We start from the raw sequence: 72,089 nt of genomic DNA, 5'->3' as shown, positions 1-72,089 counted from the left end.
ATTACCCTCACTTAAAAAGCTGCATCTTATTTCCAAATTTGTTTAAGTTCAGCTTCAAGCTGATTGGGTCCTGTTATAGATTTGCCTCCCATAATGAAGTTTCCACAATACTAAAACTGTTCTCCCTGTGTAGGGATTTTCACTTCTACCATGCTGATGTTGTTGTGAAAGGGGGAAAAAAAGAATATAGAAAACGCATACATTTTGAGATGGGAGATTTTCTCAGTAGGGAATCTGTAACACCAACTACTTTATTCCTGAAATACCAGCTTGCGTGCATGTGCTAACGACATAATGTTTGATCACTCTGGTCATGAAAGTCAGCTCAAAACACACTCAGAACTATGACAGCACATTGCCAGAGATAACAAGTTGCTTACTTTGTGTGGCCCAGACTGAAAATCTACCCCAGATGCTGCTACTGCTGTGAGAGCAAACAGCCATGATGGGGCAGCAGCTGTTTACCAGGAACTGGGACAGGGCCCCCCTGGTACCAGCAGTCACCAGTGCTCATCAACATCTCCAACGGCTCTAAGTAGCAAGACTGATTTTTCACCTGTCTGTCCTATCTTGACCATTTCTTTTGCCACAGGCCCTATCTTATCTATTGGAAAAACATATCAATTTTGCTTCTGCTGCTGAGCAGCCTTGAGCCTTGATACCTGACATTTTACTGTGGAAATCCAACTGCCAGCACTAAAGGATGAAAGAAAATAAAAATCTTTTCCTAATTTACTAGCTGATACAGTAAATACATTAATTATATTACTACTATGTTAGAAATACTGCCAAGGTGGATTATACTTCTCACTAGCTTGCTAGGTGATTCCATAAATACCTCAGAATATTTACTCTGAAAAGCTCTTCTCAAGCTACCTGTTTTTCTGAATGGTCGTTTCACATCAAAATCTGTCAGCAAGATAGAAAAAGCACAGACAATGGCAACTTGTCTGTTTGTTTAGATCGTATTTAAGTAATTTTTCTGTGTTTATTCCTCTTCTGTTTTCAGGTTAACACAGCTGTTTTGCTCAGGAAAATCATTACTCACCAATCATAACAAAGAGCTAGTAGCAAGGGACAAAATAGCAAGTTTACAAGTTGTTTGATTCCAAATTGAATGAAAAGAAGCACCTTGGGCACTATCCAATGCTGCAAGTTGACATGTCATTCTGCAGCCTCTAGCCTGACCTTTTCTTAACATCAGCTGAAAAACAAAGAGACTATGCTGTTAGAGCAGCTGCTGTACCTCTAGGCAGGTAACAGTATCATCTTCATGAATGACATCTATGTCACATTTGCGGCATGTCAGGAAGTCCTTAAAACTCTGCGGATCGAAACAACGCAAGATTTTCATATTGACCTTGAAGTGATGATCAAATATGGTCACTTGCAAACTGCAGACATGTGGAGGCCAGCTGTGAAACAAGGAATCTGTTAGAAATTTTTATTATATCCTAAGTGATATATTCATCCTGTTTTCAACAAGGAAAGCAGAAAAAGCACTGTCATCTTTGATAATGATTCTGTTTCTATAAATGTACTCATCTGTGTTATTTTAAACGTGATTGCTTCTTCATGGAGTTTCTCACAGCTTTCTCCAGTTATGACCTGTTTAACACAAATTGGTAAATATTTCTACCCCATTCATTAATTTAAAACAACACTAACAATTATATTTAACAGTCAACAGACAGATATATTCTGCATTGCTGAGACATCCTATTGTTATCTCTAAGCAGCACTGGAAGTTGACTGTTTAATAGTATTCTTTGTTTTATATTTTTTGTTCAGTTCCTAACCTGAGGTAGTTCTTTACCTTTCCTGTCTTGATTTATTTTATTAATAATTAGATATATTTCATAGAAATGGAAACCAGAAATGTGGCAATGAATAGGTCAGCACTAGTATTTGTGTAATATGTGCATTTCTGGAAAACAAGAATTATATGCCCAAGAAAAAACCAGACTTTAAGAAGCTATACCACTCCCTCATCTGGAGCAGCAATATAACCAAACAGAAGGGTTAGTGATGTACAGCTGTTTCACCACCTAATGAAACTTGTAACTAAGCACCCTAAATTGTGCTTGGCAGATTGGTCTTTTAGGAATAAGAGCCACAAACCCCAATACTCAGAACAGTAAGCTCCTTAAGAAGATAGTAGAAACAGTAAGGAAAAAAAGGTTGCATTGTAAATGTGTTGCTTTCCTGAAGACATAGGCCTTTTCTGGTTATAGGAACGCCTTCTTTTCCAGCTGGGTTTCATAATCCTCAGTCTTCTTCTGGAGCTGGAGCCCTAAAGGCTCACAGAATCAGAGAACAGTTCAGGTTGGAAGGGACCTCAGGAGGTCACCCAGTCTAACCTGCTGCTCATGATGAGGACCTGCTCATTACAGTCTGCGTGAAATCTTTGCATCTTCACCTCCCATCACCTGGGCAAATTTTGGGGAATTCTGGGTTCTTTTGGTCCTTTTTGTGTCCCAGTGCAAGTCAGTATCTTTAGCTCGTTTTCCATTCATTAAGCAATGTGTAGAGGCTTAAAAATTCTCAGAAGTGAAAGGCAAAATTCAGCACAGTTCCAACATGCTCTAGGATGGCAAAGAAGAAGGGCTCACAGCAGTTGTTTGAGGGGCTCTAGAGAGGAATGGAGGATGAACTGTGACTCTTATGTATTGTTAAGAGTATGGGAATAGAGAAGATTGATACTAGTTTTCAGGAGGCCTAGTATCTCTCGCAAACTTTTTCTACTCCATCTGGACATGATTTACAGTTTTCTTCTCTTCCTACATTCATATTCAGACTGTGCAACTGATACAGTCTGTATCTTAAAAATGCCTTCAGATCTTGTCCATGGATAGACAAACAAGTGCTTAGTGTGTAGAAGCTTAATGGAAATCTGGTTGTTTAACATGGTCAAAGATGTGACAACCATCTTGGAGCATATCCAGATGCCCCAAGCAGCTATGCAAATTTACTAGTGAAGGTATAGACATATATGACCTAGCTCCAGAATTAGGTAGGACTGGATGACTACTCCTGGTGTTACAACTTTAAGCACAGGGCCAAGTCCTGCTAACTGGTTATCATAACTGACCTCAATTTTAGCAAGTTAGGAGGGTTTTTTGTTACACTTCAAAGCAATTTCACGTATTCCATCTTCTCTTTCCATCTTTTTTCCCAATATGTTGCCACAGTGTTCTTATACTCTTCTGAGAAATATCAGCTAGAAAGTTGAGTCTAAGCAGTGAATACCACAACGCTGGTTTCCATAGGAATAGTAAACACATGGAAATAAAAGGAATATAAAATAGAAGACCTGTTCACAGGCCAAGTGGATAATTTACATCATTCAGGACCTGAATACTAGCGTTATGGTAAAGTGTGTGTAAAATATGCTTTTTTCTCCTTTTTGAAGAGGATTTATGCTGTGAAGCTTCCATTATAAAAGCCCCACTCTGAATGAGGTCTGGAACTACATTATCTTTAATAAGAGTAATTTCTTATGTTAACTCTAGAGCACTGGCATTCTATAGGGACTTAAAGTACAGGTATCAGTTGAGACTTTTCAAAGTAAAGCCAGACATTTTCCTGTGTTGACAAAAGAAATTTGGAGGTAAATCAGTTATATAAAGCTAAGGGCCAGTATATTAAAATCTCAGATTTTTAAAAATAGTAACTTCTAGAGCGGTTAATAAGAGTTAATTAATTAGATCTCAAAACCTGAATTTTAATATAAAGATTCCAAGAGGTAATTACTTGCATGAACTTACCTGTTTATAAACCAACCAAGGAAGAATATGCAGGATGGGAAATTAATACCTATATGGTAACACTCAGCTAGGAAATAACTACGTAATACACTGACCCTTCTAAAAAAAAGTCAGCCCTACCTACAGGACGATGTGACTTTAGAACTTACTAATCAAAGATTTTTTTCTTTCCCTCAGAAGGAGAGATCTTAAAATAAGAAAATTCTACAGTACTGCCTTCATGATCGGAAAAAGAATGAAAAACACCCCCTCACACAGTAGTCTTTTTGTAAAGATTGGATGAAAGCCGGGCCCTGGCAGTTTGGGATGGGAAAAAAAAATTAATTGTGTACTGAGACATGAGACAGTAATAACTCACACAGGCTTCATTGCTTCATGCCAGATAAAATAAAAATGAAGCCAAGTAAAGGAGAGCTGCTGATGAAACTAGTGCCATCCTTTTTTTCCCCACCAATTAGAAAGACCAGAAAGAGCAGAAGAAAAACCCTAGATACAAGATTATTCGTTCCACTCTCCCTATGGGTGATCCAGCTAATCTGAAGAAGAAATACAGTTACTGCTCCTAGGAGATGTTATTTTGGTTGGATAGGCACACAGACCTGGGCAAGGTAATCAAAGTGAGGATCTTTGTTTAGAAAAGAAAAATCAAAACTGTGCTTTGTGTGTAACCTGCAGAGAGCTACCGTCCTGTGAGAGCCAGCTGACACGGCATATTGAAGAGGAGAGAGATGATTGTGGGAAAAATAGATATCATTTATTAGCAAACTTTTGGCACTCAAGAAGCTCTTTTCAAGACACAGACACATGCAAATGTACACACATACATAGTGTCCTCTGGTTGATATTTCAGATTTGCTGTTTCTTTAACCTAAAATAGATCTTCCAGATCTGTTATTAGTACAAGACAAATAGTAAGAAAAACAAGCTTGTAAAATCCAGCTTAATGTGCATGTGTTTTTGAAAATTGTATTATTAATAAATGTGTGATCCCACTGTCTTTAGCATTGTTGTAGCTGATGAGACCCTGAAACTGAAGTCTGCCAGGAATTTGTTGTAGTAAAATAAAACTGAATAGGCTAAACATATTGTCCTTGCTGGCAAAAATGCAGCAAAAACCTATAAAATTGACCACTGCTTAATTTTAATCGCCGCTGAATGAACATCTCATAGTTTAAACTTCCACTCAAGTTCTTGCCGTTCTGTTCAAATAATAACACATTTGGAAGTCAATATCTATAAATCTCCGTAACCTTTTCTAAGATGAAGGTACAGCTTTAATTTTACTGAATGCAGGTATATTTTGTACCCAAATTTCATTCCTACTCTTCGCAAAATATATGTATGTAGACATATTTTAAGTGTGCATGGATACACACACAGAGAAATCCATTTAGTGTTATTCAGGAACAGATTTAAATATGTTATAGCTGTATTTAAATATAACTTGTACGACCCTCAGAGAGACAGAGTTCTTTCATCTAAAGTCAATATCCGTGAAAACGCATAAAAGATTCCTAAAATGACAAGTACCAGTATTGTGTACGTCTGTACTGAATTAAAAAAGCAAACCATTAGAAACTTGTTTTGAAAAATAATCCTATAAGAAATACAATATATTTCTAAAGGGATGACAGTACCGAAGTATTTATTTTTAAAATGTTCCTAATACTTCCCTGAGTACTTATCTTACTAGTGTAATCAAACCATTATTTACAAGGAAACATCATATCTTTAGGTTCTTTCCTGAAATACTTCTTAAAGTATATTTTGAAGGTAAATGTAGTAGAGTTTGAGCTGTGGTCTCAATTAAAAATTACAAACTAGCATTCGCATGCCTCACTCAGAACCATTACACAGATCCAACATTTTTAGTATCTCTTCTGTGATGACTTTTTAGTGACTTATGTTCCTTCCAACTTGTGCTGAAAAGCATGCAGTGAGCTGCTGAAAAATAACATGAGCTTCTAGGAAGCACTTCACCACTTCCTAAGTGGCTGCAGGGAGGTAGATAATCTAAAGCTAATCAGGTGAGTAGGAAAAAAATTTCAAAGTACAAACTTATGTCATAGAGAAGAAAATCAATATTGAAGTGTTGTTTCTAAACATCTTAAGGGAAAAATGAGTGTCCAATGCAATTCTGACCAAAAAATCCTGATAATCAATAGTTACATAAAATCTCAGTACTTGTGACTACTTAGGTACATATAAGGAGATCCAGAAATAATACATTTCTAATCAGGCTAGCTCTCTGTTTTTCATTTGTATAAGTACCTGAATCCATACGTTTGTGTATCTGTAACTTAGAGACATTAGCTATCTATTAACGAGTTCAGAGCTCTCCCTCAGCAGTTCCATGAACGGGCTGAGGCTGCTCAGTGACAGTTTTATGGAGAGCTGGCATTTGACTTTCCACAAATGACTCTTGCTTGTGTCACGGTTTCAACTGGAGATTCTTTGATCACATCCGATCAGAATATACCCCTGTTGGGTACAACGTATAAATCAGTAGTTCACAGAATGGCCTTCCTTTCCTGCAGCAAGTATAAATATAACTGCTGGCAACGGGTGTAAACACAAGTGAATATGCCTTCAGGTGTGCTCTACAGAAACCCTCAGAATATTTATTTGAATGTTGCTATTTCCCCATCAACTAACTTCTTCATTTTTATGTTTTAGGAAAGCCCGTAAAATCTTACCACAGCCACCTGAAGCCTTTGAATAAATGTTTAAATGTCCTTTTAGCAGTATTCACTCAGCTCTCATTTCAATATACCTGAAAACCTGTCAGGATATACAAAAATGAGGTTCCATGTTGTTTATTACTTTCACTTTTAAATACATCAGTTAAACTAACTCTTACATCAGAGCCTCACCTTTTAGATACCCCGCCAGGATTTGATATTTCCAGTTTTTATAAGGTGAAAAGATTTTCTTAAAGCTTTCTGCAGCTGCAGCATTTCTAAGCAAGTGTAAGAGCAAAGGCGCAAACACAGAAACTTTATGAGCCCCACAGTCCCTGGCTGTGTAATTAAATGGAAATACTTCTGAGCTTCAGGAACACCTGTTGCACCTTCCTCAGATATTGCTGTTTCCACTAGTTTTCAAAATAGAAAGAGATGGTCAAGGGTCTCTGTGCCAAGTTTAACAAGGTTTCTGAATGCCAGGGCTAGATTTCGTGCTCGTCTCGAAGCAGTGAGACCCCGCAGCAGGAAAGCCCCCAGCCCGTGCCACGATGGAGGAGGACCAGGCTTCCCCGTGGCATGGGAGGAAGGAGCATGGCGCGGACAGGTCCTGCATACCCCCAGATCTGTGACAGGGGGAAGAAGTCCCACTCTGTGAGTTGTACCAAGTGAGGCTGAGTGAGAGGGCAGTGAAGGAAGAAGAGATAAAAGAGCAGTCCTACTGAAGGGTGAGGGCCTGGAAGGCGTGTACCTGTGTTAGCTGTTTTTTTTGACACTTCCTTTTGTAAGTAATACTGCCAAAAGAAACATTTGTGAGGGAAAAAGATGAAAGAGTTCTTAAAGGCAGTACCAATTGATGCCCAAGTTAACGCCATCACTCCTCCAAGTAGCCTGGTGGGATCTTCAACAACCAACCCGACACAGTTTCACATTTGTTGCCAGCCTTTCAAGCAGCATAGCATCCTTAATACTGTGTTGGGACCTCAATAATACCAAGAAAAGAAGATTTGGACCCAGGAATCACCAAGCTAAATTAAGAGAAGGGAAAATCTTGCTTGCTTATTTTTCCAGGAAACTTCCTCCTATTTCTTCCTCAGAAAGAACAAATTTAGTTGTTTTATGGTGTACAATGCATTAAGTCCAGTGACATATAAATACATGCTCAGGGCAGACACAATACTGAGAATTTTCAGCAAGAGTCCAAATTTCAAATGGCTTTATTGGAGCATTCATAGCAATGTAGATATAAAGGACCTTGTCTTTATCTACCAGGCACTCCTTACCCACACATTGCTTTAGACCATTATAGCTGTGACAGTACAACTAATAGAATATTTTAATTCAGAGAATACAATTTATTCTCCCCATGCCAAGACATCTTTGTTCAGACTTTCCCAGGAAATTTAGCTTGATATAGGCATCTGGTATTTCAGGCCAAACAATGATTTGGCAAACAGAAGAAAAGAGTATCTTTAACAGAAAGTTTTACCTAATTTTAAATCAAGACAGTGTTACCTACCTTAGCTTTACAAGCATTTGAAACAGGAACACAGTATCACAATCCCTCGCAAAAAAAAAAAAAAGAGAAAAAATTTGGGAAGGTGGAAAAATTTATGCAGGAACACTATTTTTAAAGGAGATGTCCAAATAAGCAAGCGTTACTTCAAACATACCAAGACCTGTATCATGTCCTAGATCATGAGATATTACTTCTGTTATGAACAAAATTTGATGTCTAGCGAACGGACTGAAATTCCATTTCGCATGAAAATAGAGCACAAATATAAGAAGGAACTATTATTACCCAAGCCTCCAGAGCAGTATTAAGAACAGTTCGGAAAGATCAGCTAATTAATCTACACAGGTATCACCTTCTGAAGAGCATATCTACCAAGAAAGTCGCTAGGGCATGGAATAAGTCAGCTGATCAAGATTTACAGGAAACTCTTGTATAGGGAACGCTCATGAGATTAGTAATGATCCCAGGTGATTAATAAGCTAAGGAGATATTGCAGCTGCTTGATATTTTCCGCTAACACATTTCAGCCACACAGCCACAGGTGTATCTATGTTGGAAGATGACATGTGTAGCTCCATGTGTATCACAGCAAATCCATATGTGGTGCAGACCACTGCTTCATTACTGTATTTAGCTGTGTTGAAATGGGTATCTACCATGGAGATTCAGAGACATACAAGATACACTCCTCACATCATGCTCTCTTGTCTTTTATATAAGCACTCAGCTGGTAAGATAAATTCAATGTGTTTACCATTAGTTGCATGTGTAGAAACTCAGAACCAAGTATTTTGTCAGAATACATCTAGCAAAATTGAAATGTGCCATTAAAGGATGATCATTTTGCCAATTTTCTGGTAATTTTTCAGGATTCTGGAATTCTGTGAGAAAGGAGAAGTCCAAGGTTTCTATGAGATGGAACTTTTTGTGCAACTTTTTCCATTAATTTTTAAATTTTTTGTTCAGTTCCATTTTATAAAACAAAATGAAAAATCAACATGGAAGTGGAATGTTTCTGTTTCCCACAATTCTGTGTTCCTCATAACCTGAAGCAACAATTTGAATCTTCTTTCTTGACAACGTACTGCTTTGAGTCAGAATTAAACAAAATTTTGAAGTCTTGAAATCCTTCCAAAAACGGAAATATTTTTGTACACATACATTCAAATTATGTATCTATATTATATATATGCACCTAAAATATATGTATTTTGATTTAACAAATTGAAATTTAGGTTCTGCATCTTTGAAGATTATGAAAAGAAAGGTGCTTTCTTTTTATCGCCTAGCCAGGAACTGACAGGTTTACCTTTAAGCTTGTGTGTTAGCTATTCAGCTGTGAATCAATCCACCCTTGGTTCCTTGGAGAGCAACAGAAGGTCCTCTGTGCCCGTTCAGACCTACACGGTACCCACTTAAGTGTCTCCTGGAACTGCACATAACTCATCGAGTGGGAAAGCTCCCCTTGCCACCCCTGTAGAGATGAAGAGGCTGGAAGGAAGGAATAGAAAAAGCAAGAACAGCCGTATGATCAACAGGATTTGTGTGACGGGCGTGGAGAGGATGTCAGCAATACTTCAGCCACTAGCACAGAATAACAACCTTATGCCTCGCAATTTGGTGTGCCTTTCACACTCCTCAGTCAGTCCACCCGCGCAGAATCTGAATACTTGGGCCAACATTTCCAACAGGTGAATGCTCAAATTCTGTGCACCTGCCTGAGGCTTCACTCAGCATGCATTGGAGCCAGTGCTCTGCAAACGCTCTCCTGAACCAACCTTCACATGGTCAGTGGGCGCTGCAGACCTTGGTTTGGCCCGTGCAGAAGTCCTTATCCTTAAGGAGAAAATGTGAACCCTCTTGCTTTGTCACAGTTGTGATATAAATTGAAATTGCTACAAGCCAGGCACATTCTGAGCTGGAATTTCAGCACCTCACTTATCTCAAGCAAAATGTAATACTGGCAGCTAAAAAACAAACATCTGCCAATTCAAATAGACTGTAGAAATAATGTTCTGAAACACAAATGCCTTCTGACAGTTCAGGGAGTCTGGGCAGAGCTGGTAGCAGCAACTACAGCTGAGCTGCCCAATGCCTAGCATTATAAGACGCTGTTTTAAGTTGTTTATAAAACTTTGCCAAGCTGTTTGGGCTGAATTTTCCCAGACAAGGTATCTGTCTCAGGCTGACTTATTTTGGAAAGTTTCATTAAAATGGTTCAATCACTTCCAAATCATTTAGACAAAAGTGCAATGTTACGTTCCTGCTAAAACATAAATAAACCGTACAATAGCTTTGCTGAGAAGTTCTAAGATACTTGTGCTTTGGAAAGGGAACTTCAGAACTGCCTCAGCATCCAGGACATGTCTTTTGCTGTTCCTGTAAAAATCCAGACACATTTTGCCAGGACATAAACTTCTTAAAAAGTTTAGTTTGTTTCGTGCTCTGTAGATGCTTGGTTAAGACTGGTAGCTGAACTCCCATGAGATCTTATTTTCACAGAGCACAATCCCACCCTCATCCCCTCCTCCAGCACAGCTGTGGCAAATGGCATGGAGAGGCAGTTTCACCTGTAACTAGAGCTCTGGTTAATTCAGGGTGTGGAGCTCAAAGCCAACAGTTTACCGTCACTCTCGAGGTGGGCAGCCACAAAGTTTCTGTCCTGCTAAGGGTGCAAGTTGGAGGCTCTGCACCAACCACACTGGTCTCAAATGAAAAAACATACAGGGCAGCTTCACAAGCCTTTGAATCAGGTCCACTGTCAGCAGGTCTCTATTAGGGAAAGACTACACAGACAGGCAGATGAAGCCAGGTGCTTTACTTATATGCTGTTTTAGTCAAATAGATATCAGCACTAAGGAATAGGAGTGGATTAGGACAGTGCTATGCCTCAGGTACTAAACCCAGCATCTCTGTAGGTCATATCGGCATGGGCCCAGAAAGTTGCTAATGCTGAAGCACCTGTTTGGTTCCCAGGCCAGAGGTTGCTTGCATGTGGCTGCCTTGAAGCTTGTACAGAGGAATTCAAGAGTGCCTTCGTGCATCCGTATGTACCTATCTTTCACATCGTCTCTCCACACCCTGTACTGTGGGTGAGTGTGGAAGTGACTTGGACATAGCTCTGTAAGGATATTTGGTAACCTGGAAGTTGAAAGAGTCTTTAGCCAATGTCTTTGAAACAGAAGTAGTTCAGATTAATTGTACTGCACTCTGAAGGAGACATTTTAAGTCATTCACCAGAGGCTGTTGTTTTCATGGCAGCGTTGAAGAAAATAATCTTTCCTCATTTGAAGGTTGATCTTGATTGAATGTTTTGCTCTTTCCTAAATTATTTGTGTTTGTTTGACTTGTGATATTATTCTTTTATCGAAGCATCAATGCAATTCTAGTTTTTCAGTACATGAAAATGCTTCAATTCAGCCACCATTGATTAGGTCTGGATCAGATCTGCCTGGATTAAGTTCTGTGATTTACTATACTGGTACCAAATTAGCCATTTCTCAGGGTTTCCTGCCAGTTTTAAAATGAATGACTATGAAATTGTTCTCCAGTTTTATTTCAAAAAAAGATGAGTGACACCATTGAAATACTGTCCTGCAGTGTGTGAGAAAGGTTTTACTTCTGTGGCATCTTCTCTCTGCAGATCATAAAGAACCTCTCTAAGATCATAAAGTTCTCTTTCTAAATAGCCTGTAAGGCAGAAAAACATGATCTCTGTTCCCTTCTTACAGGAATAATATTCCTGGACTTCTTTGAAGATCCACAAAGGCAATAGGAGTTCTTACCTCTTGGTTGCCACTGCTGTCACCCCACTACCATTCACCTGAAAAATGTAAATCTAGTGATTTACAAGACAGGAAAAATGTGGATTTATTGTGTGCATCATAGCTCTGCTGTAATGATAGTTCTCCAGTAAAAGTGTGAGATTATTTTGATGTATCATGGCACAACATGACAGGCAGTAATTTATGTCAAATGGCATTAGATGTAAGAGGTCAAAGGTAAAATTTTGTCTCTGCAGTGTGTTTTGCTATTTAATTAATACCTGCTAGACAAGACAGGTAGGACCTGCAAACGTGTGATAGTGTCCTGGTCTTGTACAACGCCAGAACTAAAACGTGTTTTGGGGACTGGTTGTAGTCACATGACTGGGACCAGTGTTTGAAGGAGCTGTTTAGAGGCATCACTTGCTTCAGCATCCATTGACAAATAGATCACATGCTGTAGTGTGCTGAAGAGCCTCATTTACCTCAGTTCATATAATTACAGATTTTTGGTACTGATTGCTGGCGTTCACAGGGAGAAGAATCAAAGAGGGAAAAAGAGGAGAAAAAGATCAGCTAACTGGCTCACGACTGAATGGCGAGCTAGGCCTAAGGGGACAGAGACATCTCTGTGTGTTAGTTTTTCTCTAGTGAGCTGAAGAGCCAGAGATGTATATAAGGAAAGGAAACTCTTTGTAGATCATTCCAAAGAAAACCAACATGGGAGAGAACATCATCAGCCTCTTCCTTTCTCTGCCAAATCCCACATGGATGTAAACAGGCTGGGAAAAGGTGGATGCATTCTGCTGCTTAAAGAAGAGAAAAACTTTAGGAGACCTGGCTATAATACAGTGTCTGTACTGCAAATGGCTGAGGAGAACAGGGTACATGCAGAATTCACATGAGCTGCTGGGATCAACAGCTTCTGCGAAGCCTTTGCCAAGGTCTTGAAAAGAAAACCCGATTGTGGTGCAGAGGCAACACTTACTCTGAACTGCTTTGTCTTGTGCAGCTGGAGCCCAAGCCAAGTCTTTGAAAACAGAACTACAACCTTTGTAAAAATTCAACACCAGCATTATAGGGAAAAGATCAAAGTACTTGCTTTGCAGGGCTTGTGCAGATCAGGACCCTATCATCTGAAAGGCAGCTTATCCCTGGAGGAAAAGACATCAAGTGGCTGGCTTTTTAGTCTAACACCACTCCTGCCCAGTACACTGTCTTTTGAGAGACTGCATACAATCACTGTTCTCTCAAAGGGGATTGCAAGGTTGAGCACCTGCTTAGTCTACCCAGAGTCTACCCAGACATGACTACCAACGCGGCCAACCTCTGCTGCTTCTGCTCCAAGCTAGGTACCAAATACTCAGGACGTTCTTTCAAAAGATGAACTGGCATTTTCCTGGATATAGGAGAATGGTGGGAAAGTCACTGCAACTTTAAAAACATTGTTTTTCCCTAACCATATTAATTCAGACACACAGAGTGTCATATTGGGAGCCCACAGTAAAGACACAGTAAGGACAAGCTTTTGCCTTAGGTGCAGTATGTGTAGGATCACAGGATTGTTCATTCTGCACTCATCATTCCTATCAACATTTTGAGATATTCTTCAGCTGCAGTTTTCAATAGACATTAAAGGTACTTCTATAGTGTCTAATTCTGAAAAATTTGGAGGTATGTGCTCATCTGAAGCAGTTATTTTAGCCTTCCCCCACTCATCAAAGGGCTTAAGCATGTTTGGAGTTCAATAGCTTCATGTTAAGCATAGGCTTCAGCGCATTTGTGGAATTGAAGCCTTATAACTTAAGCATAGTACAAAGTTTAAAATCTGTCTAATATGCAAGTAGTGTAGATATATCAAACAAAACTGCAACGAGTGCACAGGATAAGCATCAACTTGAAACCGAGATTTTATAGATAATGATTAAAAAGAAAAAAATGAAGTTGTTTCTTAAGAGTTAGGCACAGTAAAGTCAAGAGCACGCTATAAAATATCAAGTTCCTGGTAGCTGACCCTTTTATTTTCCATTACTACATTGGCAGCAAAAAAAAAAGAAAGAAGAAATACACTGGCATATTTCTTCTGAGCAACAAGAAATGTGTTCCATCCCACAGAGCCCAAATTCACCGATGAGGGACTGACAAACTGAAGAAACCAACACTAACCAGAAAGAGCACGCAGACTTGTGCTAAACAGTTTCATAAGTGACTGAATGGGTGAATTATTTATCCAAATTTTAATAAACTAGGTCCTTAGAAAAGCATTTTATTTTACAGAAAGAAAATAAAAGTAACTATCAAAAGTTGTGCATATAGAAAACAAGCTCACATTCAAAAATTGAGTGTTATATGTAGACTTAAATAAGGAACTTCAGTAAAATGTATTTTTATACCTCATATGTACCTCTTCTAATCCTGAATGCTAATTAATACTAATTAGTAATAGAGAGAAGAAAGAGAGAGGGAAGAACAGAATTTCTGGAGAGAACATAGAAAGCAAACAGAAAGAAAACAAATTTTAGCTAAGTAATATGCCACCAGGGGAAAAGTTACCGATGAGTGTTCAATATTTTAGAATTTCCTGCCTTTAATATACTTGATTTATCAATTCAAGTGTAATTAAACTACTTCATGTTGTTTTCCCTTCCTTTCAGAAATGAAAAAAGAAAAAAAAAACACAATTAGGTTTGTGGAGTTTGTAAATCGCTTGAGAATCCAAGTAGAGTTACTCAAAAACCTCACATGACAAATGTTCCTGACTGAAAACTGTTCATTAAATTATGAGAAAATTAAGCAATGTACTCTCTTCTCATTTTGTCCACATTCAGTATATTCCCACATTTTCTTACCAGTTGCGCTAAACTTTACCAAATCAGCCATTTTTTCTGACAACAAATTTTCAAGACATAATTGTTAAATTTTGTATTTATTTTTTGTTTTCTGCTAATTTTTGTAGAAATAGATAATTTAAAATCCAGTTAATTATTATTTGATTCTGAGAAAACACAACTTCCATTACTCATTGCTAGCTTTCAACAATCATATTTAAAGATAAATACCCTTTTTTTTCCTGAATATCAGCCAATGATTTGGTATATTTTTCCTGATCTATACACAGTATGTTTGCCATCATTAAATAGTATTTTACTTTTGTCCTAATTTCGCAGTTTCAGTGCAGTGGAGTCTAAATTTGAAAGTGAAGTCGCAACAGCAAGAAAAAACGTCATTCAGACATGTGAAATGTCAAAATTATAGCTTCTTCTTGCAAAGGAGTTGACTTATTACAGGTTCTCACTGCTTCTCATGCAGCAGCAGTCAAAAGAATGCATGACAGAAAATAGATGAATAGGAATGATTTTTTTACTGATCCTTTTCATTTTAGCTATTAGGTAAGGATTTTCCAAAATGAATGAAGCCATTGTTGACCTGCCCTTATATTTCTTAGTTGTTTTTATTTTATTTGATTTTTTGGGGGCTTTTAGTAAAGGTTGGGGAGAGAAGCAGTGTTCAGGGTGAAAACACATAGCTTTCAAAAACAGGAGAACAATCTGCTCATATATAAACACAGTGGGTCCTTTCCTTAAGAATAAAGGTACAATAAAACAAACAAAACAAAGAAATAGTTATTCGCCTATGAGAATGCCACCCACTAAGTCAACCAAACAGCTCTCCCCAGCATAGATCTGACCCCCTGACAATCTGGCCCTGTGTCAAAAGGATAACCTCAGTAAAAAAATCTAAACTCTATCCTCCACGGTGCATGAACATATACAAACCAGCTATTTACGGATGTTCGAGGAAGTCAGCGACAGTGTCCTGAAAAGGTACGGTTTAAGTCTCGCCAGGTGGAATTTCTAAAGAGCTACTTGGACAAATTCTTGAGAGCAGTCAGAGCTTGCCTGCACCACCCAAGTGGCATCTGTGGTCACAAATCAGCCACATATTGCTGGTCAGGAGCCCTCTGCCACAAAACAACCCCACTTTCCTGGCGTATCCATCTCCCTGCCAGGTAAAGTTCCCCTTCCGACAAGCAGCCCAACTGGGGCAGTGCTGCCATAGAGCCATTTTGCTCAGTCACAAGTAGCTGTTTGTAGCATTGACTAGCCTTAGGTCTGGGACTGACCTTCATAAAACCCTGGCTGTCTGATCTCCTCCCCTCACTCTGGCAACTGTAAAGCAGAGCACTGCTTGATGCAGAAGACACCGTCACCCAGTGTGCCTTCATCATCTCGCTGTCAGAGGTAGCTGTAAAGGATAACTCCTGGTCACATCAGTCTTACCCAGAAGCAGAATTCCCAGAGGGGTAAAAGGAGGGGGGAAAAAACCCACTCTTGTATCAAAGAAGCTTTCAAGGCATGGGACTTGATGGCAAAGGGACCTATTTCATAATATTTAAAAACTGTTGGCACAAACTTTTGAAACTTCTTTTTCCAGTGCTCCAAGGTCTCCATTAATTTGATTCAAGCTTACTAGAACTTTTTTGTGGGGTTGGTACAAGTACATTAAAAATCAACCCATACAATTTTGGGGGGAGCATACAAAGTACAACTAGAAAAGTTAGATTAGCACGAGGCTGCAATTTAGCTTTAAAGACTGGGCAGTACTCACTCATATGCCATTTTACAAACAGGCAACTACATGAGCCTGGACAGTTCTGGTATAACTCTGCTGAGCAAAATACATATCCTGTACTAGTATCTTTGCAAATAACAGAGATCAACTCTCAATTTTACAGGGACTTACACATCTCCATCCAATTTATAAACCTACCTGAATGCTTGAATTTTCAATACACGTTGTATATTAAAAAGCAGAGAGCGCTGAGAGCAGGTATGGTTTCTTGTACTCTTTTCCCCTCCAGATCCTGGAGGGTCTTGCACATTGGGCTTTATTGTGACATGCAATGGTAAAAATTAGGTAGAAGCAAGGCAGCCAAGCCCTGGCAATATTGACTATTGATCCAGCTGTACAGAGTCAGATTACTTGGAAAACAACCCTTCAATTTTTCACTCCAGTGACGCTGCAGGGCAGTCGCTTTTAGGATCATTACCCTTGTCTCTAAAATAGAGGAATGTGAGAATGTGTTTGAGTAAATTCTGAACCCATTTGAACTTTGTGGGTTTGAAACTTAGTCCTAGAGTCAAATCATTGCTTTCCATGAACACGTCACCTCCACAGCTAACCAGGGCATTCACACCAAGACTGTGGTTTAGCTGATCCATAAATTACCCATAAATCACCATAATGCCGTAATGAGTGTACTGAGAAATACCCACGTTGCCACCATAATGCTGTAATGAGTGTACTGAGAAATACCCACGTTGCCAACACCTTTTCACATGAGAGTTGCTTTAAGGTAGAAAAATCCAGAAGGCACATGCTTCCTTTTTATACTAATTGGCAAAGAAATTAATGTCATTGATGTACTAGCAAGGGATGCCAGAACCTTGTCTCTTTAGCAAGACAAGCTTGTCTCTCTTGTCTCTTGTCTCTTGTCTCTGCAGTGAAGAATATAGGCACTTATGCAGTGTTGGATAGCAGGAGCTTTAAGTTTAGGGGCAGAAGCTGAACAGAAAACAGCCATAGGCCAACTAGTGTACAACTTCCCCGCACTCATGAGTTTCCCTTTAATTTTTGTGCCCCACAGTATTCTAGACAAGGCAGAAAGGTCTCATGTAAGGGGAACGTTAAAGGTAAGAGTGGCTTTAACCCATAAAAACTGCAAGACCCGAGTAGCAAGAGTGTAGGCAGGCCAGATATTCAGTAATGACAAGAATTGCAAGCAAGGGGAGTTGTGGGGACATTTTGATTGATGAAAGTTAGATGAGGAAGATTTTCTCCAAACATTTTTTCTTCCTTTTTTTCATATCTAATTGCAGTTGACAGCCTCTGCAAAGAAGCAGTCCTTTCCCCTTGCTCTTTAAAGATAATAATGAGATGTGGCATTTTTTTTGAGGATTAGTGCCGTCTCTGAGAACTCAGCCTCCCATAACTCAGCAAATCAGATCACCCAAGTCTAGTTTTCATTGGAAATTTAATTTTAGGATTTTTTTTTTTGAGAGGACATCAACACAGAAGGGACACTCCTGAAACAGATACCTTGAAATAGAGAAATAAATATTATGAAATACATTGAAATAAAAATGAAATGGATAGAGTTGAGGGGGCATAGCAGTGCATTGTAAAAGGCACCAACAGACAAAAAGATAGATACCTCTTTTATACACAAGTCTAGGAAGGGTACTTGATGGAACTGAAACTTGGACAAGATCTCAGTCTCAGTAGGCACCTGGGCTTATGACAAAAAGCAAGGTATGATTCTGAGACTGAGCTGGCTTAACTTCTGAAGAATGTAACAAAAAAGACCAAAGAAAGAAAACCAAAAAGAAAGGAAAAAAGGAGAAAATAAAGAAAGAATGGCAAAAGAAAGAAAGCTTCAGGAATGGAGAAAGTCTGTCTCAGACGGCAAAACAGTTCTTAAAATCAAACATGGAAAATATTTAAACCGTCTTCCCAGTCTCAGGTATACTGAGCACATGGAATGTCCTCAGAGGAAAGAAAGAGTGGCTGTCAAGATATGAATTCTGGCTCAAGAAGTTGTTGTTTTAGACCAGTGACTGCTGGAAGGTGGGAAGGTATGTCACACAACGATCCCTCTGTGTTCACCCTGTTTGTTATATTCCTTCCATAAGCATTTGCTATTAACCACTCTCAGAGACAGATTACTAGACAATGCAGACCTTCAGTCTACCCCTGTGCTGCACCTCTTAGCTTTTAAGACCAAAAAGTGATGCATGAAATAAACCCAAGCAGCAAGGATTTAAACACAAGTGGCCATAGTGTCTAGATATTTGGATCTATTAAGAAGTGTGTGATCAAAAGCCAAATCCCTGCTGAGGAACCAAAATTGATGAGATCAGTCCAGACATAGGGCTCTAATTCAGCTTGGCTTTCACACTACAAGTTGTAAAGTAATTTATCACTGAAGAAACCCACATATTTGTATCGCATTAGCAGAAATTTCCCATGAATAAAACAAAGGATTTTATTTTGTAACTTTCCTTCAAACATAAGAAGTCTCAGAGTAGTCTCCCGTCCCCCATAAAATGAAGAACAAAGATTAATTTTCAATTTATGCAGTAATTTTTACAGTCAAGCGTAACAAATAAGGTAACAGATTTTCCAGATGTCCAGAGCTTCGGAGGCACTATTACCAGGACTAGGCTGCCCTCTCTTGTACAGAGGGAGATCTGCACCTGAAAGTAGTGTTTCAGACTTAAAAATACAGGAGAGGCTGCTGTGCTCTGTACAGGAGGAGAGGAGGCATAAAATGTCCATTCTCGCACCAGAACTAATCAAATGAGGCTATAGTGTTATTATCTAAAGCTGATCCTGTTAGTAATTAATATATTTGTGACGTTTTTCGAAAATATTTAATTTCAGGCATTTCACCTCTGCAGGTTCACCAGGCAACACACAGTTCCCTCCTTGCAGACTGCACAGCTTATCTGCAAAGCCTACCTACCTTAAATACAGAGGCTAAAATATACCCCACAGAGTTCTGTGAGTTTTCACTTTAGAGGGACACTGGAAGATCTAAACTTTAACTACTTCAGCTGTCCTTCCTTCAGCCTTGCTCCACTCCCTCCATACAATCCCATAGTCAGCCATGACTCCTGTTAGAAACCTGCTGAATCCTAACCCCTTATGTGTTGTGCAAAGTAACAGAATACTCCATAAATTGAGGGATTTGCCCCTTTCTTCTGCAACACTTCATTTTTACTTGCTGCACAACAGCAAATCAGGGAAAAAAAACCCAGTAAAGCTCTCTGGGTCATTAACCTTTTAAATTCTTCCTGAGAAATGAAGCAAAACTAACTTTTTTCTTTCTTAGGTTAGATTAGATGTTCATTTCCATGGTGATTTCCTAGACTTAGTCTCTCTATTCTTTAAATGTTGTCATAAAGGTAAAATTCTTCCCACACAGTTGGAGATACTGAACAAAAAGGGTATGCTAAGAGTTTTCTGTTACTAGTGATAATTTATCTAGCTCTTGACTAGCTTTACATTGGAAAAGGTGAATTCTTAGGGATCATATCTAACAGCCTTTCCTCTGTGTAAGTGTATGATGTATTATGACTGCTGTGTCTTATACCTCCTCCTCGGTTAACTCATTTTCATTAGTCTCCTGGCTATTGACCCAAGGTGTTCCTATCATCCTTAATTTCATCCTAAAAGCTGGTAGATTGACTGAATGGGATTTCAAGTATTGTTAAAAGTTAAAATGGCAGCTCCTTTGGTAAGCTGCTTCTTGCAGCCAGAACAAGCTAATAAATCTCCTATTCCAAAGATAGGCTTTGTGCTACTGAACGAAGACCAGAAATAGGAGAAGTATAAAAGAATCAACTAGCACAAATCCTCTGAATGCCTCAGACAAGAATGGGACATCCTGTTTGGTTTTGGCTTGGGTTTTTTTTTGCTGTGATGCCCAGCACATCTGACTGAGGCACAGGCGCAGAAGGTATTCATACATGAGACACAGGTAGGTAGAGTAGCAGAGCTACAGCATAGGCAGTGAACCGAACCTTGATTTCACACTCCTAATGGCCTGGCCAGCGAGGCTGTGGAAACTTGGTGGTAACAGGTCATTAGCGGACTACCTCCCACCTTGAACCAGGGGAGCCAGAAAGAAACTGTGCAATCACAGTTCCCTCCTTGGTCTTCTAAGGCAGAGAATGTAGTCTAAACTAGACCTACTTTGGGAAAATATGAATAAAACGGCAAAAACTGCAGTGACTTGGGCCTTCTCACTGGGAAAACAGTTCCCCACACACACAGCCCTTCGTTTTCCCCAACAACAGTGTCAATTAATGTTCTGTATGGCTAAGCATTTGCTTTAACCACACTGCTTGTAATTAGCAGTGTCTATTAATACTAGGCATCTGAGACCCGCAGGGTTTGAGTAAAAAGTGCCAGGGCTCAAGTGTTTATGAGCAGTTCATATACAGCAGGAAATTTCTTGTTTTTCTTGAACAGTTGCCCTGTCTCTACTTGCCAAAAACTGCATGGTGAATAGTCATTACCCAATTTAATAGAGATGTGGGCTAAAATTTCTGCTACCTGGTTTTACACATAGGCTGTGGTTAGAGGGGAAAACAGAGAAAAGTCTCATTGCTTACATGTTGGTATGTAATTTAAGTGCAAGCAAGAAGTTTAAGTAAGTTACTCTATGTCTACCATCTTAAAGTAGGCTTTTCAATTCTTTGCAATGCTTTGGATTAGTGATAGATGGGAACAAATCCTGCAGATCTTACCGTCATCAATTTTTATGGCAATTCAAATGCTACTCTTAAGATGAATTTTGCCTTTCACGTATATCTTTAATTTTGATTACCAGTGTAGATTTTTGTTCTGTTTCAGTTTCATTTTGCAACACAAATCATTAAAACAGAGGAGCTTTGTTTTAATGCGAGGAGTTTCCTCGCTTTCTTTTTTTTGTATCTTAAAAAAATGACTTCCATACCTTCTTATTTTATGTATTTATGATAATTTTAAACTGTTTTAAGGTTTTATTCAAGATGAGAATGAGTTGATTCTAATTCACTGGGAACAAAATAACTCCATCACTATCCTGTTTACCCCTATGCTCTACTCACGGACCACAGACACCTTATGAAGACAGGCATTAACACCGTGCTATCAATTTGGTATATCACCATGCTGTTCGTTCTTGCATAGTTTTAAGCCTGCATTTTGAGTTTGTTTACAGCTCTGCTCAACAGACTAGGAATTAGGCAAGTTAACTGAGCTTAATGCACAAGGCTCGGGGCAGTTTACTACCCAGCACAATGTCCCTTACAAAAGAATGGTAGAAATGGAAAGGAAAGTTTCCTGAAAAGTGAGACAGTCTATCTCCAACTTAATTTTATAAAACTCAGCCCTCCGTCAAGACATCATCTACACAGTACAGATAAAGCCCATATGGAAAAAGGATTTGCTGTAGACTTTTTTTTTTTTCTATTTACCTTACATCTGGATATTTGGAGTCAGTCCATTTTGATTATTTTAAAGTGTATCATTCTTCATATATAAAAATCCAGGGACAGTTTTATTTCCCCCCAAGCTTCAACAATACTCATGTTAAGTGTTTTTCAGTGTGGCCATAGATATTGAGAGGTTTTGTTTGTAACAGCACAGAGGGAATGAAAGGCATAGATTTGGTAGAGCACTAAGGGGTATGCAGTCCCCCCATTAATCAGTATCACTTATATACATGCCACTCTTGTAGAAGCAGTATAGAAATACATACTTTTTTCTGTTTCAAAGAGCACCAATCAGAAACCAACAGAGGCAGAAATCCATTTCAAGTTGGTAGTGTTGACTTCTAGAGCAATTATAGCAAAACCAGAAAACATGAAAAGTTATTTAAGACCCCTGACATATAAACATGCAGAACAAAAACACTCTAGGCTTCTTCCATAGAATAGCTCAGCATTACAGCAAGGATATTCACATTTACAGAACACCAAAAAAAGAGAAAAAAACGCAAAGGAAAAAGAAAATGAAAAAAAGAGAAAGAAAGAAAGAAGGAAAGAAAGGGAGGGGGAAGGAAGAAAGGAAGGAGGGAAGGAAGGAAGGAAGGAAGGAAGGAAGGAAGGAAGGAAGGAAGGAAGGAAGGAAGGAAGGAAATTTTCTTGACACACTGCCAAAATAAAAGATTTCAGACACCATAACATCTTGATACAAATTCCTACTGTGTGCTCACTACTTAGATGGGAAAACTAACCCTACTTTCCTATGTCTGTGCAGTCAAAAATTAGGCATAACACTTTTTTTTTTCTGCTAAAAGAAACAAACAGTAGTATGTGAGGGCATTTGTTAGATGGCTGTCTAGGAAGAAATTACAGAGGCACAGATTACTTGTATTCATTCATAGAAGTGGTCTCCTATATGGATGTCTTCCTTGCTGCCCAAACAGGCATTAATTATCTCCCTAAAGCCAGATCAGAATGAAGATTTCATGGCCATGAGGGCAACTGGTCACTGGTGCAGCTTCTCCTGCATCCTATGAGAAAGACTGGATTTATATCACTGAGGAGAGCAGGAGAAAGAGGTGGAAAATGGACCAGCATCGAATTTGTGTCTGTTATTCCTGGCAGACTGCAGGGGGCTCTGGGGATCAGTGCTTGAGGGTAAGTGGGCTGAGGATTAGTAAAATAGCTGGGAAAGGATGAGAGGAGGACTTATGTACTTCTTCCATGCACCCTGGGAGCAGTAAAAAATAAAAATATACTTTCAACCTCTCTTTCCCTCCTTTCAATCTATTTTTCCCTCCTACAAAGTTCCTGGAAAGCATATAGTGATAGGTGAAGGAGAAGCCTTGCTAGCAAGAAAAAAAATCAAGGTCTATTGAAAAAAGGTAAACCCAGAAGTCAGGGCTGGATGGCTTGCAATAATGCACATATTTTTAACAGCTGCTGCAACGAGTGCAAAAGGTAGTGGTGGATTTGTCATCTCTTGCTGTAGGCAGATGGGGACCAATTCCTCTCTGGAAGACAGGCTTTAGTCAGACTAATCTCTGTGGAAATGGAAGTAGGCAAGAGCCTACGATTTATGCAGTCAGGTGGGAGATGATAGTGTGCCTTTTTTCAATGTAAACTGTTTAAAGGTGAAAGAAATGGCAAGAAAACGCAGACCCAGACTACAGACTGGATAGATAATATTTACCCATGAGTTTGGAAAGGGAAATTGCTTTTCCCTTTGAGATTTTCCTCCTCCCTGAGCTTAAATTAATTCTAAAGGGAAAGACGATGATTCCAGAAGTAAAGAAAAATATTCAGAAGTTTCTTAAGCTAGTAGAAGCAAAAACTAGAAACTGCAAGCAGCAATATTGTGAAATTTCAGACTGTATAGAAAAAACAATGGTTTAAGCTTAGAAAAAATCAAAACTGATGAAAGGGCACAGGTAGCTGGCTGCAACAGCTTTTCACTCCAACTATAACAACAAATAATATCCATCTTAACTTCTCTATGGCCTACAAGAATCTGGCAGACTTTCTGCTCTCCAAAGCCAGCATTACAATTAAAGGTCATTTAAATTTCTAGCAAAGACAATATGGATAAAACTGCATCCTCCTCCCTGAAGGTGGATTTTGATGTACATTAGCAGGTTTTCTGAGAATCCTAAACTGTCATAACTGTAATTCATCAAATAAAGAGAAGGCTTGGGTATCAGAATAGTACTACGAGCACAACAAAAAACCCTTAGTTTTTAAATTTCTCTAACTCATAGAGTCTTTTGTTCTTAAAGTTGCTTCGTATGAGGATGGAAGCTGCAGGGACATAAATCTAGTTGTCTGACTATGGATTAAGACCTGGAATGTGTAAACAAAGGAATTTTTTATGTCTTTGACCACTTGAAAAGCCAAATTCCCCCAGATGCCAACCTCTGGGCAGCTGAATGCTTTATCTACTTTTATCTTTTTTTAATTTCTGTGTAATATATTTCTAAAATGTTCTTTTAAATATGCCAAATAGAGGGGTAAAATGTTTGTACATATGCCTTATTTGAAAAAGTAGAAGATATAATCTCTTATTATATTATTATGTTTTATATATTAATATATAATATAATTACAAACATAACATTGTGTAAATTTAGAGAATAATTTTGAGAAGGACTTCACATAAACAAGTGATTGTGATATCAGAAAAGTTTCATTACTTGTGTCTATTTTTAAGTAAAGTACTTTGGCTTCTGAAGCACTGAGAGGCTGCTTTTTAAAGCAATTTTTCTCACACCCCAAAATGAAATTAATTCTTTTCTCACTCCATTGCTGCCCTTACCAAACATATGGGCCCGATAAAAAGGAAGGATGAAAACTGTACTGGTTCAGACTGTCAATTCAGTGCAGTGTGTTAAACCAGAATATTGTACAGTGGGATTCAGTATGTTTTGGTGATATATGCAGACGCTATTCATTTCTAGCCCCAGCATTTTAAGTACTTACTTTGAAAATATGTTGCTTTGACTAGGGAAAAGCTGTTTAAAATTATTTTGGAGGTTTTGAATATATTCTTTCTCATCTTTTTTCTCTCCTGAATGATGGGGTAATGAAATTTAGTATCAGCCAGTATTTTAAAACTCTAAAATAAGTGCTCTTGAATAAGTGTCACAAATAAAGCAAGTTGTGGTGTGCTGTGGTGTAAAACTGTTACTGGCATGAATTCAGGCAGAACAACATTACATCAAGCCATGAAGTGTGGTTTGTGTGAGTTACATGGTTTAGTCTAACTGAGCAACAAACATAGCTCTTTTAACCTCAGGTTTTATAAAATGACAAAATATGAGCATCGGAGTGTTCAGAACTAGCCCCTTAAAAGATTACATTCTACTCCCTTTCTTTGCTTGACTTCTTCCAGACTTCATGAAATAGAACCAAATTATTGTTTGGGCAATTCAGTTAAATTTCACATGCTCACATGCTGGTTGTACCATTTTTCCCACTCAGCCTAAAGGCATCCTCTTGAAAGATATTTTTCATCATAACAACTTCAGTCTCCTCAGAAAAATGCCTTCACATCAAGTGCCCTTTGACATAGTGAACTGCTGGACATAAAGGACTGCTCTAGGTACAAACAAATGTGAGAAAATGTTACTGTTAAGCTTAAAAAGGTCATGCAAGTACATTATGGCTCTAGTATGGTTTGATTTGAACACATTTGTCTACACGTGCTCATGCAGGTCCATATGCCTGGCACATCAGCTACTTGGAGTTGCTGATAGGCAAGTTCACCACGTGTCACTCTTTGACTCTAAGGAGAAGCTTGTTAACGCATCCCTTCCTCCCGTTGCCCCCAGCAAGCCAAAGGGAAGCTGGATCTCACACCTCCATTATGATTCTTGGACATCCACCTCTCGGACAGCAGGCACACGATATTCTCCACCATCACAGTGAGATCCCTTCGCGCTACCACGTTTTGGAGGTGTTGCAGCTTGGCAGTATCACTGCTTCTGACCTGCAAGGCATAAAAAGGTATATGCAGGTTATGCCTGCCAGGCATAAATAGGAAAAGTGTAGTGTAACTGAACTCAAACTGCATACCTACAATGTGTCAGCAAAATAATTTACATTAGTGCCAACAATTTAGACTTCCGTATGAAATCTGAGGGTATGAGGTGGTTATTGCATGTTGAAACCTGTCCTTTCAAAAAGTCATGCTCTTATACAAGTTCACCACTCTTTATATATCCCTGAAGCCAATTCCACTCCTTTTCTAAGGCCATTTTTGAAGGCCAGCAGCAGCAGCACTGTTGAGTAAAATATGGCAAGTGCCCAAGGAGCAAAGGGGGTAGTCTTTTCTAGCTTAAGGAATGAGACACCAAGAGAAAAAGAATGCCATATTATTTCACTAAAGGCACCCAAAATATATGCTTAAATTAAGAAGGAAACTAGGCACCTCCTATACAGTGAGTCATGAAAAGTAGATCTGTCTGGAGGGCAAATCAGCAGGCTTCAGTTTCTCTGCACATGATCTTAGCTGCTATCTAAATTATATGCCTAAAATTAGAAAGTGTGCATACTCCCTATAGTTTTAAAAGTGAATGTATTGCTTGGTGTCACTTTACCGGAAACTGGCAAACCACATTGTAAATTTACAATTTGCTGTTTAAAGGGACAATTTTTTTCATAGCAGCATAAAAATTTCAGTGACAAGTTGGGGTTTTTTTTGTTTTTTTTTGTTTTTTTTTTTTTTTTTAAATTCTTACTGGTTTGAATGGGAAATACAGGATCTGAAGCACAAAGGGCTTCTGAAATATTCTGTAATAATTTCTTGTAATTGTTTCATCACTTCGGTTATGCACAGGAACAGGTTTATATTCTGAGAATCTACTGGGTCCAAGGCACTTTCAGCAGCCACAGTTTTAGGATGTTCTACTCTTGAAGAACTCACCTGAGATTCCACAGATAATATCTTGAATATCATACTGAAAACTTTCTTGGCCTTTTCTTGCTTTCTTGGATTCAAACCAAAAAGAATAAAGATTCAAATGAACATTTAATCCCACAGCAGGGCTTATTACAGTGGCAGAATGATTGCTTCAAGCAAACTTAAATACCAACATATGTAAACAATCGCTGCCGTGTTTAGCTGGCGTATAGTCCTGAATTATAAAAATTTATTCTGGGATAAAATGTGCTTTTACCCTGGAGTCCATTGTATATAGTAATGTAGAACAGAGATTGAGAGACTGGAACTGGGAGAAACTGTGCAGAGACACGGGACTCTGCAGTGATACGTTGATTTGGAAGTAATATACTCTGTCCCTTCCCAAGATGAAGATGGGTCTCCTTTTTCTATCCCCAAGAGTCCACCTAAGAGAACTGGAAAGAAAACAGTGATTCCACATTTTCTCAGACACCCGTAGTTATCAGCAGACCAAGACTAACAAGACCTAATGAGGCAGATGAGAGAAGAGGGCTTTGTAGATCCTGATACACCTTCCAGTCAGGGCAACCCAGCCTTTCACCTCTGAGTCTTTCATAGACTATATGAAGTGGGCTTGCCTAAAGGGTCTCACTACCAGCTCTGTAAGGGCGGTTGCAATCTAAGACAGTCAAGATCTTTAGTCCAAACCTATTGCCTATAGATAAAATCTGCAACTCTGCCTGGACAGATTTCCCCCTTTTGGAAGACTGTTTTCAACAAGGAAAAAGCTAGCCTCTAAGGCAAGATGAAAGGAGTTTGTTAATGAAGCTGTCACAGTCTTTCCACTTCATACTTGGGGCATGAGTGTCAGAAGGTCATAAGGAAAAACAAAACAAATCAGAGAGCCAGTCATCATCTCTCATTTGTATTTTATCTGTGCTCCCGCTGTGCAAGGAACATTATTTTCTCCATACGGTCAACCTGTAGAAGTGGTTTATAGGGTTTCTTTTGTCCAGGAAATTGCTCTCCAGCATCAGGGACACATTCCTAACAGGGCAGGGATTGACTTCAAGCAATGCACTATCAGGGCAAGATGAGTGATGAAGTGGGCCCTCCTTAAAGATGCTTGGTTGTTTAAATCTTAAAGAAATAAAGGCTAAGAAGGTAGAAGTCCTTTTCCTCAGGACCTGAACAAATTTGTTTCTCATGCATTAAAATTACTTTTTCTCACACTAGTAAAAGTTTTCATGCTGGATCACTACTCCAACATAAACTAGAAGAGCAGAAAGAGATAAAATCTGAATGTGCTAAATTCTTAGAATGAACCCTATCCCACTGTTGACAAAAGGATTTTTGAGGGCAAATTTTCATCCAAGTCAGTATTTCATTACTACATTTTCCAGTCAAGGTAGATTTTAGCTTATCAGCTCAGACAAACTGAAAAGGTGAAGGTGCAAGGAGATATCTCCAGTTTCTGGGATGGTTACTTAATAAGAAAGAACACAGAATCACAGCCATTCTAGGTATCCTTGTAGTGCCATTTCCACTTTTCCTACACGCTGTACTGATGTGATACCAGTAGATTTTGCTAGCTGCAGTCACTATATCTCTGTTGAAACAGTCTCTGGATACAGCAGGAAGAAAACACTTCGTATTTTTTCTTGATCTGACACAGATCTTCTGGGTTAAGACGTGGTATGTCCCCTCCTCTACATTCAGATTGTATCACATGTACTGTGTTTGGAGGGGTAAGACTGAAAACTCTACCTAGGATGAACAGATGTGAGATAGGATAAGTTCTAATAGGAAAAAGTTTTACCTCTTTCATTCCTGTGCAAGAATGAGCAGCTGTCAGACAGGACAAGTAGCAATGGGACAAGTTTTATTTCTTTCATTCCTGTGCTTAAGGCAATAATGGAAAGAAATATGAAGTGTCTTGTGCATCTGCTATGCTGGCCATTGCTGGAAAGATGCCAGCTTCAGGTCTGAGGGAATGGATGAGACTTCACTCCTATTGCCTAGGCACACAGCTGAAAACAGCCGTGCTGTATAGCCATCGTGGTTTAACCCCAGCCAGCAGCTAAGCACCACGCAGCCGCTCGCTCACTCCCCCCCAGTGGGATGGGGGAGAGAATCAGAAGAGCAAAAGTGAGAAAACTCGTGGGTTGAGATAAGAACAATTTAATAATTGGAACAAAATAATAATAGTAATAATAATAATGAATTGTAATGAGAAGGAAAACAACAAGAGAGAGAGAGGAACAAAACCCAAAGGAGGGAAAAAGAAATAAAATAAAATTAAAAAAAATGATACAACCGCTCACCACCCGCCGACCGACGCCCAGCCCGTCCCCAAGCAGCGATCTCTACCCCCCGGCCAACTCCCCCAGTTTATATACTGGGCATGACATCATATGGTATGGAATAGCCCTTTGGTCAGTTTGGATCAATTATCCTGGCTGTGCCTCCTCCCATTTCTTGTGCACCTGGCAGAGCATGGGAAGCTGAAAAAGTCCTTGACCAGTGTAAACACCGCTTAGCAACAGCCAAAACATCAGTGTGTTATCAATATTATTCTCATACTAAAATCCAAAACACAGCACTATACCAGGAAGAAAATTAACTCTATCCCAGCCGAAACCAGGACAATAGCACAAGACTATGTTTGACTCCTACCCCTCGCACCCCATGCATGTTCCCTGCGTTATTACTGCTGTGTCACCGCAATTGTCCTGGCCCCCACCTTCTTCAAAGCCAACTTTGCAAAATTATTCCTCACTGGATGTTGTGATCATCTGAAATCAAGTCAGCTTCACTTTTCCTCCCTCAATGCTTTATTTGGGTATAAAACTAGTATTCAGAAATGTGAAACACTGTGTTTATTCCATTAAAAATTTCAGAAAGTTATGCAAAGGGGTTGATGCAAGCAGGCCTCTTGTACTGGAGCCACAGAAAAATCTCTCTCCCTCTCTTATCTAAGGCAAAAAAGGAGAGAGGGGAGAACTAAGAGGGCCATTCAGTCTATGAAAACATCAGCAGATTCTCCTACTATGACTCTCTTTTGACAATTAGATATTTGATAATTTCTAATTATTGAAAGATAGTCATAATAACAAAATATTGCCATTGCTTTTACTTGTTGTTTTTATTTTCTCCTAGAAGGTCTTGAATGGCCTTTGGAGCCCAAGACCTGAACACCATCAGGCAAGTACAGCACAGAGAAATTAAAAGCTCAGTATTACATAGCCCAGGAAACGAGAACACTCCCCGTCTCTCATTCCAACCGCAAGATACAGCTATCTCTTTCCATACTGACACTTTCATTCTAGATTACAAGCTTTCATTACTTACCAAATAAGACAGGCAATGTAAATAGACAAATAATACCTCAGGGGAGCCTGTGCTGAAAAAATGCACCATGGGCAGGTGGCAGAGCCCAGGGTCAGCCCCAGTGCCATGTCCCCAGGGTCCTTCACCACAAGATGTCCCCGGCCCTGCCGGGGAGACACAAGACCTGCTCAGGCAAGGACCACGCTGCGGCTATAAACCGGCCGGGACAAGCTCTGGTGTGGGTTTTGTACCCGCCATGGTGGTTCCCAGGCAGCCCACGGTGCTGGATGGGCCCACGGGCACAGGCTGGACCCTGCGGCCTGGGAGGCTCCTTCCCCTCCCATCTGCTTTTAATACTTTTATTTTTTTCTGGGTAAGGCCATAACGTCAGGGAGGTGTCGCCTGCTGGCGCAGAGTTTGTGCCACGCTACATGAAGCAACGCGAACGCCTCCTTCCTGCTTCCTTCCTGCTCTTGTATTTTTTCACCGCGTTGTCGGAATCGGGAAGTTTGGGGTGTATCAGAACCCCGAATTCAGGCAGTTACAGGGGAACTGCTGAGCCTGCGGGCAGGGCTGTGGTTTCCAGCCGCGCCTATAGACCACCTTCAGCTGTGGTTTCTCGCCGGGCACACGCAGACCCCTCAGCGGGACGCTCCCCGCCCTGCCCTTCACGCCTCGCCACCCCCGGCTGGATTTGGACCAGTCGCTGACAGAAAGAGCCATCCCCGCTACCGAGGGGCCCTCACGCCGTGCCGCTACCGGTCGTGCACCTCGGCGCGGCGGCCACCGGGTGGCGCCCGCGCCCCGCCTGCGGGGCGGCTGCCGTGGGGCGTGAGGCGGGGCTGCCCTGGTGGCCATTACTCCCCGCCGCCAAGGAAATCCGCGTTTTCCTGCGCTGGGCTGTGGGGCGGGTCGCTGCTCCGACGCTTTCCCGCTGGCGGGCGGAGTTCGCGCAGGAGGAGGGTGGGGGCAGCCAGGGCCCGGAGAGCCGGTTCTGTCACGTCTTGGGAGGCAGCGGGGCGGCGGGAGCCGGCGGCCGCCTCAGGGCCGGGGGCGGGAGCGGGCAGCCGCGCCGGGAAGCCGCTGCCCAGCGCGGCGGGGCCTGGGGAGGTGAGAGGGGCACTCACAGAAAAACTTTAAAAGGCGACGAGTGCTGCCGAATGCCTTGAAAGGGGGTGCCCTCTCCCTGCAGAGGCTTCCTGGTATTTTATGCTGATACTTACTAAAGTAAGTAATGCTTAGAAGTGAGTGAACAAGCATGCATAGCTAGATAATCTTTGCTAGTACTTTCTGTAGGCATATTTAACATTTTGCCTGGAGAGGTGTGTACGTTCATCCCGGCCCGAGGTCCTTCCAAATCTTTCTTCTACCTGTAAGAGGCCAGACGCACCCTTGCCCTTTTGGAGACATCTTCAGCCTCCTTATGAAGCTGGCTTTCTCTTTCTTCCACCTAAATTGCTTCCTCTTGCTCATGTCTCCCAGCCAGCTGCCAGTTCTTCACCAGGAGTTGCCTTGGAAGAGATGGCGCGACGGCAGAGGACAGGCACGCGTCTCGGTGATGGAGAGGGAACGCTTGTGCCAGTCGGAGGTGCCGGAGGCCACCTGGCCTCTCTCCCCGTCCCCCAAGCCCATGCGATCGTTCAGGGTCAGAGACACACAGGAGGATCTTTCGTGGGATTGCAGAAGTTTGGGCACTGTGGCTTTCTGGGTCTGTAGGTATCTGAAGAGGCTGTTTTCAGGAAACCTCTGTAACTTGTAACTTGTGTATTCTTTTTTAAATGTTGAAGAAGAAAAACCAAAAACTTTTTTGGTTTTACAGTAATGATGGTGTAGAGGCATATCTGAGAAGTGAAGGAATAGTTTTTATTTTATTTTTATTACTTGAGACAGACACTGAAAACCTGAAACAGGAAATTTGGGTTGCTTTGTTGCTTTGATGCCTCATGTACAATGACATTTTAGTGTTAAACTGCACTCAGAAAAACTCATCTGCCTTCTTTCAATCCACAGCTAGACTTGCCACTGTCTTGCATGCTGGGACATAAATTACAAGGGAGCTGGACATAAAACCTTAAATCACTTACCTATTCTGCTTCAGCAGTAGGATCTTCAGATTAATGTCAGGATTTTTATTCATTTTGCTTCTGGTGTTAGTTACCATCCTAATCAGATGTAAGGCTTCTTTGTGCTAGATACATAAAAATGAAGGGAAGTGTGGTCTCTGCCTAGAAGAGCTTGCAGACTACTCTAAAGCAAATATAAACCACAGTAGGTCCTGTGAGCTAGAGACTTCAGTTGATACACAGAGGTTATGTCCAAACTACTAGTGTGAAGGACTCTTCTTTGCTACCAAGACTGTCCTCTGGTTTTGAGGCTAACTGTCCTGGGGTAGCTTGTGTCCATACTGCTTATGCCTGTGTACTCAGTCTCCAGAATAAGATGACTTCATGTAAACTGTATATTATGAATGATCCCTATCCGCTGCTGACTCACAAACTACATCTTGGCATTGTTTGTGAGAATGGCACGTGGCCCATACCAAAACCACAAACCATGCAGGGACCTCTCCAACAATGTAACAGCATAGACACTGAAGCTGCAGTGCCCAGGAATGCTCCCTGACACCATTTTTTTTTTACTTGTGCCATCACCGCGAGGCAAGTTTAGTGTAGGCTAAGGTACAAATCATAAAATGAGTATGTGAATGCTGTGTTTCAACTCAGAATGAGTCTAGCTGCAGTCCCTTTGCACAGGGAATGGGAGTGGAGACTCTCAAGTGTCAGTCAAGTCCTTGTCGTCTGTTCCAAAACTTGAAGTGGTGGTCAAAGTGATGAAAATTCTGGCAATACCAGTGGTGTTAATTTATGGTAACTGCTTCTCTCTTACAAACTAAGGATATACCCAGATGATACAGTATGTACAGTTTACAGAGGAAACTGGTGTGTTTTTACTTACAGTGAGGGAGGGCAAAAAGTGTAAGTGGGTTTATCTGCACAGCTGTTCCATCCACATCTAGTCTAGAAGGGGGAATTCTTTTTCTTATTTGTGAAGCCTGGTGAACCAAGGCGTTTATGACAGCATTTGCATCACAAGTTCAGGGGGAATTATATAGAGTGGAAAAGAAATATGAAATTGTTGTTCCCTGAGATAGAGGAACTGTTCTGGGCTGTATCATTGGATAAGCAAACACCTAAAACCAGGTTACTATGAGAAATAGATTGGTAGTAGGTCCTGTGGTTACGAGTGTTTTGTTACAATTAAGGGCTTGAGAAATAATCTTCAAAGCATATGTATGACACACGGTTACACCTTAGCCAATATATGACACCTCAGGCCCTTCTTTCATGAGAGTTTTCAGTTCATGCTTCATGAACATCACTGTCATGCCACTAAACATTAAACTTGTAATCCGAGTATCTTTACAGACAGCTAAATTGTATACATATATTTCCATATATTAGCTGACACTCTCATTTTTAATGGGTGGGGACAAATTTACTCTTGCGGGATTATTCCTTAGTATGGTCTACCTGTACATTTTGGTCTGTTAGCCTCTGTCTGTGGTTACTCTTATGCACGGAACTTCACCAATACGGCAGTTTAGCTTTAATCCAGGGGCCCTACAGAAAATTGTTCAATTTCTTCTTTGAATTTCTCTTCTTTCCCTGTTTTTCCCATGTCAGAATGTCATCTACTCAATCCTTCCCCAAATACAAGTTTTGCTCTGTTTCCTATGAAACACAGCAAGAATTGGGCATAACCCAAATGGATGTGATGTGTGTTCTTCCTGTGTTGCAACCTAACTGTGATTCTCGGGTTGGATAGCCCCAGGGATCTTCCTGCGTACAGAGGGATGGCCTTGTTTAACCTCCACAGTTCTACAGAGCTATCCTAACAGGCCTTGCAAATCTCAAGCATACCTATATGTAGCATGAAAATGCCACACTCAGGAATATAATACATTTCCTCAGGACCTCAAATCACCTTCCTAGTAAATAGCAATGTATCTCTCATTATTTTGCCCCCTTTGAAGGTTATTGATGTTCCACTGGGACCCAGAGGAGGAGGATGAAAAGTGGTTTCCAGGATGGACACAATGAGTCTGATCTGAAAGAGATTAGAGCAAGTGATGCAAGACACTCTGCTGCTTGGAGTGGGGACCACAGATTGCTGCCTGGAGCAGATGACATTAGTACATGTATTCAGTATCTCCCCAAAAGGAATGCAGGCAGGTCCAGACCATACGTGTGCCAGAGTGCAGGTAAAAAGATTTGACATTAACCATCTTTCCAAGATCTCCCTTCTAGATAGCGGAAAACATTTCATGCACATATGTTTATTTTGAGGGTGGGATGAGACACTTCTACAGGAGAAATGAGTGACATAGGGTTTGTTTTGGTTTTCCCCATAGCGACCATAGACTGTATCTCTGCTGGCAGTCCATCTGCTTTCTTGAGGCTTCCCAGAACATCAACCTACCGCACTCCTCTTCAGCCATCTTCATAGGGCAAGAGGGACTTCCGTGAAGAAATTAATCACAGGACAGTTGGAATCTTTCATGTCCTTGTTGCAAAAGACTTCTGATTCAGTTTGGTCCCGTTTTCCTCTAGATGACATTCCCTCTTGATGATACTAAGGACATGAACTAACTTAAACTCCATACTGCTTATATTCAAGGAATACAATAGTTCCTTCTGCTGTTAGAATCTCCATTTTCTATAAGCATTCATGCCTACATTCACTTCTTATCTTTTGCTGACTACACGATTTACAGTGCTAATGATGTTGCTTCTGCCATCACAGCAACTTGGAATTAAAATTAAAAAGCAATTCATTTGTTTTCGGGATTACCATCCATTTATCTTATTCTTCTTGTTCCTATGAAGATTCCTATAAGCTAAAGCTGCTGTTGTCCATCCCCTTCATGCATACTGCGCTCACTACACGGGCCTTTGTAAAATCCGATGCAATCCTTTGTGAACCGATGCAATCCTTTGCTGTTCTTGTGACTTTTTGTCCCAGATGCTGAACAGTCTGTTTGCTTGGGTTGGGGTTGTGTCTGTGTATATATTCTGACTTGCAGCTCTGCCTGCTTTGTTGTCATAGAGCACTTTTCTTGTCACATTTTGAATTCTTTTTAACACTAGAAATTTGAATTCTTTATAACAATTTCACCAGCATGAGCAGATTGGGTGATTTCCTTTGCTTGCTAAATTCCAATCACATCATCAATGTTAATTATAGTTCTTCTGAGTGTCACCACATGTTTCTGGTCCCAGAGCCTATCAGACTGCCAGCACTCCATCATTACAGGAGTGATTCTTCAGCCCTACATCAGCCACAAGTTTTTCTCAGGTTTGCCTGTCTTGTTGGATAGATCCTATATGAATCTTTTCAGCTGTCTTAATTTTTCTAGGAATTTTAACTCTAGTGAGATGCTCATGTGCTGCATTCCAAATAAGGCACTTTTGTAGTTATTTTTTACTAATTTGCATTTACAAATGTTTCAGAGCCAAGTAAGAGGCTGATACCTATTTCTTCTTAGTACCTGAATCCTAAGCAGCCTGCACTGTGGAAACACAAGTCTCTGCATGATGTAGTGACTGATCCCAATGCACTCTTGTCAGAATATATTAAAAATACCGATTTAGGTATTTAGGCTTTGGAAGGCAGCTCAGCATCCATCCTCTGTGCACTGCAGAAAGCATCTGTGTAAACATCTTTCAGCTGGAGTGGAGTATGATAGACACTGCCCAGGGACTGAACCTAATTCTTAGGTATAATTGCTGTTAGCCTTGGTGAGAGTCTGTGCTGCCATACCAAATGCAAATTCGCTATTATATAGAATTAGCTACTTGTGGAAAAGTGACTGTTCTCCAGTAGAATGGACAGCTTTCTGTGCTGTTTCATTCAACTAATGTAATTATTATTTGCTTATAATATAAGGTTGCTATAAGCTTGTATTGATGGATAGCTCTAAATCCCACTTCTTCCTTCTTTTTGTCTTAGTTGGCTCATATGAAGTTTGGTCATTTAAACCTGGATTTATCCCTCCCAACATTAGATAGTTAACTAAAACATTAGATATTTAACTGAATCACACAGCTGGTCACCTTAGGGTCCTTTTAGAGTCAATGAAGAGAGAGAGAGTAACTTTCAGATAGTTATTGAGATCTTAAAATTAATTTCTTCAACTCCCTCTTTCACCTGGGAGGCCCCTATGGCAACTGTATTTCTTATGTAGTCACCTTTACTTAGCTGAGAAACTTGAATTTTTATTCTGAATCCATAGCATATCTGAGAGTTCTTTAAATAGTACGTGTATGAAGTCACTAAATGGGAAAAGTATGGCTTAGGTATTTTTTATATGCCAACTATGTTTCTTTTTTCTCAGATCAGAATTGTTAACATTTCCAACATGAGAGATGTATTTTCCTTGTGTAAGCAAACACATGTATTGGAAAGGAATGGTTTCATGATGGAGACATGAGCTTTCTGTCTAATGATCTGCTCTATCAGAGTCCCACGTAAAACAGAGACAAAACAAAGTTCTACACAACATTTATATAAGTCTAAAGTCACAAAGATATTTTTGGGAGACAAGTGTTCCTCTTTATATATGGACTGCCTGCCAGGAAAGTCAGTGCAGGTATTCTGCCTGTAAGATTTCACATGAAGCACGTCTCAGCTGAATATAGGTTGCAGATGATTTGGCATTTTATTTGTAAAACAGCTTTAGCAAGATTTGTATACCTTTATGGGATCAAGATGGGTTCACCTTGTAGCTTGTGCCAAGGAACAAAGATGTCATTAACATAAAAAAATAATCATCAAGTGTATACTTGCCAAATCTAATAAAAATGTCTGTATTTCTTACCTTCTGTGCTTGTGGACTGTAGAAATGTAAGGTAGTTTTTCATTTTAAGTCTCCCCTTCACCCAGCTCTGTAACTCGTACCCAGTCAAACAAAACACTCGGACTTTAAAAATGAAATCAATTTACTCTATCAGGTTGGCAAAAACTTAATAAAAAAAAAGGATCAAAACACATTATCTTCCTATGGAACCTAAAATGCTTAAAACCAGCATTTTAGAATGTTTTGGTCACCTCATTCATATAAAGCATTGATCTGAATTTCATCTGTTCATGAGTTTAAAAAAAGGATTCAAAACTGCGTGCATGTATTTTTGGTGTGTCTTTATAGGTGAGGAATGCCAGAATACATGACACCTGGCACTTCGCTGGCAAGAGAGCAGCCTTCATCTCAGGACAAACCCACAAGGAGCCTGTTTGCTTATCTGAACTTTTTCCTAATCACTTAATGCCTTCATTGAGAGACAAGAAGAAAGACTAATTTACTTTTTAAAAATAATATTTATGAACCCAAGGATGAGAATTAACGATTTAAAATATCAGATCCTTGTTAGAGAAATCCAAACATACCTAATTGCCATATTAAGATCAGTAAGTATACACTAATACATCTATCTCTCTATAGAGGTATTTAAAACAAAGAATTGAGTCTTGTACAACATTCGCTATCTAAAAGCTGTAATTTTCTCTCCAAATTTTGACCTGAAATGTCACCTGTGACCATTGTGTACTTCTGTTCTAAAACTAGTGATAGTCTATTGGGGCACCACCATCATATGGATGTGTCTGTTATGGTAGCAAACACAGTCAGTGCATTCATTATTTTATTAAGAAAGTATTTTTATGTATTATATAGCCACAAGGAAAAAAAAATAGTATTTGAGAGCATGTAGTATGGTGTATGGATGGAAGCAACAATACGTTTTTCTTCATGTCACACTCCTCACCCCCAATTTTGACCTACTGTATTTACTTAATATAACTACTTCATATGTGGGAATTTACCTTGAATATTTTTTCCATCATTTCACATGAACCTTTCTGCACTGTTTCAAGTTCTCCATGCTTTCCTTGTTTTTCCGATCTCCTAGAGTCGTTAACCAATTACAGCTGGGATCAAGGCCAAGAACAGCTAAGTATCACAACTGAGATTATCTCAAGTGGCACCTTAGTTAAATTGCTGAATAATCTTTTCTCTAGGGTTCAGATAAACATTGGTTGAGTTTTCTTATACCTTATGCCTTCCTAAAGGACCTTCCTTTTTGATTTTCTGTTTATATTCTTTTCTTTTTATAAAGCTTCCTAGAGAAGGTCAGTTGGAGTCCCACCACAGTTACATAACTACAAATTAGGATAGCCCCCTTCCTTCAGAGCCTGTCTCTGGATAAAACTGGAAGATAAATTAGATTATGTACAGTTTGCCCTCAAATCACTGAGAGCAACAATTTCAGCAGATCCTGGACTGAGCCCTCATTTTGTTTTCCAGTGGCTCTACACTATTTTACACTTCACAAGAATAAAAGCAATTTTCTGCAGTTCACCTACTTGAAAGACACTACCAATAGTCAGTCTTGGGCTTCTATGCAGTATTTCAAAATAGAAATCCACGACGTAGGATGACCTGACAAGAAACCAGGTTAAATTGGTTCTTGTTAAGCAAATGTTTCTTCCTCCCGACTGCTTAAATGAAGAAGAGGAGGCTTTTTCTTCTCTAAAGCAATTCAGTCTTCTGCCTTACTGTGAGTTAACCTCTAAGTAAATATTTTGAGAAAAAGAAAATCTTACCTCAGGAGTTTTAATCTTAAAACAGGAAAAGTCTGCTCCCAACTAGGAAAACTCAGATGATTTTCCCACTGCACAAATACAAATAAAAGCAAAACACACTACAGATGGAAATGTAAAATGACAAAGAACAGCAAAAGGAGCTCTTATGCTATCTTTCATGCTATGAAGCAGAACAAATTACTGACCTCCATTTCTTAATCTACATTTATTTATTTTCCTGATTCACAGAAAAGATTATGACAGTGAATTCTATAAGCTGTTAAAATGTGGTTTTCCCTGCTGATTGATATAGTACTGTACCTCATGTGAATTGTTTGGGGTGAAAGTGTTCTTATCGGACTCTGTTGCTGGAGATGTATCTGCTCTCCAGAGGTGTGGAAGATAAGTGTGTTTACAAAAGCAGGTTTCAAGATCGTGCATTCCAAAGACGTTCCTATATTGATGCAGTCACACACTATCACAGTACCAGTAAGACATTGTAACCAAGCTTTTAATGTCATTTATAAAAAAATAGAGTTATTTACATTTGCAACTTATTTAATGGCATCCTTTTTTATTACAGCATTAGAATCAGTGAAGAAATGTCACTAGAACCCATTTGAGGGTAAACTTTTCAAAGATAAGCATGACAGTACAGGAAAAGTGTTTAAAACATTTGAATTCTTGCTCTTTTGCAGCATCATACAAACTCATTCTTTACAACACATGCACCCTGGCCTTACGGTAAGCAGAATTCCCTTCCAGATTAAGGCTAGGAAACTCTGCCACATTTCTAGGGACAGTCCCACATTCTTACATGCGGCACTGCAAGGCATAACCAAAGGAATTAGTTTAATTCCAGTGGGCAGTAGCCTAAATGCAGAATGTAACCACTTACATGTTTTTAAGAAAACTCTGGTTAAACAGACAAAAAAAAGTATGACTATACTTATTGCATAGTTGCAGCGAACCGGATCCATGAATACAAAAGCCATCAAAATATATTATAAATCTATCTGAGTTTCAAAGCTATTCTAAAATACTGCTTTGCTTTAGAATACAAATAACACTGTTTGGGGTTAGTTCATAGAGTTGTATTTTGGTCCATGCTGTTAATTCTATATCATTATATTCCTCTTCCATTAGTTTAATAGCCTCAGAACAACAGGTCCTCAGGCAGTGGTAAGAACGATGAAGCCAAAGAAGGGCCTTTCCAAATCTCAGACTTAGCCGCTGCAGTCAGTTCATAAAAACTCTAATTGCTACCGCCTCCCTCCCTTACTGCTTTAAATAAACTTCCCTCAGAACTCTAAGGGAAAAGAATGACAGGGGACACAGATTTAACACTGTTAGAGATGGGGGTTTGTCCCCATCTAGTCTCGAGCTGATAAATCACAGCTCTTAAAAATATCCAGCCCGTAAAGAAAAAGATCAACAACAAAAAAAACCCTATTTACTTTGACTATGCGGTAGTTCCACATAATCTGCTGGCAGTAGAAACTTCTTTGGTGTCAGAGTCAGGTCTTCCTGAAACCACAAATGGCCAAGTCTGCAAGCAAAAAAAAGGCATTTCATATTAGAAAGAAAGTTTATCCTGGTATGAAACTGGAGCTTTATTACTGATAGATGTCTAACTCTGGTTCAGCTGCAAGCACGTCATCATGTTTTAGTCCCTGTGGGAAGCACAGAGGGAGCTAAGTTCCTCTAACAAATATTTTCATTATGTTTTTCATTATAATTAAATGCTCCGCAATAGGGCTGCAACAAATTGTTCGCATCAAAAATGCAACGTGTCTCTGGCTTTGCAACTGCCTGCATAATTTTATAAATAGAAAGCATATAAACTATTCAAAACCAATCACTCTGCGCTATATAAGCGACCTTCTTACCCCCGTGGCACGCATCAGGCATTTAGTTTTGCACCGATGAACTAATGACGGCTTGCTTGTACTCCCAGCCAGCCCGCAGAGCGAATTACTCCTTTTTCGGACATTAAGCTTGCCTAATGCCCGAGGAATTTGTTTCTTTAGGGTTCCTTACTCCGGCTCCCCAGAACAGACGCACCCGCCATCACCGCAGGCCAAACCCGGTTCTCGGGTCGCCCCCGGGCGAGGATGACCGGCGATTTACGAAGCAGTCAGGGCTTCCTCGACGGCGGGCAAGGCTCGAGCGCTGCCAGCCCTGCCCGGGGCGCGCCGGGCCGGCGGGGCTACCCCGGGCAGTGCCCCGGGGGTTGCCCGGTGCCCCCCGCCGGTGCCCCCCGCCGCGCATCCCGAAGGCTCCGGGGCCGCTCCCGGCCGCCCGCCCCGCGCCCCCCCGCGCCCCCCGCGCCGCACCAGGTTGACGGGGTGGACGTAGCCGTTCTCGTAGCGGTCCTCCTGCAGGAGCTGCCGGAGGTGGGCGATGTAGCTGGACGCCAGGCGCAGCGTGTCCAGCTTGGAGAGCTTGGTGTCGGGCGGCACCCAGGGCAGGCTCGTCTTCAGCCGGGAGAACGCCTTGCTCAGCACCCGCATCCGCGCCCGCTCCCGCGCGTTGGCCGCGTTGCGCTGGGACTGCTTCCCCTCGGGCGGCGGCCCCCGCGGCCCCGACGCCGCCTTCTTGCCCCCGGGGCCGCCGCCTCGCGCCCGCTTCCTCTTGCAGCCGCTGCCCGCCGGCCCCGCCGCGCAGCTGCCCTCGCCGTCCTCCTCCTCCTCTTCCTCCTCCTCCTCCTCCTCCTCCGCCGCCGAGGAGTTGTCCCCCGAGGGGTAGAGCTCGCCGCGGGGCTGGCGCTTGGCCGGCGGCGGCGCGTAGTCCAGCTGCAGCGCCCGCAGGTCCATCTCGGGCAGCTCCTCCGCCTCGCTCCCGGAGCCCGCGGACATCGCCACGGGCGGCAGGCAGGGAGGCGGGCAGCGGGGCAGGCCGGAGGGGGCGGACGGCCGAGGCGCGCCGGCGAGTCGGCCCAGCGCGGGGCGGCCCCGCCGCGGAGAGTCCGTGCCGGCGCGGGGGGGCGCGGAGGGGGGATGCGCCCCCGGACAGCGCTATATATCGGGTGTCCGCGGGCAAACCATCTGCCGGGCGGAGGGGAGGAGCGGGGGCGCGGCGGAGGGGGTAGGACCCGGCCGAGCCCCGCGCCGGGGGCGGCGCCTCCCCGCGCTGCCCGGCGCCGCGCTGGGCGCTGGCCCGCGGGCCGGTGCGCCGAGTCCGCCCCGTGCAGCGGGGAGCACCGGGGACGTCGCCAGGCGCAGGCGTGCGTGGGAGGAACGCCGCCGTGCGAACGAGCGCTCCTCCTGCGGGACAGACCCCTCTCCTCGCCCCGGAGGAGGGAGAATACCCCCGGGGCTGCTCCCGCCAGTGCTTTCGCGGGGAGGGGGCGCCGCTCCCCGTCTCCAAGGCGGCGGCTGGGCTAAGGCTGAGCGCGCCCCGGCGCTCGGCCCCCAGCCCGCCGGCATTCCCTCGCCCTTCCGCCTTTCCTCCGAGGTCGGACGATTTCCCCGCCGTATAAACCCGCGCCCAGCCCCGCTCCTCGCAGCCGAGCGGTGCGGCAGGACGGGGCCGACCCCGGGCTGCGGGTCAGGCCCCCGCCCGCCGGGGTCTTCCCCTGCCCGCGGCCAGCCCTGCCCGAGAGGCGGCTGTGCGGTCCCGGTGCCCGCTGGCCAGCGGGACGCCGGAGCGGGCGGGGGCAGCGGGAGAGGCGGCACTCGGGGGTGGGTGGCGATTTGTGGGGAGCGATGCAAAAAGTCGCTGGAAACGCGCGGACCGTGTTTTGACGGCGTCAGTCACTTGGGGTGAAGCTACGGGCAGTAGCGAGTGAGTATAACGTGCCCGAGGGCTGCTCCTTCCTCAGAGCAATTAGTGAAAAGCCAGTTAATTGGGCTGTGTACAGCTGTCACACAGCAAATTAAACGAGACAGCTTTTCGAGCGATTCGCGGGTTTTTTTAACAAATTCCGTACTACAGCTTTTATATAGTCCACGGGAGAGTGGGGGACCCACCATCTACGGGGAATGCTGATATGCAAATTCAACAGGGGTATAAATTAAAAAAAAAAATAATCAACCAACATCTTGTATCCCTCCCACCCCCCAAAATATCCCTTCTTTCCAAGATTAAGGACTAGCATTTAGTTCCTCGCTGGCCTTCACGACCTTGTCTGGATACGGTTAACCAGAATAAAAAAATCGGTTCGCGGAAAAGAATCTAATGACTACAACAGGTGGAAAGATCTCGTCCCGCAATTTTTGCTCCCGGTTTTTCCCTTCCATTTCCCTCCCGGCCGAGTGGAACCTTCCCGGCTGCTGCCGCACAACTTTCCTGGCACCGCCGGCCGCCTTTTTCGCCCAGCGCTTTGCACTTCGCTCCCCGCCAGCCCTGTGGTCTTATTGAGGGGCTTTTCACGCTGTATAAACCTCGGCTTCACCCGCTGGGGCTAGAACCACATCAGAGCCGGGTTTACCAGCAACCTTTCCAAGTGAAACTTGACATTTCTTGAACCACCGAAACAGGCAGCTGATCTTGCAACTGGATCTCTTGAACTTGGTTTGACACTACGATGCTCTGGCTGGGTCCCACACGCTGTACGGCGAATGGGGAGCGCGCCGGACTTCGGCGTTGCTCTGCCTCCCCAATTAGCCTACATTATCCGTACAAATATATATATATAAAGATACTGCAGGGGAAGAGATATAGGTTTACTTTTTCCCCCCATCTGGGTTGTTTATACAGGTGCGGGCTGAACGCTTTCCCTGCTAAAGATTAATGGGGAAAGTGCTGAATTTCTTTAAACAAAGAAGAAAATGGTACCCAGTCTGAAAAGCCTCAGTGGCAAATCTCACCTTTCGCGCCTACCTCTGCCTCGGCGGATTAAAGGCGACGCATAATGGAGACTTCGTCTCGTTTCATGAAGGGACTGGGGGGGTGTGAGTAGCCGAATTCTCGGATCGCCTTTGCCTGCTTCTTGGTTGGTAAAGGAAATGGGAAATGCAGTGGAGTAAATCAGGAGTGAGCCTCAGGCGTTACTTCGGATTTACACCCAACGAAACCGAGCAGAACTGACTCCTCTCACATCCATCAAACCTCTAATTTCTGCGGCCCTGACCGAAATATCATTTTCAGGATCAAGTCTTTGATGGGGCCAGGGCATTACATCATGCTTCCATTTGTCCGCTAGTCAAGACTTTGATCTTTTACGCTCTCTGTGTGCTGAGTAGGGAAAATGTCCCTGGTATGTCACGGCAGCGGTTTACACCCGTTACCAAGCGCAGTCCCTTTCCCTTTTCTCCGTTGAATGGCAGAACCACGATCTGACCTATGCCCGGACTCCGAGGACTTTCGGGGTCCGTCCCAGCATCCCTCCCCTCTTTCAGGGTCCGTCCCTGCCCGCTGTGTGCCGTGCCGGGCTGCAGCCCGGGTCTGCAAAACCCAGCGTGCGTGTGGAGGGACAGGAGCAGCGGCTAAAACGGCTCCTGCCTGGGAAGAAGCTACAGAGAGGGCCTTCCCCAGGGAGCTCTGCCTCTGCCACCCTTGTTAGCCCTGAGGCCACACAAAGCAGCTTTTCTCTGCTGAGGGGAGACCCCTGATTTGGGGGGCCGCGCTGGGACGGAGCGGTTTTTTCTCACACTTTTCCAGAAGGCGTTTTGGTAAACAAATTTAACAAACGAAGCCAAGCAAAGAGGACTCCACGAAAACCAAATTTCTCCTTTATCTTTGCAGCAGCTCAAGGCGTTTCGTGCTGCACCTGAGGCCCGGCAGGGCCGGCGCTGCGCTGCGCTGGGCGGAGAGCATCCCCGGGCAGGCCGGCACTAACAACCCGACAGGTATCTGGGATGAGGCAGAGGGGCTCTAACCCTTTTATTGTCTTCCTAAAGTTTCAGAATAAATTACAGCAAAAAGCAAAAGAGGAAAAAAAAATCTCCAGAGGCCAAGCCTGTAAAACGCAGGTTATCTCCGAGGATAGGAGGGGGAACTGCTAAAAGTCTTTCGCATTCATCCTCTGGGGTGTTGGCAACGACAAAGCAGGGTGGAGGAGGGAGATGATGTGTTCTCGCTGAAGTGCTTTAAATAAGGCTTTCCTTTGGCATTTGTCCTTTCCTCGAACTCAGCAGCGTTACCGAGTCACTTCGCTCCGACCTAAAGTGCACTTACACTTTTTCGGGTAGACCTCAGTGTAACAAGGGCGGTTTTATTCATTTTCTCGCGGTGGTGAGAAAGGCAGGATGTCTGGAGGGGAGGAGGACAGCGTCTGGCAAACGTCTCAGTCTTGATCTCTTCACAAGCGCCTACAACCCAGATCCAGGCTGCGTGAAAGACATGCAGGGCTTCTGCCACGAAGGGATGCTTGACATTGCTGGTTCTGTAGGGAAAGTAGGTGGACGAATTATAACCTTTGTTAAATGCCACCTAGAGCGAATACACCTCTGCATGGCTCAGATGCCCCGGTAAAGGCACCCAGTGAAAGGAGAAGCGTACAGTATCCCTCATCCCCCACCAACCCTGCCCCCGCTAAAAGCGCCTGTACCAGGGATGCCATTTGCTACAGCCCGTGCCGTGGGTGCCCTGTCCTTAGCCAGAGGTTTGGCACGGGTCGAGGTACCCCTGAAGGATGCCTTTTCCTACTGTCGCTTCCTAAGGTGACAGCGCCGTGGTCCCACGTCCCAGTCCCCTGGGTGCCCACGTCCCAGTCCCCTGGCAGGCACCCGGCTGAGGGTGCTCCGTGTGCGCTAGCCCAGCTCCCCCGGGGCCGGGGCCGGGGCCGGGGCCGGTCCTGAAAGCATCGCGGGGGAATGCAGGAGCCGCCTGCCCCAGCAGCGGTTGGAAACGAGTCTGTGTCTGTGTGTATCTTAGGGGGGGACGGGCTTCTCAAATAAGTGGCTTTCCACCATATAAGAAAATTAAAAACTACTCAGTGGGTCAAGCCATGTCAAATCAAGCAAACAGGCGATAAATGAACCCCTGGAAGGAAAAAAAAGTATTTACTAGAATTAATTTTGCCTAGCGAGTGCGAACCTTCCCGTGATTCACTTGGTGAAGGGACTTAAAAACAAAGCCGGGGTTAAAAACCAGCTCTCCGCCCCCCAGGCACCAGCCCGCGGCCCGGGGCTGCCCCGCTCCGCTGCCCCTACCCGGGAGCCGGCGGGCCGGTCTGCCGGTGCGGCGCAGGCAGCGCCCTCCCCGGGGCCGGGGCCGGGGCCGGGGCCGGGGCCGGGGGAGGCTGTGCTGGGGCCAGCGCCGGCCCGGCGGAGCAAACCCCCGGCTCCGGGAGGAAGAGGCACCCGCTCCGCGGCGGGGGCTGCGGGGCGCCGGGAGGGGGGCCAGCCCCCGGGGCTGCCGTGCGGGCGGCTGCGGGGCTGGTTGTGCCGCCTAGGCTGCGGGGGGGTTCGTGCTCCTCGCTCAGCAGCCCTGAGATCAGCGGGAACGTGCTTTTAAAATAAAGAACCCCACAGGTTTGGCCTTCGAGACGCTAATTTTCCCAAAGGGAATTCCATCCTGCAGCACAAGGCGAGAGCATCTTCCCCGAGGAAAGAAATCGCTCCCCGTTATTTACTCCTTCTCCCAGACATTTCCAGTGCAACAACGACAACAAGACGTTATCAGCTGTAAAGGATCGCTGCTTTCCCCAGAGTTTGGCCGGCAGTGAGTTTTGCTCAGGTATCCCCAACTTTCAGCAGGGTTTCCCCTGTGGAATAGCCAGGCAAGCGCTCTAAATACCTCCTGGCGCCAGAAGAAAGTTCTCATGTAATAGATACCCGCTGGTGTGAGAACACGGATTCTGCTCACTTTGTCAATCAGCCCGGGTGGGGGGGTTTGAGGAGGGGGAGAAGGGGATTTCTTTTAATTAAAAAAAGAGAAAGAAGTATTTTTCAGTAATTCTATTTTTGTAATGATGCCTGGAGATGCGCTGTTGGCCTAAAAGGACCAGAATTAATGGTGCTGTTTGAAGTGCAGTTTATTTCTTCTCTGGGAGCAAATTAGCTGGAATAACAAGCAAACATCAGGCAAGAGGAAACACTGTGTTAGTCTCCTCCTTGTGTTTCATTCTGAGAGGGAAGCCCACCAGAGCAAGACGGAAGAGATGGGGAGAGATAACACCACTACAGCACTTCATTATACTTGAGTGCTCCAGCACACTCACTCGCCTTGGCTGGGCTACAGCAGAGCAGATAGAGGCGTGCGGCTTCCCTAGGAACCGCTGGTGAAGTCAGTGGGGGCTTTCAGATGGGGGCACACAGCTGGTGAGACAGCTTCGTGGTCAGCAGGGGGAAAATCACTGCCCAGGGCTGTCTGGAGTCAAAGAAAACTCCAGTGCTCTGGCATCGTATCTCTAGCTGTATTGAGGGAAGGCTGCAAAGGGCACACAATACATGCAGACTGCAGTCATGGCAGCCTCACATTCAGTTGTCTGGTGAAATTATTCCTCATTTTGTGTAGGGAATAAATTTTCTATGGAAGGAACCTAGGCAGCCTCCTGAACACCAAGGTAGGTCAGCATCTTGCAACACCTTACCTCAACAGTGCTCAGGCTCTACTGAGTGCAGGCCATGTTGGGATAGATGCTCTTTCTCTTGTAAGAGACAGCATCACCTTGGCTGTGCTCTGTTCCCTTTCGTAGAATATTGTGCATCTGGGTATAATATTCACTTTTTCAGCTATTTGAATTGGCAGACCTATAATGCACCTAGATTTTAAATTGATAAAATTACAGGTGACCACATCCCCCACTATGGGGTTAATTCTGGATCTGAGGCATATGACATGACATGGTCCCAACAATGATTTTTAAATGTAATAGACATGGCTCTTCTAGCATGCGATCTTGACATATAAGTAGGTCTGTATGTAAAAAGGAAGAGCTTAAAGTGTTAGGTTAAGAATTCAGCTATGATGTTTTAACACCAATTTTCCCACTTTCTGAATGATAGTTTCCATATCCTACATAATATTAAACAATAAATTTTGTTCTTTTCACAGTACTTCTAAAAAGTGCTCCTACATCTGAAAACTTCATTACTGTAGTAGTGCTTTACATTTTAAATAGCTAAAATGTTCCAGAGTCTCCTAGGCAGCTTCCTGTCACTATCTTACAGTATGCTCTTTGCAGATACTTCCTGATGGCTGAAGATGAGTTCTTTTGCAAGTTATTTTGTGGTCTGCTGTCCTTTTTTGTTTTGTGATTGTGGCCATATTCATGTACATGGCCTTTTTTTTTTTTATAGTTTAGGATAAGGAATAAGACCTGAAAAAGGGAGTAGATGTCTGGAGCCATACATTATGAACGGCAATGAAATAAGCTTTTGTAGATGTAGCTGTCATATTCACAACTCAAATGGTGAACCTTTAGAGAATGTTTCTGTCTTTCATTTCCATATTCATGAGAAAATTTCTTTTTTAGAAAAAGCTATTCAGGTTTCATATAATGATGATCAGGCTGCTAGGAGATATGCCCCGGATGATTTAATCCTGCAGAATATCTCTATTAGCAGAATATCAGCTCTTAAACCAATGACACTGAGAACTGGAGATCTCTTTCTACTCTCTACAGACCTTTAAACTTTGCCTTTTTTCTTTGACAGTTCATTGTTCATAGCAGGCACAGGTGAGGTCAGAGTTTTGTACTTTACCTTTCCTTACTTTACCATTTGAATTATGTTAATAGCTAATTATCAAGAGCAAACCAGCATTTGATTCAAATTATGAGGTTATCTGAAACTGATTCGTTTCATGTTTCAACCTAATACCAATGGAGAGACAGCAAATTTTTTGCCCCTGTCCCAATCCAAGATTTAGAAATCTCAGGGATCTGAGGTTTCACACACACTCACCATTAAGTCTAACAACTTAATTAACAGCTTTAACTGCATCTGGAGATAAATCAAAGAAGATGAGAAGATTCTTTAATTTATATGGACATCAGTGTAAGTTTCTTTTTTAAATTTTGGCATAATAGTGTTCCTAACCAATCCTTCATTCAAACAAACTTTGAACAGAAGACAGGAATGAGATCTGTTAAACATTTGCCCTCTGTTTCTTAAAATTATGGTATGCTATCCAATCTACCAACTTCAAGAAGCTGGCCTCTGGCAAGTCTCCTTTTATTATGTTTTGGTTTAAGGCCTCTAAAGCAAAACTATTAAGATAGTTTGGACCTGTGATAAACACATGAATCTTCATAGTGTTGGCTGAATAAGGAAAGGTGAACTGGTGAGCTGATACTCTTCCCCACAAAACCGGAAAGACTTAGAATAACAAAGTGTTTAAAACATGGAAATTATCTAACCTTGAAGCAGGGAAAGTAATATTTCTTGATATAACCATTTTCTGAATGTCTGCTTTATCAAGTTTATTCGGCCTAGGAGCAAGGTGTTCATTGCTCTTGGAGAAATTCTACGGTTGCTTAATGAGCAAGAGTCAAAGGCTATTACACAAGATTACGTACAAAAGCAAAGACAAAATGCTTCTGACTTTTTGAGAATGCTCCTATATTAATGTGGGCGTTATATTTATCAGGATATAAAAAGGCTCTGGAAACAGAAAGAACTGGCTAAAAATGTAACTTAGTGCTTTGGTTGGAGCTGTCCTTATCTTACTGCTGTGCATTCTGCTTTTGTGAGCGCCTGAGGTACAGACCCAATATAAAATAAGGGCTGCGTTATTTGGCTGCTGTTTGTAAAAATGAAAGAGTAAGGTGAAAGATGAGTAACTCCAGGTCTATGGGGAACTGGTGGGGCATAGATACAGCAGATAGTTTATTGCTCTACTTGGGGGAATGACACCAGGTTCAGTGAGTTCATCAGATTTCCAGACTTGTAGTAGAATGTGGGTAATAAAAAAACTACAGGTGCATGTAATCAGTCCTTCAAGCACTGAACATTTCTGTGAGTGAAAAAGGTGCTTTTAAAAAACCAGGCTCTTGCGTTCCAGCCAAGCAGAAAGGAACAAACAGACCAACTAACAGACCTTTGGAGATGTAACCATTATATTCAAGGTTGTTATTTATGATATTGTGGAAAGACAAACTAAATGTTCAACTTGCTTATCTAAAAAAGCATGTCAGGAGGCAATAGGAAGAGTATAGGTATGGTTTCTCATATGACTTCAGAAAGAAAAGCTTCACAGTGGTATCCTGTGAAGCATTCATCCTAAGTAGAGACTAGACTTACAGAGCAAATGCTGCAGAGATTTATGTAGTCTCAAAAGATTGTTATTAGCATTTGGAAATCTCAAAATATTATTAAATGGATGCAATGACAGAAAGGGAAGAACTTGGATGGATTATGTATTAGTTTGGAACAAATATATCAATTGTACATTAATGTTGATCAACACCTGCATCCTCAGCATAAGTAGAAACATTGAAAGGCAGGTCCAAACATACCTTCTGATGCCTTTAGTTAAACAACCGATTGTTTTTATCAAAAGCACCTGAAAGATTTAGCAAGCTAATATTCAGCTGGTGCCAAACTGAGATGCAGGTGAAGATAGATGATGACCACAATAACCAATTCTTAAGCATGCCTGCTGTTAGAAGTAGTCACTTGTGGTAATGATGGGTAAGTTTTCCAGTAAAGAAATACACATTAAAACAGAACTATCCAAACTATCCAAAGTGAACTATCACTTCAAGAATATGTAAATAGCTTTCTCTTTGGTTTTATGCAACATTAAAAAAAAAATTAGTTGCCATCTATCTGGAGCAAATCCAACAGAAGTGAGCAGATAATGTCATGTACAAGATCCACAAGGCTAATCCTTTACATTATTTTATGTAAATCACTGTGTTTTTAGGATGATAGGGTGATTCAAGGGGGCATGTTCTGCCATTCTTTACCTCAAAATCAGCACCTATGCGAAATACATAGCTAGTGTCTCTGTACTTAGCTATGTGTAGCATTTGAGATGTAGATAAATTAACATAAACCTTGTTTAGGGTGAAGTTCATCTCAACTAATTTCAGCCATCTCAAGGTTTGGTATCACAACTCAGCTAGTTAGGAGTGGGTGGCAAGAGTTATAGTTTATAGGTCAAAATGTCACCTGTTAAATTTGTTACATGAAATGTCAAAATGTGGGACGCATTCATAAGGCAACATACTGAAATACTGCAGACATTAATTTCTTTCTCTGTGTTCTTTAGATGAATAAGATGTCGAAGCTTGGGCACATTCAGGCAGAAACAGAGATCATGCCTGAACAGGAAAGGAAATATGATTAGAAAGATCTTTCTTTTTAGGAGAACTTTGCCTTTCAGCAGAGGCAAAAGATTAGCGAGAGCTTAGGCCTTGTACCAGAAACCTTTAAGACATGTCCTTTGTGTCTCTAGAACTCTATCATGAACAGAAAACTGGAGTAGCACATACTATATAATTAAAAAAAAATTGACTTTTATGCTTCTTTCAGTTCCTCTCCTCTTCCTTGCTATGCTGAATGATTGTATCTGAACAAAACAGTATTGACTGCCCTTTCCAAGCAGCCATAGTACTCATCTTCTTTCATAATATCCTTTTTAAGATAAATTCAGGAAGGATAAAGTATTCAGGAATAGGATAATATCTTCCTCTCCCTTCCCTCCCCGCCCCAAGTCTTGCTTGTTAAGCACATCAAAAATGAATTTAAGAAGAAAGAATAATTATATTGAGTCTGAAGGTCCATTCAATCCAGTCCTGTCTTAGTGGCTAAAAGTAAGTGTCTAGAAGAGTGTGTGTAAAGGGTAAAAGTACAGGGGGACGATCACTTCCCTAGTCCTGCTGGCCACACATTTCTGATACAAGCCAGGATGCTATTGGCCTTCTTGGCCACCTGAGCACACTGCTGGCTCATATTCAGCTGGCTGTCAACCAACACCCCCAGGTCCTTTTCCACCGGGCAGCTTTCCAGCCACTCTTCCCCAAGCCTGTAGCATTGCATGGGGTTGTTGTGACCCAAGTGCAGGACCCAGCACTTGGCCTTGTTAAACCTCATACAATTGGCCTCGGCCCATTGATCCAGCCTGTCCAGGTCACTCTGCAGAGCCTTCCTACCCTCAAGCAGATCAACACTCCCGCACAACTTGGTGTCATCTGCAAACTTACTGAGGGTGCACTCGATCCCCTGGTCCAGATCACTGATAAAGATATTAAACAGAACTGGTCCCCAGTACTGAGCCCTGGGGAACACCACTTGTGACCAGCTGCCAACTGGATTTAACTCCATTCACCACAACTCTTTGGGCCCGGACATGCAGCCAGTTTTTCACCCAGCAAAGAGTACGCCTGTCCAAGCCATAAGCAGCCAGTTTCTCCAGGAGAATGCTGTGGGAAATGGTGTCAAAGGCTTTACTGAAGTCTAGGTAGACAACATCCACAGCCCTCCCCTCATCCACTAAGCGGGTCACCTTGTCGTAGAAGGAGATCAGGTTATTCAAGCAGGACCTGCCTTTCATAAACCCATGCTGGCTGGGCCTGATCACCTGGTTGTCCTGTGGGTTACAATTCCTTAGTATTAGCATCAAACGTTGCAGTTTGATGTACTTTGCAGTTCAGATGGTACTTTTTGTAGCATCTGAAAAGCAAGAGACGACAGCACTATGTGCCTAGGTTGGCATTATAATTACCTCCACCTTTTCAAGGAGGACACAATGCACTGCAAGCAAATTCCAGAAAGTCACACTACAATCAAAGACAATGACCCAGAACAGAGTTTCAGGATCACCAACAGTTTAGATAATTTTCCTGTAGTGTCTTTATCATAGGAAATTACTCCATGAGCTGTTTTAAAAAATATATTTTCCCTAAACACAGTCTATGTCTTGGCTCTGAAAACATGGAAAGACCATATGGTTTCATTTGCATAATCCCTTTTGCCATTTTAACTGGTATCAGCCAACAGGTTTCTGTATAAATTGAAGATTCCACCCTCTGTCACTGAAATGTTTACTCATCTTCCTTTTTACTGTTGAAAACAGGACTACAGTCTTCAGTGAATGAGTTTATTTTAATTTAACAAGCATTCCTTTGATTTACTCTTTTTGTTGCAATTGACCGACCGCTTGTTTCTAGACAACAGATTTCAAGGATTTAGTGTATCATTTTTCTCCTCCTGAAGACACCTATGATTGAAGTTTCTTCACAAAGGCTTTAGTGTCATCAATCAAACACTGAAATATTTGGGGTGCTTTTTTGATATTAAAAAGGGGTTATTAAATCAAGAGAAAAAGTAAAACCTTTTACTTCATTGTCTAGGTAGCTTATGGGTTTATAGAGAAGGTCAGGAAGAAAAGTCCATTTTTGAATCAAGTACTTTTCTATACAATGGGGACATCTGAGCTTCCTGTTGCTGATCTTTTATGATACATACAAATCCTTATTAATTCACCAGGTTAATACAATTTTCTTGTACGAAACTATCAACCACATGTATTTTATAAAGAGTATCTCTCTTTTGCATAGGCTGTCAAGGGATGTCAGAACCAAAAAATCTTCCAGCTACCCTCTTTCAAACCTGTATTTCTCATATGCACGTAAGCTGGCAATAAGCACACTCCTGGAGACTCATCTAGAAACAAGGCAAGTAGTTACTATTCTTCATTCTGGCCCTAAGTTTGTTCTGAACACCTTCAGCCACTCTGCGAGTCTGGCAAGCTCCAGCACTGTCTGAGAGGCCCAGGCTGCTTGGCTGCCTTTTCACTCAGCGTTGCCATCCACATGTCTGTCCCTGTAGGTAGGAGGAGGTTTTCTGTCACTGTCTGAGCTTTGCAATTCAGGGGATCACACACACCAAGATCCAAGTGCTTCAGTGTGCATGGAGGATCATTTATATGGCTTGTTTTCTGTTTTGCAGCTAATTCTCTTCTGCCTATGAAGTTCAAAGTACTTTATTTTTAGGATGAAGCAAAGACCAGCTGTTTTCTAATTTTCAGTAGCTAAGGCTTTGTATTGCAAGACCCAACAAAGTCCCTGACCACAACTTTTCGAGAGGAAAGCCATCAGGGGGAGCCACTGATTTTGCATTGCTCCCTTTTATGGGATACTCTGGACCTGGAAGCAGAGATAATTCTGTGACCTAGCATAAAACTGCTGGCACCCAAATCTGGAAGAAGACCACATGGAACAAAGGAAAAAAAAAACAGCCCAGAAAGCAGATGCTCTTCTTGCAGATTGCTTTACTGAAGTCAGATCTCCATCAAAGATGTTTACAGGAAAGTTTTTGCTGACCCAAGGGAAGTAGCTTCAGAAATATTAATTCATTCTTGAGCAAAAACCATCTGGGTGGCAATGGTAAATTTGCAGACCTCTACAGTCCTACCAAAAGCTTTCTTAAAAAGATTAAGGAGACTTCCATGGCAATTCAGGAGAGAAGGAGTGAATGAGGAGTGAAAAGGGTTGAGGAACCTTCTGTGCCATCACTGGAGACATCATATGGCTGAACTTGCTTTTTGTAGTCATCTTTCCCAGAGTCCTGAAAAAGTAGTCCATAGATCTTGTTCAGAGAGACTAGATTTCAGAAATCACCACTACAAAGTGCTACTCAGTGGTACAAAGTGCTGTTAATTTCACCCCTTTTTATTTATTCAGGATTTTTTCATAAGGATCATTTACAAGAAGCAATTACCAGTGTAAAAGAAACCAGAAGCAAAGAATCTCTGGTACTGAGGTACTACTAGAAATGAAAATATATGTTTTTGGAGAGGGGGGTGAGATACTTATGGACAGGAGACTGTGTAATACTGCCTTCTTCTGCAGTTAATTTCTGTAGCACTGCTGTGCGCACTTTTCTTATGAAGAGCCTACCCTCACAAATCTGCTTGGGCATCCTAGGGTCCATAAAATTCCCACTCAATACAATGGACCAACCAAAGAATTGAATGGTAATATGAGACAAGTATACACCTATATTTATAGGCATGTAGTTCATAATTTATGGGTGCAGGGGATGGGGAAGCAAACAAAGATTTATTACTATCATTAAACAGTAAAAGCATCAATGTTAAATCATTCAGTCTTCTTGGAAGAGGGACCAGACTTGCATAAGCACTTTTCTGTTACTTCCTGGGATAAAATTAATGGAATACTCTCCTAAGACTTTCAACTGTAAAAAGGACCTGAACAGTGTTGTCCTCTATCTCCACCCACTTTCCCCATTTTCTTTTGGTGGTCAACAACTTTACTGAAGGCACAAAATAAGTATGATTTATATAGGTCTGCCCTATATATAGTTGATGTGCTATTAATAGTTATATATCCATTAAAATCTACAATTTATGTTCTGGAAGAAATTAATAAATTCAACCAATTTAACCAGATATAATTTTATGAAATTGATTATGTTAAATCTGAAATATGAACTACAGAAAGCCATGATTAAATAGCTGTAAAATACGTTTGTGTTTGTGTGGTCTAAACAAATGAGGGACTCAAGAGTCAGTACTTCTCCTCACCTCTGTCAGTTTCACAAGATGAATTTTCCTCCCGTTATTTCAAAATTAAAAAATGATTTGTTGGATTGGAAAAATTTACATTTGGCTTGGCTTGGCTGTATAGCTGTGGTTAAAACAAATGGCTTGCCAGAAATCAGTTTCCTATGTCACGTCCAGCCAGTATGGACACCAAAAACAGCTCTTGAGGAAACCCAAGCAGTAGTTGCTGCATTTATACAGGACTCTGATGGATCCCCAGGGTGAGTAATGTCTCTGAGCTTGATGCAGCTTTTCTTGTGGAAATGGGCTTCCTTGTTTGCAATATACCTTTGCACTGAACTTGGCTGAGAAGAAAGCTTTATAAAACCACTGTTCCCAAACTGAATCTTTGACATATGCACCTCTGTTTGCCAGTGTGGTTTCGTGAGTTGGTTTGGACCCCAACAGTAGACTTAGTCTTCAAAATGTTTTGTCATCAACAAAGGTTTGTGATGACACATACAACCCTTTTCAACACATGTCGTCATCTCTTAGTCAAATAAAATAAAATAGCACAGAGTACTGAATTAAAATGGCAAGCCAAAGCTTAAAAAGCCTGTCCTGTTTCTCTTTTCTCAGTTAAATAAGCCCTTGGCTCTTTCCTGGCTTCACCAAACTATTCTGGATTGCATTGTCCCAACAGCTGGAATAACAAGAAACCTGAATATTCTAGTTTGTTTTCTCAAGCGGTGTCTCACATCCAAATTCAAATAGGACAAGGTTTCTGGTCATAGAAATATCATCCATAATGTCTTTGTGGCCAGTCATCACTAAGGGTACATGTCCTGTCGGACATGCATTACATTTCCAAAGCAGTTCTGGTAACAAGTTGTTATTTTTGATAATCCATTCATGTAAATTCTAAAATATCTGTTTGAACTATACTCAGCCAACTCAATTTGGTTCAATCAAATTGCTGCATATTGGTGAGCATCCTCAAACTTCTCTAAAGACCGCATTGTCCATTTGGACAGCAAATCCAGAACCATCATCTCAAATGTGGCGGAGAGCATCTTAAGTATCTTGTATATCCAGGTCTGACTGCTTGCAAGACCTTCCTCATTGTCTGCCTCCAGACAATTTGCAGGCTGTCCAGCTGGCAGCCATATAAACATGGGGCAGATCTGGGAGCACACCCACCTCCCATTTTCTCTTGTGACTGCTCCCTCACAGTGATGCAGACATAGTTTCTCAGCCCGATATCATTGTTTTTTTCTTCTTATATATTATTCTCTGCTACCAGAAGATTTTTTTTTTTCAATTTGGACAAATACTTAAATACTTTTTCTGCAATCTTCATCAGGCTCTCAATGTTACCTGAATCTTTCAGGAGTCAAATAGGTGTCTCTGGGGTTGTGTTTCTCTACATTCATATGTGTCTATACTTTTACAGTGGTCCCATTTCTGCATATTATCTTTTACTCTCCCTGGTTCTCATCTGGAGGTAATTTAGATCCCTCCAGGCTAGTCAGGTGGATTCTATGCCAACAGGTGGATATTTGGGAACACCATTCATTTCCATTCCTGCACTAAAAAAATGGCTAGTGAATTTCAAATTCTCAACTATGCAGACATCACTGGACTTTTAGATAGTACCTTAACAAGAAGGTGACAAGAAATCTATGTAATTTTTGTCAGCCTTGTGTTTTCAGTCTGTTGCATGCCTTCTGCTTCCATTGTGATTGCTCTCGTCCTGTCTGGCACATACATAGACTGTTCACATTTATTGCTTTACATCACGCATAATGGTGGCTTAAATAATACTAGCGGTTATTCAATCCAATATCAAACTTCTTTGCATGTACTGTTATTTCCACAAAAGACGTGCATACTGAGCTGTTGAATAGTAGTGCGTAAATGTACCGTCTACAATGTTCTTGTATTGATCTTCCATGGATAACTGTGAACTTTTTCAGCATTTCATCCTTGGGACCTACCTAAGATTTTGTCTTTTTCACAAGTAACCTAAAGGAAAGCTCATGATCCAGCACAGTTGAGCACCACTGGAACTCTAATAAGAGTCATGGTTAGGAGGCAAATGGCACCGTATTCCAAATTGCAATAAACTATTTATCATGGAGATGAAAGAGACTCACTTAGGTTCTGTGGCTGAGCTGATTGACAGCTGATGCAGTAGTCAGTTGTGGTAAAGGTTCATTGAATAGTATGGGCAAAAGCATCCTTCCTAATAGGACACTTTATTGTCTCTGCCATTGCCTCTGTTTCTTGAGGATTTCTACATAAATTCACTGATTTTCTTATAGATGTTGTGTCAGCTACACTGTATGCTGGCCTTTTATTTCAGTATATCTTTGGCAAGAAGCCTTTGGTTGTTTATGGTGTCTTATGTTGCTGTCAGGACTACAGATACCTCTACTGCAACATTACCATTCTCAAACTCATATACAACGTGTTAGTGATATTCAGCATGTAACCATTACACAACTTTTATGCAACTGAAAGCATGTGTAGTTTCTTCTAGGACAAAAGACAGCAACAAAGGTTGGTAGGCAGTTTAAAATGCAACAATCATATGATTCATAACATTAATATAATAAAAATACAGTCCTGAAGTTCTTTGGCTTGGATGTATCTTTCCTTGGTTTCAGGAGACACCTTACCTTAGAGATAAGCTTATGTATAGTTGAATATCTATTAATCAATTAAAGGAGCCAGAGCTTTGTTGTCAGTACAAAGTATTTTATCTGATTAGTGCATGTGTAATCAAGAAACATAGTTTTTCCTTTCTTGAGGAAACATTTTTGCCAAGTTAGTTGCACACCAGGATAACAGCAATCTTTTTTATTCTTAGTTCATGATTTGTTTTGCTTATTTGGTGCTTGACTGCTTTTGTGATATGTGATCAACTGCACATGGCACTTAACCACTGTTCTCCCAGCTTGGTCTTTAGTAAATTTCAAAATGATTTGCAATGATTCCTCTAACCTCTGTGGTAACTGCTAGCTTTTTCCATCTGTGCAGTAACTGTTTCTTAATCAGATACAATTGTTTTCTCAGCAAAGGGATTGCCCTCATGTATCTGCTTATGCTTCAGATGTCAGTTTTGACTTACCATTTACTCAACAGTGTCTTAGAAAGTGCTGCTTAGAGACAGTGCAGACTGTTTTGATGCATTTGGTTCATTTTAATCTGCTAATGCTTTAGTCTTCCCTATTACAACGTGAAGTTGGTGCTTTAAATGCACTTTCCCAGCTGCTGCTTCTTAAAATTGAGGCAGTGAGATAAGAGCAGAGAAGCTTCTATGACAGTGGCTGTTGCTGACTGCTCTTCACTGGGAGTATTGGTCCGAGGTTGGCACAGACCAGCAGTGCTACTGTAGGAAAACATCAAACAGAGGTTTTTCCTTCTTTATTTCTTACAGTGATTTCTTTCTGGCAGTTTAGGCAGGCACACAGTTTGGTGAGGACTTTCTGTTTGGTGACTCTTTCAGCTGTTAATAGAAAATTGTCCATAATGGAATGAATAGGCCTTTTAAATAGTGCTGACAAATTGCTCAGCTGGGCATATCTTCCATTGTGGTAGTTGATGTTTATCTGGCAGATTTGTAGACTCTGATGGGTGTGAATGAATAACAGTATCACAGAATCGCTGAGGTTGGAAAGGACCTCTGCAGACCATCTAGTCTGCTAGAAACACAACCCCGCTGCTCAGAGCAGGGTCACCAAGAGCCAGTTGCTCAGATATGTATCCAGTCAGGTTTTAAATATCTGCAAGGATGGAGACTCCACAATCTCTCTGGGCAACATGTTCCTGTTGACTACCCTCACAGTAAAAAAGATGTTCTTATGTTTAAATGGAATTTCCTGCATATCAGGTTGTGCCAATTGACTCTTGTCTTGACACTGAGAAGAGTTTGACTCTTATCTTCTTAACCCATTCCCCTGATCAGGTATTGATTATGTTTGACATATGTATATTATATTTGACATATTGATAAGATTGTCCTGAGCTGTCTCTTCTGGCTGAACAGTCCCAGCTCTCTCAGCCTCTCCCCGTATGACAGACCCTCTAATCCCTTAATCATCTTCTTGACCACCGCTGGACCCATTCCAGTATGTCATGTACCAGCGAGCCCAGCACTGGGCCCAGCACTCCAGGTGTGGCCTCACCAGTGCTGAGTAGAGGGGACAGATCACCCTCTCGATCTGCTGGCAAAGTCACCCTAATGCAGCCTAGATGCCATTGGCCTTTTTTGCTGCAAGAGTGCATTGCTGTTTTAAGGTCTCCTTGGTGTCTACCAGAACCCCCAGGTCCTCTTGTGCCAATCTGTTTTCCAGCCAGATGGCCCTCAGCCTGTGCTGGTGCATGGGGCTATTGTCCCTGTCGCAGGCAAAACAGTCTTATTGCAGAGTTTAACTGTTGTGGTTTAACCCCAGCCAGCAACTAAGCCCCACCCAGCCACTCGCTCACTCCCCGCATGGTGGGATGGGGGAGAGAATTGGAAGAGTAAAAGTGAGAAAACTCGTGGGTTGACATAAAGACAGTTTAATAGGTAAAGCAAAAGCTGTGCACACAAGCAAAGCAAAATAAGGAATTCATTCACTCCTTCCCATGGGCAGGCAGGTGTTCAGCCATCTCCAGGAAAGCAGGGTTCCATCACATGTAACGGTTACCTGAGAAGACAAATGCCATCACTCTGAACGTCCCCCCTTCCTCCTTCTTTCCCCAGCTTTATATGCTGAGCATGACGGCATATGGTATGGAATATCCCTTTGGTCAGTTGGGGTCAGCTGTCCCAGCTGTGTCCCCTCCCAACTTCTTGTGCACCCCCAGCCTACTCGCTGGTGGGGTGGGGTGAGGAGCAGAAAAGACCCTGATGCTGTGTAAGCACTGCTCAGCAGTAACTACAACATCCCTGTGTTATCAACACTGTTTCCAGCACAAATCCAGAACAGAGCCCCATACTAGCTACTGTGAAGAAAATTAACTCTATCCCAGCCAAACCCAGCACATTTTCTTAATTTAATTTATTGCTAATTAACACAAACTTCTAATCACTGATTTGGTATCGAGAAAAAGAAGACATAAAGAATGAAACAAACACCTAAGTAAACATCTCTCCTCCAACTTCCTAGCTTCAGTGTCCCCTATGTTCACTGCAGGCTGGGGTCGTTTGCTGAATGGTTTCTGTTTGACACTCTGTGCTTATTTTTCAAAGCTGCACTTTGCTTTCTCTTGGTTTCCCTCCCTCCCTGCCTTGTTTCTTAGTGTCCCTGCCCTGGTGTGGGTGGCCTGTGGCCACTGTCCCTCAGGGGTGTCCCTGTCCTGGTGTTGGTAGCCCGTGGCTGCAACCCCTCAAGGGTGTATGTATGTGCCCCTCACCCCCACCCCACCCTTGTAGCTGCCTGTTTCCTAAATCATATGATGAGAGGCCCTGTGGGCTCCTCTGACTGCCTGAAGTTCTGGTGCACACCAGGGCGCTCATGCCGGTGCCAGAGCTGTTGGGAACCACCTGTGGCTGGCACAGGGCAGTCCATGGCCTTTTCCCACGCCTGTCACCCCCGCAGCCTCCTCCTGCCCAGACCCTGCTGCTCATGGCCAGCACGCTCCCCAGGCGCAGGGGTTTGCCTTTCCTTTTGCTGAACTTCGTGTGGTTCCTATCAGCGCATTTCTCCAGCCTGCCCAGGTGTCTCTGAATGGCAGCACGAGCCTCTGGTGTACAGACCTCTCCTCCCAGTTCTGTAGAAGGTGTGCTCCGTCCCATCTTCCGGGTCATTAATGAAGATGTTAAGCAGGACTGGTCCTAATATCAAACCTTGGGGGACACCGCTAGTGACTGGCCTCAGTTGGAGTAGGTGTCACTGATCACAATCCTTTGAATGTGGCAGTTCAGCCAGTTTTCAGTCCACCTCACTGTCCATTTATGTACTTTGTATTTAATCTGTTTGTCTGTGTGGATGGCAGGGTCAGAAGTCTTGCTAAAGTCAAGCTAAACCACAGTCACTGCTCTCCCCTCATCCATCAGGCCAGTTGTCTCATCGTCAAAAGCTATTTGGTTGGTCAAGGCATGACTTCCTGTTCATAAATCCATGCTGACTAGTCCCAATAACCTTTTTGTCTTTAATATGTTTGGAAATGGTTTTCAGGATTATTTGCTCCACCAGCCCTGCAGGGATCAAGGTGAGGCTGACTGGCCTGTAGTTCCCCAGATACTCCTTCTTGCCCTTCTTGAAGATATGACTGACACTTGCTTTCTTCCAGTCTACAGGAACCTCTCCTGATCACTATGACTTTTCAAAGATAATTGAGAATGGCCTTGTGGTGACATCACCTGGGTCCCTCAGCATGCATGGGTACAACTCATCAGGTCCCATGGACCTGTGGATGTCCAGTTTGTTTAAATGTTCCTTAACCTGAACGTTCTCCACAGAGGAGAAGTCTTCCCTCCTCCACACTCTCACACTGATCTCAGGGGTTTGGGATTCCTGAAGGCCAGTCTTACCAGTAAAGACCGAGGTGAAGAAGGCATTGAGTACATTGACCTTTTCTATATCTTGGTCACCAGGTCTCCTGCCTGATTCAGGAGCAGGTCCACATTTCTTCCTTTGGCTTCTGATGTACCCACAGAAGCCTTTCTTGTTTCCCTTCATGTCCCTTGCCAGATTCAACTCCAGATGGGCCTTTGCTTTCTTAGCCCTATCCCTGCATGCTCGGACAGTGTCTCTACATTCTGCCTGGGTCATCTGTCCCTTCTTCCACTTCCACTTCTTGTATGTTTCTTCTTTATGCCTGAGTCCCTGTTATACTGTCATGGTGACCCTGGCTAAACGCACATGAGCACTGAAACACAATGGTTTTTAAATATGTTTCCTTTTCTGATTTTCTGTAATCCCTTACTGATTTTACTGATTTTACTGATTACTGAAATTACTGATTTTCTGTAATCCCTTAAAATTTAGGGGGAAAAAAAAAAGGAAGACTGTGTTTCAGGTCCTGTACTGAAAGTTATTGCACAGAACTGGCAGGTCCCTTGCTGCCTTGCTTACATCCATGAAAAACAATCAAGAATTTTTGTAAATTTATCAAATTCAGCACTAAGGGAAAAAAGAAATTCAGCTGCTGGGCAATTATTCTGCAATGGTAACCCATCTCAGAATGGGGTACATCAAAGCACTCATGGGACTTATTAGTACAACAATTTGGACTATATTTCCAATTTGTAATACCTAGTCTTATACAAGAAGGACAGAAACTCGAATGACAGGAAAGGCCATCTCAGAGGGCCTGATCTCTTCTCTGTGTAATGAATTCTAATGAAGCTAGAAAACAAGGCTGCCTTTATGGAGAAATGGGAAAGGACATAAAAGTAGATATTACCTTAGCACAACAGGGAAAAACTTGGAAGATGGCCAAGACCTTTTCTGTTTGTGTAACCATTAAGGAAAATTTATTGATTGTATCTCATGAGACTTAAATTAAGGAAAACATTAAAAAAAAAAAGAGTCCATAAATGCTGGAAGGCATGTGACATAGTAGGTGTACATACAGTAGAAATGGCCTGGAATACCAATAATTTATGGGACAATGAAAAGCAGAAGTTTTAAGATAGTTAGATCCAGTATGTGTCAGTCAGAGGAATCTGTTGAGTTACAGTCCAAAGAACTGGACCTATTGATAAAACATGACCACTAGCAACTCAGGGAATGATAACCTGGCAAAAGAAAAGAGTAGGTTCTTCTGCTGTAGTGAAATAAAGTATATCATTTTTAATAGAGAAAAGTTTTAGGCAACTTTGTCTCAGGCTGTTCCTAATGTAACTCACACTTGTGAAACTTGAACAGAATAATAATAAAAGATTGACCAAACATAAACAGGCCTTTCAAGCTTAATACAGTTTGTTAACTCTTATATGGGAAATTCTTGTATATTAATAACAAAATTACTATAAGCATAATATAAATGGGTACGATGTAAGTTTTATCACCGGTGCTGTGTGGTACAAAGCCTGACTATATGTGACCTGTCACTTTAGTACCATTGGCTTCCAGATTTCACTAGTAAAAGATGTTTTCATTCCAATAACACTTCATTCTCTGGTAAAACATGAATTCTTTAGTTGATGTTTAGCTCTTCGATACATCTGAGCTCTTGTACTGTAAACAGCTGGAAGCACCGAACATCACTAAAGAGCATTAATGAGCTCAATTAAACTTCAAACCATGCATGATTTTCACTGAGCCTCCAAATGTGCTGGATTTCCACACAAACCCACTTAATTAAAATGTTTTGTGCACTGATACGTCTTCATGCAGGCAAATTAATATACATGCACTTTTTGATACCTTGTCACAGAAGTCACACGCAAAGAGGGAAACCAATGTTTGTGTGGATAAACACACTCACGTATTTTGAGCAGCCTCTTATAGAAATAGCTAGAATAATATAACAAAGTGAGTAGTAAGCCCTACATCTAATTTTATTCTGCCATGCAGCTGTTTTCTAGATTTATAATGATGGACCTGATTTTTCACCCTACTTTGAGTTTATCCTATGGAAACTCCAGTAATTTAAATGGTGCCAGAAGAAAATTTGGCAGAATGTGTTTTTCTGTGCAACCAGCTATTCCTCATGCAGCCAGTTGTGTCTGCCAGCATTGCATACAGCCTAGAAGTTATGTCCAGATTATGAAAATCAGAAATAAAGCTTCACTGTGTATCATACCTAGCACTGCTGAGCACATAAAAGTAGAAGCGAGAGTTTGTGGGAGAAACAAGAAGAGTCAAACAGTCATTCTGCAGTCAAAATCTATTATCATCATCCCTTAATTTACCAAATAAATAAAAAAACATTAAATAATGTAGAGAGAAAATACTAATGTGCTTGGGCATCTGTAACACTTCCTATTCTGCACTTGACTTTTCCACCATCTAGTGTTTACTCTGAGGATATGTTATTGATGCTGTGGGAAGCAGAGGCATTACCTAAGTTCAATATATTGAACATTCTTCAAAGTTGATGTGAAAAATAAATACCAGATAATAAACTTAACATTTTTCTTTGAGGATGATACGGAGCCTGACTATACTGACAGTGATTAAACATCCTGAAAGATTGATCTGAGACATGTTGGGAAAACCCAGATATTGAGAACATACACCTGTCTGCCAGATGTGTGTTGTGGCAACGGGGGTGAGGAAGGAAGACTACGGCGAGAATTAAGCTTCAGGTTTTATTTTCAGACTTGAAAATGTGAACTACAGTGAGTGCATGGATTTGATTCTTCATAAAACCAACTCCTTTTCATCAAGTTTCTCTTACTTTTGCTCCTTGGTTAATGCACATGTAAATACATACACATGCAAACAAACTTATTTTAGTCTATTCTGTACAGTATCTCTAACAAATGTGACACATACATTTGAACATTAGAAGAGCTGCAATCAGTTTGAACATTTGGTGTTGTAAAGAAAACTTTGTTATTGAAGCTCCTGTGCAGTAAAGGCTAGAGCAGAAATTCCAGAATTTTATTCATGGAGTGAGATCTCATGAGTGGGAAAGGCTTCATAACAAAATTCACCCACAATACACTACAAGATGACCACATTAAAAAATGTCCTACAAGGACTCCATGGACTCCAGCTGGCCTGGGCACCTCTCCGAGCTGTTCCGTTGGAAAACAATTTTCTAAACAGAAACTTCAAGAAAATTTACACTGCAGATTTTGAAGCCTTACCCGTATCACACATTTTGTGTGAGGATTCATCTGCCCATGACAGAGAGGAAGTACGTGAGCACGTGAATCACAAATGTGGTGTCTCACAAGAATCTCGTGTGGTTTGCCAAAAAAGCCAAGTTCCTTCTCACAAGTAGATCTAGTGGTCTCCCTGAAAAACATCAAGTGCTGCAAAGAGCATGTTCTCTGGTTGTCCAGGAGGACATGAATATTACTGCAACAACTTCAACCAGCTGTTTTTTAACCTTTTTCCTCTGATGCTACTTGAACGCTTGCATATGGCCAGACTGTGCAAGTGCTCTCCTGGGTCAGACCCAGTAACTGGTGTAAGTTGCTCTAGCTCAGTATTTTTTCTGTGACAGTGTATGAAAGTGCATTTCTAGAGAAGAGTGTAATATCAGGATGATCATGTACAAAATTTCACGTTTCTCAACTGCCTAAAGCACTGCAGGGTAAACACTGCCCAAAAGCTTTGGAGGAGAAGAGGATAAGGGCTGATAATTTCTTCTGACCTGCAGTCTGAATGAAATAAAAAAAAAAAAAAACAGAAAAAAGGCAGTAACATATTCTTCAATCCCCTTGAGGATTTAGGCAGGGTGAGCCTTAAGTCCTCCGCTGCCTAGGAACTGCAGGGCAGGACACTGTTGCCTCTCATGGAGTGGGCCATATGCTAAATATGAAGTGAAGCAGTCTATGTCCTGTCTAAGTTGCCTAATTAGCTGAAAGACATGGCTAGCAAATGAACACAAATATATTTATTAATAATGCTTAATAAATTGTTCTTGACTAGCCAGTTTTGACAATTTTTTTTCTTTCTCTTTGTCCAAGAATAGGTATGCAGCAAGGGCAAAACAAAACTGGGAAGGCAGGCTGTGGTTTAAACTGGATTAGCAGAGGTGTTTTGGCTAATGTACAAACAGGCCATGATCATGCCTAGGACACTCATTTTAGCTTAGAAAAGGACAACAAAGTGTGCATCAGAGCTGAGTGAAGCAACCCAGTCTTCAGTGGAGGAGGAATTCCAGAAACTAATCACAGTCACTGGGGTACTTCATGTCATCATAAAGAGCCCAATCTCACGTATGGCAATGCGGAGGTTTTATTCTATTTTACCTTTGACACTTCAGGATTACCAGGCCCTCCAAAATTACCAAACATCTGAAAGTGTGTTCAAATGCAGTTTGAAGACCTGGTGAAGAAACAGAGCTCTGGGACACGGGGAAAGAAGGAGACAGAAATAGTGAATAGGTGAAAGCTTGGGAGCAATTGCTGTAAAGTAGGAGGGCTCAGGGAGATTGTTTAGGAGGGTTGGTGGTACCAGGTGCAGGCAGAAGCTCAGGAAGTCAAAAAGTAAAAGTAAAAATAATTGAAAAAATGAACAAATTGAAGACTTTGGAAGAACAGAAGTCATTTAAGGAAGGAACGGGGAATTAGAAAGAAGATAGGTTATGTTTTTTTCATCTTTTTCTGGGGCATAATAAACCTTGCCTTGCATTTAGATTACTTTATTTCATCCTAAAACAGATGACTGAAATAGGCAAGCTGACTGACACTTTAACAGGCCTTACTTCTTTTCATTGACTCTACAAAGAGCTTGTGGTGAGTACATGGATATAGTGAGTGACTGTAGAGGTGACTACAGTAGAGACATCTAACTTTCAGGACAGATGAATAGCATCCCATGTTTTGTGAACAAAGCTCAGTCTGAATGCAGTCTAACCTAGAAAAAGCTGCAAAACTTGCCAGACAAAGGATCAGTCTTCCTTTCAACAGGGACACAGCCAGTTCAGAAAAAGACTCACTAGCTCTGGCAAGAGGAAAATATCAAGACAGGGGAGCCAAGTCAGACAGTGCCCTGAGCCACTGGTTATCATCTCCTACAGGAAGACAGGGAGGGAGGACGGAGGGAAGGAGATAGTCTGTAACCACCCCTCACAGCTTTCCAGGGGAATGCTAGCAATTCAGCTTCTGAGTCATAGCCACGAGTTGCTCTCCTGCAGAAGGGGTGGGATTTGGAGCAGAATGGCTTGAGTCACTCCTTGAGATTGGCCCAAGTGTGAACTCCCCAGGTCTGATGAAAGCAAATACATTCAACCTGCGATGCAGGACATAACTGCATGTTTCTTTATCCATGAGAGGCTGTGATGCACTTGTGGCTTTAATGATCTGTGCTAGCTCCAGCCCTGAGACAGACTGAGTCCTTTAGCCTCCCTCTGGAAAAAAAAAAAGAGGGTTTAAATTCATTCCAGCCACATCCACACGCCGTCCTGTTGTGCATTCTCAGAGTTTAGGCTACAAAAGCATGTTGAAAACACTGTGTGTTCCAGCTCCCCAAGACTCCCTTAGGCCCAGGGGTGCTAAGTACTTTCCTCTCTTTGAGCTCTAGATGCAGCACAGAGGCTGTAAATGCAACAACATGGGTAGGAAATTTGAATTTTGCCTCAATTGGGACAACAGAGCCGCCACAATGAACAGCAATTTCACAATTCTATGGAGTAGGAACATATTTGCACCAGCCTAGCAGATGGGAGAATCTATCCAGAAGTAAAGTTAACACTCCCCCCCAAAAAAAAGAAAAAAAAAAAAAAGAAGCCAGTAAGATGGTTCTGCAGATGGTTCTGCAGTCATTATCATGGCAAAGACAGCAAATAGGAAAGCACTCTATGTTAGACTGTACAAAGCAATCTGATGTAATTGATGAAACCATTCCAGGCCCCCTGCTAATGCAATTAACGTTCTGAAAGTATTGCAGCTTTCTCCATTTCCTCTGACATAGGTAAAGGGTTACAATCAGGTACAGGATAGAATAAATACATTTTATGCAAAAAATCCACAAAAATTACTGTCAGTTGGTTTCTCATATAGTGCTTTATAATGCCACTGGTATATATAAAAGTTGTCCTGAGTTCGTAGGGAAACTAGTCATATTGAAATGATTAAAGCAAGCCAGAGGGAGAATTATCTGAGAAATCCATAGTATTTTATGGATGAGCTGGCACATATAGTATTTACCATATCATAACTCATACAAGTCTTACTTACTATCTTAATGAGTGACAATAGCATATCTGGAAAACATCTGCCCTGGAAAAGGACATATCAACTACTCTCTGTCTGCTTGAAAAATGTAGATATAGTATTACTCTATGTCAGCCATGCATATCATATGTGGTATGAAATGTCTTCAGTGGTAAAAGAATAAGGAGTACATGTTTCATTTCTAAATGCCCCAGACTAGACTCTGATGTCTTTTCTCAGGATGAGTACCCCTTAGACCCTGAGTAGTCTAATGGAAAATGGGGTACGTGTTTTCTGCTCAGCAGGAGTTCAGGTTGCTCTATGAATTAAATCCCAGCAGGACGAAAATAATTTTCCAGCAAGTTAGTAAAAAAGTATTTTACAATGAAATATAATTGCTCTTCATGTTCTTACGAAGAGACTGGCATTGGGAAAAAGAGAGAAAAGCTTAGAGAAGGTGTTTCTTTTGCAAATTTAAAAGAAATCACTTGGGTTACCATGGCCATTTATATAGCTGCTCTCTCTTCCTTTTCAACTGTCATGCATGTTTTGGCTGGCATGATTACAGTATATTCCTAATCCCTAGAACAGCATTTTTCCCATCAGAACCAGCAGCAGCTGCAGCTTGAACATGTTTATCAACACACCCACCTGTGTTTTTGTCATGGACCGCCAGTGATGCCATAACTCCTCCTGTTCTTTCCACTATGTAGGTGTTTTTAGTGTCTTTCCAAAGAAATGGATTTTGAGAGCTGGGATATTTCCCATTTGATATAGTGTTTTACTAAACTGAACTTTGCTTTAATGGAAAAAATCCAGAATGATCAGACCCATGGCAATTACAAGAGGTAGTACATACATCCTGCCAGTTTTTAAAAAATGTGGTGTCCAGCTCTCAACTCTTTAAAAAGCAACTATTTTCTACTGAAAGAATCAGTAGAAGTTTTTCACTGCTACTGCAGACACTCCCCTCTTTTTTACATAAGTTGCTAAAATACTGAACCCAAAAGCATGTTATGGTTTGTTTTCTGGCTCAGGATGCAGATATAGTAATGGGAAAAAGTTAGCTTCGTGGGCATCTTGAATGTTTGCAATAATTCTCCTTCTTCAGTAGTTATGCTTTGTCATTAGAGAGTGTGAACATTCTCATTCTTATTAACAGAGTGATCTTTAGCCAAGGAATTATCTAATAGAACAGCTGGGACACTTTGAACTAAACTGTGGACTTAAATTAAGTTCACAATTCAGACCACTTTGCCTTGGCTTAGCTTTTTCTTTTTCTTTTTATTTTTTTTTTTTAATAAATAGAGTAGAGTTCTAAAATATTTTTTACCAATCCCTGTGCTCATCAGGTATTCTTATATTAGCTAAACTAAGGAACGTAAGGTGGAGATAAAGATCTGTGTAGCAGCTGTGATGCTAGTGTTCATTTAAACTGGAGTTCCAGTTTATTTTGTTCACCAAATATGGGTTTTCATGACTATCCCACATGCCTTTAGATGATATTTTTCATCTCCTTACAAAGGTCTGTTCTTAGCTAGAAAACGCTGTGGTCTAAACTAGAAATGTGAGAAGACTTATATTTATTATCTTGTTAGTTCCAGAAGAGGAATCTACCAGCACTTACAGAAGACTAAGCAGAGTTTAATGGTAGTTTATGGGCTCTGTCTCTTAGCAGAATCATGTACTGTTTACAACTGTTTCCAAGACATGCAGGTGCATTGTGAGAAAATGAGCCACTACTGAAGTCATATTATAGACACTTAGTTACAAGTGTTTCAGTCACATAGCAAGAAATTAACAATGCTGCATTTGTTTTCTTTTTAATATTTCTCATATTTCTTATTCTCATTCTAAAGGAATGCATTCTAATCCAAGGACACATTCTCATACATTCATTAATCCTGCTGCTCTAAAATGTTTCACATGAAAACTGAAAATCAGATGGCTTTATGCGTTCCAACTGGGCTTTTGTAAAACAGGGTCATCCTTGAACTTGTCATCTGCTGAGGTATTAAATTCCAGATTTCACTCAATTACATGATCTTAAGAATATGGCAGGTTGCCATTTCTTTCTCAACTTTGAACAAATGTTATTGCATCTAACTGTTTAATTTCAGGAATCCCTCAATTATAAGTGACCCTTAACAGGAAGTTGTACGTCTTTTAAAAAATTTACCTATGAAGGGAATGTAAATGTTACTTATGGCTACATTCTGTTAAGACTAAAAGGCACAATTTTTTTTTTCATCCAGAGTTTAGCAAGTGTGATTTAACAAATTAATATTTACTTCAGAGCTGTATGCAACGTTTGTTTTTCCTCACATTGGAAGACAGTATTATGAAACCTAATACATTGCCTTTGCAGAAATACTCACTGATCATGAAGATGATCCATTTATTAAAGTTAAATTTAATTACAGCAAAAATTGGTCTAAAATGGGGCAAAGTTTGAAAGAACCAAACATTTCAAATCAAAGAAATCAGTTAAAGTAAAATAAAACTAAGCATGCCATGTTAAAAACAGTTGTTTCAGATAAAACTTTAACTCTTCCCTAAAATAATTGCATACAATAAATTCCTCCTTAAATAGCATATTTTTGTTTTTCTGAACCAACTTTCTGGGGCATTCTCCATGTCTTTGCTTCTGTCGCAGCACTAAAATTAAAATAGCAGCACTAAATTCACTGGATTTTTGTCTGAGTTCACTGGGCATATCTATTGCAACATAACAGTTTCACAGAATCTGCACTAATTATACTATAATTATTAAACATCAAAAAATTAACATAACTGCAGACTTCAGCTGCCTGATGGTATGTGGAATACTGCTAGCCAAAATGGGTAGATTTCTTATTGGAGCAGAGTTTTACATTTTACCCAAGAGGTTTTAGACAAGCAAATCTGCATTTTAAGCTTAAATTTACATGCAAAAGAGATAAATTAAGATATATCCTGGTGACATCATAGTGGGGGTCTGCTACAGGCCACCCAACCAGGAAGACCAAGTGGATGAGGCCCTCTATAGACAGATAGGAGCAGCCTCACGTTCACAAGCCCTGGTCCTCACAGGGGACTTCAGCCACCCCAATATCTGTTGGAGGGTCAACACAGCAGGGCATAAGCAATCCAGGAGGTTTCTGGAATGCATTGATGATAACTTCTTTCTCCAAGTGATAGAAGAGCTAATGAGGAGAAGTGTTATGCTGAACCTTGTTCTTACCAACAAGGAGGGGCTGGTGGGGAATGTGAAGCTCAAGGGCAGCCTTGGCTGCAGTGACCATGAAATGGTGGAGTTCAAGATCTTTAGGGCACTGAGGAGGGTGCACAGCAAGCTCACTACCCTGGACTTCAGGAGAGCAGACTTTGGCCTCTTCAGGGATCTCCTTGGTAGAGTACCGTGGGATAAAGTCCTGGAGGGAAGAGGGGCCCAAGCAAGCTGGTTAATATTCAAGGATCACCTCCTCCAAGCTCAGGAGCGATGCATCCCAACAAAGAGCAAGTCAGGCAAAAACACCAGGAGGCTTGCATGCATGAACAAGGAGCTTCTGGACAAACTCAAACATAAAAAGGAAGCCTACAGAGGGTGGAAGCAAGGACAGGTAGCCTGGGAGGAATACAGAGAAATTGTCCGAGCAGCCAGGGATCAGGTTAGGAAAAGCTAAATCCCTGATAGAATTCAGTCTGGCCAGGGACATCAAGGGCAACAAGAAAAGCTTCTATAGATACGTCAGTGATAAAAGGAAGACTAGAGAAAATATGGACCCTCTCTGGAAGGAAACAGGAGACCCAGTTACCTGGGATATAGAGAAGGCTGAGGTACTCAATGACTTTTTTGCTTCAGTCTTCACTGGCAAGTGCTCAAGCCACACTGCCCAAGTCACAGAAGGCAAAGGCAGGGACTGGGAGAATGACAAACCACCCACTGTAGGAGATCAGGTTTGAGACATCTAAGTAACCTGAAGGTGCACAAGTCCATGGGACCTGGAGAGATGCATCTGCGGGTCCTGAGGGAACTGGCAGATGAAGTTGCTAAGCCACTGTCCATCATATTTGAGAAGTTGTGGCAGTCCAGTGAAGTTCCCACTGACTGGAAATGGGGAAACATAACCCCCATTTTTAAAAAGAGAAAAAAGGAAGACCCGGAGAACTACAGGCCAGCCAGTCTCACCTCTGTGCCCAGCAAGGTCATGGAGCAGGTCCTCCTGGAAACTATGCTAAGGCACATAGAAAATAAAGAAGTGATTGGTGACAGCCAACATGGCTTCACTAAGGGTAAATTGTGCCTGACAAATTTGGTGGCCTTCTATGGCAGGGTTACAGCGTTGCTGGATAACTGACATAATC

At 41.8% G+C, this 72,089-nt stretch overlaps 1 protein-coding gene and 1 long non-coding RNA gene across 2 annotated transcripts; one reads left to right on the top strand and one right to left on the bottom strand.

Annotated features, from left to right (window-relative positions):
* Positions 1-30,872: 30,872 nt before the first annotated feature.
* LOC140647584 (uncharacterized) lies at positions 30,873-36,944 on the top strand. The gene is made up of 3 exons (XR_012040850.1): positions 30,873-31,219; positions 31,475-31,704; positions 34,026-36,944. It is a non-coding gene; the product is annotated as an uncharacterized lncRNA (long non-coding RNA).
* Positions 36,945-39,122: 2,178 nt separating this feature from the next.
* MSC (musculin) lies at positions 39,123-41,803 on the bottom strand. The gene is made up of 2 exons (XM_072852352.1): positions 40,966-41,803; positions 39,123-40,178 (listed from the first exon to the last, which is right to left on the bottom strand). Exons 1-2 carry the CDS (start codon positions 41,485-41,487, stop codon positions 40,092-40,094), a joined length of 609 nt encoding a protein of 202 aa, XP_072708453.1. The 5' UTR covers positions 41,488-41,803; the 3' UTR covers positions 39,123-40,091.
* Positions 41,804-72,089: the final 30,286 nt, after the last annotated feature.

The sequence above is a fragment of the Ciconia boyciana genome, chromosome 2 (genome assembly GCF_034638445.1).
Source record: "Ciconia boyciana chromosome 2, ASM3463844v1, whole genome shotgun sequence".
NCBI classification, from domain to species: domain Eukaryota; kingdom Metazoa; phylum Chordata; class Aves; order Ciconiiformes; family Ciconiidae; genus Ciconia; species Ciconia boyciana.
The sequence above is the reverse complement of the archived record's forward strand: the minus strand, read 5'-3'. Positions and strand labels throughout refer to the sequence as shown.

Coding starts and splice junctions, on each gene's coding strand:
- MSC (XM_072852352.1), bottom strand. CDS start 41,487: ATGTCCGCGGGCTCCGGGAGCGAGGCGGAGGAGCTGCCCGAGATGGAC. Junction 40,179..40,965: donor ACGTCCACCCCGTCAACCTG/GTGCGGCGCGGG, acceptor TTTTGCTTGCAG/ACTTGGCCATTTGTGGTTTC.